Raw genomic sequence first — 72,089 nt, forward strand, 5'->3', positions numbered from 1 at the left:
AGATTAGTCAAGGAAAACATGAAGAAGCATGAATAATCGTTTCCCATAAGTGAAGATCATTCACAAAACAACAATATGGATCTCACCATAATTAAGATAAAGTGTTTAATCATCATATTATTGAGGTAAAACTCTTGTGTCAACGACAGTAAATACTCTCGACATCGACGATTAACCACAAAAACCCATAGATCCGCAGTAAAAAACCCCAATATATCAGGATCATAGCATTGCTTCCCAATTCAATTATCGAAATCGAAGATCAACCACGAAAATCATGGAAAACACCCATAAACCCTCTCCCTTAAACGAAAAACGTCTATAAACCCTCGGCACATAACCAATATAACAAAAACAGAGCATCAACTTTGATCCAATCGGTACAAATCGAGGATTAGTCATCAAAACATAGGAAGTGACGGTAATTATCAATTGTAAACAAGGAATACCCACGGATTAGCAACACGAACCCGAGCACAACAGAAGCAAAGTACTAATCGGCGTTTTATCGATGCAAACCCCTGAATTAGCAGTAATAATCACACGCTTCACCGAAAACAAGATAAAACACGAAGATCACCCACAATTATCACATTAATACATAAAACGACCATATACATGCACCATAAACCCAAAATATCGGGGATCCGTAAGGAAAAGTCGAACATAATCGGAACAAAGCACCCAAATACAATTTCCTCATGCAAAACATCAGACCGGTGAGTAAAATCTCAATTCTACAAGAGAACCCCTTATTCGCAGATAATTACACCAAACAAACGGTAAATAAACGTGAATTTCCCCTAATTCATGTTTTACGCCCGTCGCCACCTTTCCCCATGCACCCAAAACACACATCAACGCAGAACTCAGCAAATTAATCACATATTAAAGCAGAAAACGCCACTAAACGATTAAACATAGTTGGAAATCCAGATTATTCGGACCAACCGGTGCCAACGCCCGCAAATCCGATTGAAATCACAGATCTGCGTACGCCGGCGACCGTAATCTCACGTCTTAATTCAGTAGCCTTCCCACAGACGGCGCCAGTTGGTGTTTAATGAAACCAACACCTAAAACTACACGATGAAACAGTAAACTATACCTATTGGAACTGATCGGAAAGAGCGAAGTAGAATGATCGGAAACTTAATACGAGAGATAAAAATGACTGTTGTATTAAAAATATGAGATAGCGTAAGGAATAATACACGAGCTCGGGCCCTATTTATAGATTTACAAGCGGAGGGGCAAAATAGTAAAATCGTCTTCGGTGCATGCATCTTGCGTGATGGAAGGGTACAATAGTAATTTCGATAATACGCGGGAGACCTTCCCGCGCGTTCATTGGCTCCTCTGATGGAAATGTCTTCTCTGGCGAAGGCGTCTTCTCTGGTGATATTGACATCTCTGGCGTGACGGACTCCTCTGGTAAACACGTCTTCTCTGGCAAGGGCATCTCCTTTGGCGGTAATGATTTCTCTGATGAAGTTGACTTTTCTGATGACGATGACTTCCCTGACGATGGTGACTTTTCCAGCGTGGATGATTTCTCTGGAGGAGAGGGCTCCTCTGTCAAGAATGACTTCTCTGGTGCGGATGACTCCTCTGGCTAGAGTTATTCCTCTGATGGGTGAAACCCTTCTGGTATGAATGATTCTTCTGACCCATACGGCTCCTCTGATGAGAGTGGTTCCTCTGATTTGTACTCTCTCCCTACTCTGCATATATTGCTCCTCACCATATTTTATGAATTCTATGGCTGATATTGTGTCTGGATGGTGATTTTTTTTCGCAGGGTTCGAATCTTGGAGGGAGCAGAATGTTTTAAATTTTGTCATTCATCAATATATACTGCATTGTTCATCAGTATATAATGTCTTGTTCATCAGTATATATGTCTTATTCATTACCAATTTTTTAAATTTTATTTTTTATCAGTATATACATACTTGTTCGTTAGATATACGTCCATTTCATTAGTATTATATGTATATATAGGGTGTCTCACTGGAGCGCGCCCTTATATATATATATATATATAGTGTTGGGTTTCGGTAGTATCCAAGCTTATAATAGATCCGTAGATCCAAATCTAGACCACACACATGTGGCGCATCAAGATGGTGACACGTGGCAAGACATTTCAAGGCAAAATCTGGAGAGGAGTAAAATTGGAATGTAATTTTCGAAATTAAAAAAAAAATAGATTTTCTCAAAATAGGTATATTTTAGATGCATAAAGTTTCATACGAGAATGCATAAACTTTCATAAAAATGCATAAAGTTTCATATAAAAATGCATAAGATTTCAACCCACTCCAACCCCACCCCCCACACCCCTGAACCCCACCCCCACCTACCCCCTACCCCCCATCCCCCCCACCCACCTCCCCAAATTTTTTTTTTAAACTGATTTTCTGACCACTGACCCACCCCTACCCCCCACCCCCCACCCCCCACCAATCTTTTTTTTTCTCAAAAATTGATTTTCTGACCACTGACCCCCCCCCCCACCCACCCACCCAAAAAAAAATTTGAAAAATTGATTTTTATATGCATAAAAAATTACATGTTTTACATGCATATACTTTCACACAAAAATGCATTACATTTTTTGAAAAAATATAATTTTTTTTGGTGGGGGATGGGGGGTAGGGGTGGGTCAGTGGTCAGAAAATCAGTTTTTAAAAAAATAAAAAAAATAAAAAAAATTTGGGGGGTACGGGGGGGTGGGTCAGCGACTCAACAATCAGAGAAATCAGTTTTGAAAAAAAAATGGGGGGGGGGTCAGTTGTCAGAAAATCAGTTTAAAAAAAATGGGTGGGTGGTGGGGGTGGGGGATGGGGGGTGGGGTGGCGAAAATACCAGATTTATTAAACTGAAATGCATTTTTTGTATAATTTAATTCATTTTTATGTAAAATCTTTATGCACTTTTGTTTGATTTTATATGAATGTGAAACATGACTATTTTGGGGGGTGGTAATGGGGAGGGTTGGGGGGTGGTGTGGGGTGGGGTAGTGAAAATACCAAAACTGTAAAAATTAAATGCATTTTTCTGTTCAAGGTTATGCATTTCATGTGAAAACTTTATGCATCTTTGTGTGAAACTATATGCACCTAAAATATATCTATTTTAAGAAAATCTAAAAATATATATATATATTTTTTTAATTATTAAATCCGAAAATTACATTTCAATTTTACCCCTCTCCAGATTTTGCCTTGAAATGTTTGGAAACTCCTTGCCACGTGTCACCATCTTGATGCGCCACATGTCATAAATATGTGGTCAAGATTTGGACCTACGGATCTATTATAAACATTGGATACTACATGCATGATCTCATTCCTATATATATATAGGGAGTGGTTCAATTGAGAAGCTCAAATGTGTTGAGAAGTTGAGAAGCAATCTAATGGATGAACATCTCAGTACATTTTGATGAATATGACAATTAGACCCCAGATCAATAAATTCTTTGAACATACCAAATATAACTGACGAACATACGAATCTATTTAATTTGTTAAAAAATACGTCACCGTCAAGGATTGAACCCCAGATCAAACTCGCGTTCATAAAAACTAATTGACATGTTCATCTATTGGATTGCTTCTCAACTTCTCAACACATTTGAGTTTCTCAATAAAATCTAACCCTATATATATATATATATATATATATATATATATATAGGGGAGAGTTCAATGGAGACCACTCCCCTATATAGAGAATGAAGACCAAATCTGGTTCCTTGATCTAACTTAATCTAATGGTGGTAATTTAATTGATTAAATTTATTAATTTTCATTTATTTTATAATCAAAAGGTTAAGCATGTCATTTTCTATTTAACCCTAATCTCACTCCTCCAACCTCTCTCTCTCCCTCGACCTCCCTCTTGCTCCCTGACAGCAGCAGCGGCCGTCCAGCCCCCACCAGATCTGGCGCATGGTTTCTTTTTCGGCCGGCAGAAACGGTCGCCGTCGCCGCCACCGTGACAGGCAACAGCAGTCGGCAGGCCGCCGCCTCCCCTGCTTCCTCTCTCCCTCGACCTCCCTCTTGCTCCCTGACAGCAGCAGCGGCCGTCCAGCCCCCACCAGATCTGGAGCATGGTTCCTTTTTCGACCGGCAGAAACGGTCGCCGTCGCCGCCACCGTGACAGGCAGCAGCAGTCGGCAGGCCGCCGCCTCCCCTGCTTCCTCTCTCCCTCGACCTCCCTCTTGCTCCCTGACAGCAGCAGCGGCCGTCCAACCCCCACCAGATCTGGTGCATGGTTCCTTTTTCGGCCGGCAGAAACGGTCGCCGTCGCCGCCACCGTGTTCATCGTTTTTTTGTACTGTGTTCGTTGAAAAATAAATGAACATGATAATGTTCGTAGAAAAACAAATGAACATACTAATGTTCATCAATATGTTCATAGGAAAACAAATGAACATACTAATGTTCACCTATTATGTTCATTGACGGAACAAGTCCCAGAATTGGAAGAGAGTAATTTTCGGGATTTGTTCAACCAGATGTCATAATTCGTGGATTTGAGTGGACGTTTTTGCCCTTTTTGGATTAAATAAATGTAATTAACCATTATTTAATTACATGAAAAATCAAATCAGGAAATAATCTGGATCATTGATTGGATTGAGATGAATGGCCTTGATTTGGTCTTCATTCTCTATATAAGAATTGGTCTCCATTGAATGCGATATAGGAGAAGGTTCAATTGAGAAGTAAATGTGTTTGCAAAGAAAAGAGAATCAATCTCAGCTGTTGATCTTATCTAATCTAACGATCAACGCTCGTTCGTTTAACGTTCAACATGAATTGTGTTGAACTTATATAGGATTCGAACCCCCAAACTCCCAAACGTTCAACAAAATTATTTGTATGTTCAATCGATTCTACTGACATGTTAATGACATATTTAATATTTCTCTATTCTCTACTTATATATCATTCTCCATGGAACTTAACCCTATATATATATATATATATATATATATATATATATATATATATATAGGGTGCGGTTATAGTGAGAACCACAATTATCGTGAGAACATAAGAACCAATAAAATTACTGCATCTGTTATACAAATTAATGCATCCGCTATTAAATTTAATGCATCCGAAAAAAATAATGTTTTTGCTCCCTTCAAGATTCGAACCCAGCACTTGCATCCATCCACCAAGATGATGCATCCACCGTAGATCTTGATGATCGAATGGCTTAAAATGGTTCTCCGTTCTTATTTTATTAGTGGTTCTTATTTGAACCTCTCCCTATATATATATATATATATATATAGGGGGTCGCTCCAATGAGACCCCATAATTTTAGTGAGATTTAGGGCACGATCTGATGCGTTCATTTTATCAATCCTATGGTTGATATTGTATCTGAGGGGAGATTTTTTCGCAGGGTTCGAATCCTGGAGGGAGCAAAATATTTTAAATTTTGTTAGTCATCAGTATATACTGCATTATTCATCAATATATACTGCCTTGTTCATCAGTATATATGTCTTATTCATTACCAATTTTTTAAATTTTATTTTTCATCAGTATATACATCTTGTTCGTTAGATATACGTGTTGTTCATTAGTATTATATGTCTTATTCATTGTCCTCATGTTACACGAAAAATAGGGGGTCTCGCTGGAGCGTGCCCCTATATATATATATATATATATATATATATATATATATATATAGAAGGGCTACCGTAAGAGCACCTCTTAAAATAAGAAATAAGAACTAGGAAAAATGTATGAATTTTATGTAGAACATGTATGAATTTGCTGTATAAAGGTATGAATTGCGAAAAATAAATTTTTGCTACCTTTAAAATTCGAACTCAGGACCATGAATTCATCCAACAAGATCTATTGTTGATTCATCTTCTTGTTAGATGAATTCATGGTCTTGAGTTCGAATTTCATAGGTAACAAAAAATTTACACAACGAATTCATACGTATTATATATAAAATTCATATATTTTAGCTAATTCTTATTTTATATGTTAAGAAGTATTTATACCGTAGCCTTCTCATCTATATATATATAATATGAATTGATTCTGGTTAAATTGATAAAGCTATATGCATCCAACGAAAAATCTTGAAAATATACTCAGTAAATTTAGTCTGTATGCAAATCATAGCATAAAAATCAGGTATAACAAATTCGAGCCAAAAAAACATAGCGTGGATGGTTAATTGAGGCTTTAATTAAACAGAAATCACAAAGTGAATCCATGGAATTTGAATAATTTTCAGACCCTTCTCCACTTTCTTCCTCAGATTATTTTCAGTATGCAATATTTAGGGTGTGCTTTCTTTAATTGATAAATTTATTATAAAAGATAAGGGTATAACAAAAATTCTCTTATCAAATTTCATCTTTTTTTTTCTCTCATTTTCTACAAAAGAAAATCCCATCATATTTCATTCCTCATTTTCATTTTAAAGAGGGATAATATTATCACATAAAAAATAAAATGGAATTCTCTTTTATAAAAAATAAGAGAGAAAAAAATAAGAAAAAATTTATATGAAGAATTTTTTATTATCCCTTATCTCTTCATCGTAAATTTATCGATTAAAAAGAGCACACATTTCCATATAATACAAGAGAAGATTTGAAATTCCATGGGATTATTTTATATTTCTTTTTCCATATATTATTATTCACGTGAGAAACTAGGTGAGTACTATATTAATTCATGATGTTTGTGATGTTGAGTCATTAAGATAAGAGCAGTCACCAAAAGATCTATTTGGATTGCACCCATATCGTATTGGACCACAATTCCAAATAATATCCACATGTTTGAAAAAATTAATAATTTCAAATTGTGTACGGTGTCAATTCACGAATTGTCTCTTTCGGTTCAGTCATTATAATTCATTCAGCATTAATATATGAATTATATGCATATTTAGTAATTTTTTTGTCATCGATTAAATGCTCACAAAATCATAATATCTAAGCTTATTCGATTTGCTCTTGGTACAATATACATACATTTTTGTTAAAACCAAAACCTTCCATATATATATATATATATATATATATAGGAATGAGATCATGTAGATCCCTATGCTTATAATACATCCGTAGATCCAAATTTAGACCACGCATTTATGACATGTGGCGCATCAAGATGGTGACACGTGGCAAGGAGTTTCCAAGCATTTCAAGGCAAAATATGGAGAGAGGTAAAATTGGAATTTAATTTTCGGATTTAATAATTAAAAAAAATATATTTTTTTTAGATTTTCTCAAAATAGATATATTTTAGATGCATATAATTTCCCACGAAGATGCATAAAGTTTTCACATGAAATGCATAACTTTGAACAGAAAAATGCATTTGATTTTTACAGTTTTGGTATTTTCACCACCCCACCCCGCACCACCCCCCAACCCACCCCACACCACCCCCCAACCCTCCCCATTACCACCCCCCAAAATAGTCATGTTTCACATGCATATAAAATCAAACAAAAGTGCATAAAGATTTTACATAAAAATGCATTAAATTATACAAAAAAATGCATTTCATTTTAATAAATCTGGTATTTTCGCCACCCCACCCCCAGCCCCCACCCCACACCCCCACCCAATTTTTTTTTTTAAACTGATTTTCTAACCACTGACCCCCCACCCCCAATTTTTTTTTTTTCAAAACTGATTTTCTGATTGTTGAGTTGCTGACCCACTCACCCCCCCCCCCAAAAAAAATATTTTTTTATTTTTTATTTTTTTAAAAACTGATTTTCTGACCGCTAACCCCCCACCCACCCTCCAGCCCAAAAAAAATTATATTTTTTCAAAAAATGTAATGCATTTTTGTGTGAAAGTATATGCATTTCTGTGCGAAAGTATATGCATGTAAAACATGTAATTTTTTTATGCATGTAAAAAATCAGTATTTCAAAAAAAAAAAATTTGGGGGGTGGGTGGGTGGGGGGGTCAGTGGTCAGAAAATCAGTTTTTGAGAAAAAAAAAAAATTGGTGGGTGGGGGGTGGGGGGTAGGGGTAGGTCAGTGGTCAGAAAATCAATTTTTAAAGAAATAAATTTTTTTTTGGGGTGGGTGGGGGGGGTGGGGGGGTAGGGGGTGGGTGGGGGTGGGGTTCAGGGGTGTGGGGGGTGGGGTTGGGGTGGGGTGAAATCTTATGCATTTTTATATGAAACTCTATGCATTTTTATATGAAAGTTCATGCATTCTCGTATGAAACTTTATGCATCTAAAATATACCTATTTTGAGAAAATCTATTTTTTTTTTAATTTCAAAAATTGCATTCCAATTTTACCCCTCTCCAGATTTTGCCTTGAAATGCCTTGCCACGTGTCACCATCTTGATGCGCCACATGTCATAAATGTGTGGTCTAGATTTGGATCTACGGATCTATTATAAGCATAGGGATCTACATGAACCCAACCCTATATATATATATATATATATATATATATATATATATATATATATATATAAGGGAGGGCTACAGTAAAAACACTTCTTAAAATATAAATATAAACGTTTTTTAATGTACGAATTTTATCCAACAGGGTTACGAATTCATCCAACATGGTTACGAATTGTGAAAAATAAATTTTCGCTACCTTTGGGATTCGAACCCAGGACCACGAATTCATCCAAAAGGGTTACGAATCAACCGTAGATCTTGATGATCTAAGGGCTGAAAATCACTTATATTTTATACACTTAAAAGTGTTTTTATTATAGCCCTCCCCTATATATATATATATATATATATATCACAACAAATCATGGAGAACAATATCCCTAGCTCAACCAAGAAGGAAAATGAACTATTGTTCGCTATTATTTTTACTACGCCACAAGTATACGGTGTAGTTGCAATATAGGGAAGCAAGGTCGTATTTCACAATGATTAGTGGTCGTATTTCACAATGATTAATAGTCAAATTCTAGTGATTACCTCAAGTCATTATCCTAGAGCTATTTAGACTAAACAATGAGGTGAGTGGTTTGGTTATCTAAACAATTATCTAACAAATTCAAAGACAAATAAGATCAAATAAGCAAAATGGCCAACAAGATGATTAAGGTGATTTAGGGACTAGGCATCGATGGTCAAGCAAAAGACTTCAATTATAGCTCAATATTAATCTTGACGATCCTAATTATCTAGAGTGATCTTCCAACTAGTTCTAGCCCCCTCCCGGACGACTAAAACGGTATATTACGGGTCATAGTTGCTGTCCCCGGTCAACTTCTAACCTATAACTCCCAATAGCACACAAAGTTCGACATACTTTCACCCAACTCTCAACCTCCCGGTTTATCGAGTTGATATATTTCAAACACCAAATCTATTGCAATTATCCTCTCCTGATTCAAATTACAAATTAGAAATGCATAGAAAGTGGCCAACAATCCACACAAGATATAAAACAAGTGTTTGTAAAGACAATATGTATAGGAACAAACAAGACTTTATATTAAGCACAAATAATCAATCCATTACAATCATCTAGCATAATCCCCAAATCAAAGGGAGACTTAGCCTAACATGTTCAACAACAACCTACCTAATATAAAGAGAAACATAAATGAAAGAGAGAGAAAGAGTGGACAAATCCTATTGATGAGCTTGCTTCAATCTTCTCTCTTCATCATCAATGCCTTAGAACTTGGTGGTTGAGTGTAGTTATGGAGGCTAGGGCTTGGGTATGGAGGTAGGAAGTGAATTGAATGTGTGTGGGTGATGATAGATATGAGAAAAAAGGGGATTTTGGGGCTCAAATTCCCGTCTGGGCCCACAAAGGGCGGAATCCCGCCTTTTCCCCGCGACCACGGTATGAACCGCGGCTGGAAGGAGGGGAGGCCGCGGTCATGGGCCGCGGCCGCGGCTCGGACCGCGGGTACTGGCCAAATACGGTCTGTACTCCGAGTGAATGGAGCCGCGGTCACCACCGTGGCCGCGGGTGGGACCGCGGTCCGTTCTTCTTCAGCCACGGCCGGCTGCCGCGGCCGTGGGGTCCTGCGCAGCCGGCTTTGTCGGCTCCGTTCTTCCTCGTCCGAGCTCTGATTCCGGTGCCGTTCATGCTCACGGATTCCTCTTGGGACGTAATTCACTCTTATGTTTTCATAATCCTCCAATTAATCTTTAATTTTCCCTGAAATCACTCCAAAAGCTACACCGAACATCAAATCTCAACAAAACTCAAGATTTGGGTACAAACACATATTAACATTCAATTCATGGGGAAAATGACAACAATTCATGGAATATTGAGATACGAAATCCATATTTGTCAACTACCCAACAAATGAACCGAGTCAAATTCCTAGCAAATTGGGCTAGTCTATACGCCGTACAATTAGCCGAACGCTACATGTAGAAAACTCCGCAAAGAAAATTCGCTCTTGCCACCTGTAAAATCTCACACACATCCTTCGGAAGAAACTTACTATCATCCTCTGGGGTGGCCATCGTTCGAACAGCAAGAAGAGAATCAATAAAAATATCAATGGCCTCCAGCTCAAGCTCAAACTCCAGGCACATTGTAATATATATTATGCACATCAGTCTTAAACTCGGCCATATCATTTCATTTGAGGACGGGTAGTCGACTTTGACACTGCCAGCAGGATCTTCCCGCGATGATTAATTGATTATAATCTTATATGTAACAGTTATTTTATAAATATTATTTAATCATTATTTTTTACTTTCATCATATACCCTCTTAAGTTAATTTCTCTTCGATTTTCTTTCTCTAACTAAAAATTATCTCTCTAGCTTATAAGTTCAATTATCCCAACACTTTGATAACTTATAAGCTCTTAAAAAACTACAATTTATAAATTCTTAAAACATCTTATAAGTTCCAAGAGCTTATAAGCTCTTTAAAATAAGCTTAACCAAACACCCTCGTAAAAGCTATAGTATTATTTTCATGGTATTGAGAATCTCTTTTACGTTTCTTATTACATAGTAATCGAGCCTAAACAAAAGTGTACTTGGATTGTGTAAGAGAAGCTCCAATGCAGGGGGGCGGGTCCGTGCCGCCTCGATGTGGCACACCGCAGTGGGCCGCGCACTAACGTGCCCTCCTGGCTCGTGCTTGGCGTCATGGGACGTACCGGCTTGGTGGTGGAGTGTGACGCCCCAATTTTCTTATTAAATAAAAAGAAGTACTTTGATTGAAAATAATAAGATTTCAATATTTAAAATAACTAAAACCCAAATCCAACAGAGAAAAGTAAATAAATATCATAACTGAGTCTTTATTCTAATTGAAAACAAAATATTATTTCTTCTTTTATCTTGACCATCACTCGCCCTGCCTCTCATCGCCCGAGTCATCTCCTAAAAAAGATATTGTTTTGGGGTGAGTACAATAAACTCAGTGGGGTGCATTTATCCATATTATAAGAATCACAACAAAAATATAAGTGCAATAAAAATTGTCTGCTCTTTCATATTGCCCGAAAGCAATAACTTTTTGTTTCTTAGCCCGAAGGCTATATAACTTTCTGTCTCATATAGCCCGTAGGCTATAACTTTCTTTCTCATATAACCCGTAGGTTATAACTTTCTGTCTCATATAGCCCGTAGGCTATAACTTTCTGTCTCATATAGCCCGTAGGATATAACTTTCTGTCTCATATAACCCGTAGGTTATAACTTTCTGTCTCATAGCCCGAAGGCTCTGTCTGCTTCTCACACATATAAATTGAGTAAAACGTATAATAAGGATAAATGTTAAATGCAACGTTATAACCCCACCTTAACCTTTCTTGAGTAATTCTTGCAATTAAATAATTAAGTCTCGCGCGCCGTTCAGTTGTCGAGAAGGTGAGAGGGAGTAAGTAGAGAGGATTTCCAGAGAAGACGGAAATTGGTGTGCAGTGAAGGTGAAGAATGGTTCAATTTATACACGAATTTAGAAGTTAAATATGGTAGGAGGAATCAATTGCTATCAATCTTTCCATGATTCAAGCTTGTCAGAAAGGAATAATGAAGTAGGGTAAATCTCAATGGTCAAACACAAGCTTGTAGCTGCAATAGTAGAAAGAGGGAAATTTTCGGAGAGATTCTTTAATCTTCAGTTGGGCTTTACTAATAGGTAGCTATTTGGGCTTGATCTAAAGAAATAGGTAGTATCTTATATATAAAAGAGGAAAACCCTTAAAAATCTAATCATACAAATAATATTAATAATGATAGATAAAGTAGACCATGCTTGAATTTATTATAATTAAATGCTCATGCTCATGCAATAACTAGGCGCGACTTATAAGACTTAAAAATTTAATTAACGGAAAAAAAAATAATTTAAGGAAAAATAAATAAATTTATTTGTAGTTGAAAATTTTGGGTCACTGCATGGAGGAAATGCATTTTTGTGTGCTCTGCACACGCTGAAAAAAATAAAATAAAATAAAACGAAAACAAAAACAAAAAGAGAAGAAAAAGGGAGAGAGCCGTGGAGGAAAAAAAGGAGTAGGGAAGAAGAAGAAGAACAAAAGGAAAAAGAAAGAAGAATAGGGTGGGTGGCTGGGGAAGAAAAAAAATAATAAAAAAGAAGAAAGGGATAGGGCGGCGGGTTGGAAGGGTTTTCAATATCTTTTTTTTAAATATCTTTTGTTTTATTTATTGATTTTTGTTTTTTTTTTATTTTTTAAAATCTTAAACTTTTTAATTCCTTAATTTTTTTTACCTAATTTTAAATTATTTTATATTTTTATTTATTGTATTTTAATTAATGTAATGTTGATTTTTTAATTTTATTGAAATGTTGAATTTTAAAATTGAAGAGTAAAAAAATGAATAAAATGGAAATTGTTGAAAGTAGAGAGAAAAGTAGAAGAGAATAGAATAGCGTAGAGAGCGTAAAGAGAATAAATCTGCAGGAGCCTCTACGCTATTCTCTTCTATTCTACTTTTCTCTCTACTTTCAACACGTTAACAACACGAGTCTCTAACCAATTGAATAATTTTGGAGATGTGCCATAAGAAAGAATCGTGTCTTTCTTGCAAGGTAATATCTGAATAATTCTGTTTTTGGCCCTATTTTATGGCTTGATTGAGGGTATGCGTTGTAATGATTAAAATCATCAATTGTATTGGGGTTAATGCCGTGAAAAACTATGAACTTTGGTCGGATTTCCAAACTTTCCATGAACTTTTTTTTATCAAAAATTCTATGAATTTAATGGTCTGAACAATTTTTCCATGATTTTCAAAAATTCCCAAATTAAGTGCTAACATGACATTTTTAAGTGACCTGAAATATGACATGGCAATGCCGGACGGGAGATAAAATATCGGCATTTTTAAGGACGAAATTGATTTAATTCTTATTGACGCCAGAAGCGTACACGACCTATTGGTGCCAAAGATAAAATATCGGCGGATTACAAAATCAAATAAAGAACTCAAATAATTTCGAAACTTCATGAAGAGGATCGTCCTGAAGACGACAATCTCAATATATTTTGCACGTGCACTAAATTATCGTAATATTGAAATTACGAAACAACTAGACCAAATATTATGGAAAATGGTGAAAATTTGGTTTTACTAAAGTTGCCATGAACTTTGTGAATACGTGATAATAGTATAATAGAAAAAAATTATAGTTGTCGACAACAGCTTTTGCCTCAACAAATTGCTAGTTCAACTTGAAAGATTATTTGGATCCAAAACAAATTATAATAGTGTGCTAGAAGCACTAAAAATATAGAATTAAACAATGAGGCAGAGCCTAACTCACTAAATAAAAATAATAAGATGTTAAGCGAGATTAGTAGCTCAAGGGTTTGAGAAACCCAAAATCAATTAAATATATTCTCATGTTATATGTGGCATTATGTTTCGTTATTTATATAACATTTATGGGCAGTAATCATTGACATAGATATCAAATTTATGGACGTTATGGTTATATTATTATATAGGCCATTAAACATGGACATATATGTGAAAGTCCATAATCGATTAAGTGAATTCTTTCCGAAGAAATAACATTTGTGAATACTCAAAACTTGAGGAAGTTAACTCATGTCTAAAATGAGTTTTGAAAAACTTAGTTAAACTAAATATCGTCTCGATCCGAACATTGAGAATCTCCCAGATGGAGTATTTCAAACCAATCGACTATATTTTATATGTGTTAGTCGACCTACCCAAAGAAGATTTTGAATAATAACACATCCTTTTAGCTATCAAATGATTATTTTATCACTTGAAGTTGATAAAGACACACCTAGACCAAAAGAAAATAACGAAGTTATTTAGGACCCGAAGTTCCTTACTTGTGTGATATTGAAGCACTACTTTTATCATGCATGATATAGAATTCGGAGTTGACTTGTGAGCAAGATTTATTGTTTCTCTAAGAAGGAGAATTTTAAATGATATTAACCATATTATTGGTTATATTCAAAGCAAATTGCAATTGGTCTATGTTATGAAAGAAATCGAAATTCAAAATTGGTGGATGATGTTGATAATTTATTTAATTTCGAAAACTATATTGAACACATTCAAGATTGTTATCTTGAGGGGGAGCATGATCTTTTAAATCGTGAGGTCAAATGGCCTTAAAGGCCGAATAATTGTACTCTTTTTCCCTTACTAAGTTTTTTCCTACGAGATTTTCTTAGTTAAGGTTTTTAACGAGGCAACTAGTGTAATATATGAGTAAATATACGTCTTGTACTTTTTTCCTCTACCGAATTTTTCCCATAGGATTTTTACGAAGAGGTTTTTAACAAGACATGAACATCTAGACTCTAACATCAAATGAGGAGTTTTCTTTGAAGTCAAATTGCACACAACTCAAAGGATACATGAAGTTCGATCAAGCGATAAATTGGTGGACTTATTCACAAAGGCATTACCAACATCAACTTTCAGAAAGCTAGTACACAACACAAGATCGACATGCATCGACTCAAAGATATACAATGATCATTTTCAGGGAGAACAGTTGTACTCTTTTTCCTTAGACTAGGTTTTTGTTCCATTGAATTTTTCCTAGCAAGGTTTTAATGAGGCAGCATATTTTTAGGGTTAGTCATTTAAGGGGAGTGTTGTAAATATATATAAAATATATATTTCCCTATTTAATGACTTAACACTAAACCATAACCCTAGTTTTGTATCTCCTATAAATAGAGGCATTTAGTCCTCATAATAAGAGGCTCCTGCAGATTTATTCTCTTTATGCTCTCTGCACTATTCTCTTCAATTGTACTTTTCTCTCTACTTGCAACAGAAATGGAGATTATAACGCCTCTTTATAGAGTCAATGCATTGGAGAGACGCTATGGTGGGGACTATCTTATAGCGTCTCCTACTGAATATGCTCTAATTATAATACAAAAAAAGTTGTACAATTACTTTCTGCGGTATTGAGAATTATTTCTTCTTTCCTTGCAATTACATAAAAAGTGAGCCAAATGTTAAAACTTAAAATTAATACTCCTTCCATCCCATAAAAGTTTGTCCAAGGGGAATGACACAAATTTTAATAAAAGTTGATAAAAGGTTATTTAATTGTCGAGTCATATACAAAAATAATATTTAAAGAGCTGTAATTATAAAATTAATGGTAAGATCCTGTAACTATAGAACAAACTTTTTAGAGAGAAGGGTGAGAGTATATAATTTTCCCAAAGCTGATTTCCATATAACCAAACATGCTCTAAGAGTATCAGAACCCTTCAAAAATTCATTCAACATAAAAATAAACGTCGCTACAACAAAAATTATCTGTAAAAAATGATATTACTAGAAACTCGAAAAATATAACCTCTTATGATTGAATTAAACTAAAGTCAGTCTAGTGTAGTGAGAATGAAAACAACCTTAAAGCACTGAAAATTAGCCTAAATTTTGATTAATCACATTGATTAATATAATTTCCCTTAATTATTGAAGTAAGTAACCAGAATTCGTGGTCTTATTTGGGTAGGGTCCATTACCCAAATGATGATAGGCTTCACGAGTTGGGCTTGGAAAATAAAATAGCCTTGGCTGAGGCACATTGTTTGGGTACGTGGCGAGGATGATTTTGTTTGGGGTAATTTTATTGATAGCCTCCAATTTTCTCTTTATAGCCCCCTATTAATAAATAATAGTAATAAAAATAATTTAAAATTTACTATTTAATCTTATAATTTATAACCCCCAAATTAAATACCTACTAAATAGTACTAATAGAAATTAACAATGAATTCAGGGGTGGGATGTCGTTCCCAACAGTACTCCTCTTCATCTATATTTCACAATCTATCTCTGAAAAATAATCTCAGAGTTCCAAGTCTCTCTCTGCTCACTGCTTTTTCCTTGTGATCAACGTAACATTGAAGAAGGAAAAAATAGATAGGTTTTCTTATGTAATCAAATGGAATTCTTGGGGCAAAAGGGATGAAAATTGTGTGTCCCCAGAAATAGATAAACACAAAAAATTAATTTAATTTCTCCATTAATAGTGATAATAAATGCTTATGACTCTGTCAGTAAAATATTGAAGTACTATGTTAAATAAAGCGTACGCAGAATCAAATGAATGGCAGTAAGAGTAAGTATTTTGATGGGTGAGATTTTTATATAGCCCTTTGAATAAAATAAATAAGTTAAGTATCACACCCCATAAATATATAAGTTTTGTAGCACATTCTTAATGGTCCCCACCAAATCTTTGATTTATTTAAAAATTTTGTTTTCTTTAAACAATAAAAAACGTGGCTGATAGAATCTTCTATCATTATCAACATAATATTTTTTGTCTTATTATGTCTCTCTCTCTCTCTCCAAAATCGTGATCTGATAGTATATCTTTTAGGGTTTAGGGTTTCTTTTCTTGCATGTACACGATTTGGAAGCATGAATCGTGAGGATCGGCTGAAAAGTGGTCTAACAAGAATCTTGTTTCAAATCATTCCCCAAAAAAATGAATCTTATGCAAATATTGAGAAGACCGTGCACTATACATGGCTCTCTCTCTCTCTCTCTTCTATTATTCAGCTTCCAAATTCAAAAAAAAAAAGAGAGACAAAAACCTTAAGGACCGTGCACTCCATACACTCCATACACGCCTCTCTCTCTCTCTCTAAGAAACTCAAGCCCACCGTGCACTCCATAAACTCAAGCCACTATGAGTTCAACGGAATCAGATTACGATGGGGAAGAGGCACAACGAGGAAGTCGCCCGAGTACATCAAGGAGGAGCGAACAATACCCGATGCCGAATCCGGTAAGTAACCGTGGCCTATATTTGTCAAAATTTGAGTTTATGTGTTTTGTATTGTTAAATTTGATTATTAGGTACACGGTTGTAGCATGTTTTAGACAATTATGTTGGTAATTTGAGAAATTTGGAATCTGGAAATTATTTTGAACAACCGTGTACAACCGTGTACGGTTCTTCAGTACACGGTTGTACACGGTTAGACAATTATGTTACACGGTTAGGATTAATTGATGTAATATGCCTTAATTGTGTATTTTTAACGTATAAAGGTATTTTTCGTACACTTAACCGTGTACAGCCGTACACGGTTTGTTCATCCATACACGGTTGTACACGGTTTCTCTAAAATCGTACACGGTTGATTTTAAATCATGTAATATGCCCTAATTGTGTATTTTAGACGTATAGAGGTATTTTTTGTACACGATTTAACCGTGTACAACCGTGTACAACCGTACACGGTTAGGGTATCCGTACACGGTTAGGGTATCCATACACGGTTATACACGGTTGTACACGGTTGGTCTAGAATCTGTACACGGTTGATATTTTTTGATACTGATCATCATTTTGAATTAATTGCAGCCTCCGAGGCATGTTTGGTTACGTCCGTGCATGCAAGGTTATGCCGCACGTATCAATCACTACATCAAGGACAAGACACTGAAGGAAGTGGAGACCTGTCTGACGCATTACCGGTGTCTTGAACAATTTAAGAAAGGTCCGTTTGTGTATTTACTTCAGTTGAAGAGGCAGGATAGTGCGAATGCCGCACTGCACCATCTTCTTGCACGGGAGTTGTATGACCAAGCATTCGATCCGTGGGAGAAGTGGTTCCACATTGGTGGACACGACATTCGATTTGGTGCTTTGGAGTATTGTCTAGTGACGGGGTTGTGCTTCGGGCCATCCCCGCAGCATTTTGATCCTAATGTGGATCACCGTGTTGGGAAGCAGAGTCTATGGCACCGAGTTTTTAAAGGCAAGAAGGTGGAAGTGAAGGATCTGCGAAAGCGGTTCGTTAACCGCAGTATGGGCAATATTGCCGAGGATTATTTGAGGGTGGGTAATATTCTCGTGGCGTATGATCTCGTCTTCTGTCGGGATTATAAATACGTGCACGATTGGGTGTGGGCACTGGTAGAGGACTATCAGAAATGGATCGACTTCCCGTGGGGCTCTTACTCATTCCAGATTTTGTGCCATGGGATGAGTGTGTTGAAGAAGCATCCCTCGGAGATTACAGGTATTAGGAGGACGTACCACTTCTATGGGCATTACAGATTTGGTCGTACGGGGCCATTCCGAGGTTGGGCCGCGCGTGTGGGGCTCGTGACTCGAGCTTGGAGATGCCACGATTGGTGAACTGGACGACTTGGAAGTCGGCTTCTGACTTCACCCACTTTTTTGATGCTCATGAGGTAATTATTGTTGTTTTTTTACAGTTTCAATCCTTTTATTATGTTATGATTAACGAATAATGAGAAATGATCGATTCATCTTTGTGCAGGACGAGTGTCACCGGACACTCGAACCGGTCGAGAAGGAGAATGATTCATGGTATTTGCAGACCCTGAGGCTTCCAGAGCCTTTTTCTGTACGATACCATCCTGGAGGGAAATATGCTGGCTTGACAGAGCCACTTGTACCGGAGCCGCCTCCTCCTGTTAGGCCTCCCTCTATGCCGAGGAGTAGCTCACGAGCAGATCGGGCTCGTGAGAAGCAGCCTGTCCCTGTCCCGAGGAGTAGTTCACGAGCAGAGAGGGCTCGTGAGAAGCAGCCTGTCCATGTCCATGTCGAGCGACATAGACAGACGTATGAGGAGCCGGCTGGCAGCCCGTCGAAGCGGCGCAGGTCAGAGGAGTTTGATGATCGCGAGCCTCAGGCAGACCGAGATGAGGATTATTGGAGGCGACGCGATGATGACCTGATTGCCCGTATCACACAGGAGCAGATCCGGACCGTGGTCCCAAAGATGCGGCGCGAGCTTGTAGATGACGACTCTGAGCATGGACTGGTCGCCAAAATTACGAAGAAGGTCATAGCCGCTGTGAAGGACATCTTTGGGAGACGTTCTTCTTCGAGGAGGCATAGATCGTCATCCAGCCATGCCAGTCGTCATAGACATGGGAGTGAGGAGTACGACCAGCCGAGTCCCAGTCGCAGACGGTCTACATCTCACATTCTTAGTCCTAGGCGATCAGAGCGTGAGGATCCGCCTCATGTGAGCCATAGGCACTCAGTTGGAGACATGGATCGCGAGCCTCGTGGCAGTCAGCGGCGATCTGCCTCACGTCACAGTGAGAGGGAGGCATCTATGAGGCGATCAGCCTCACATCATGGTGAGAGGCAGACATCTTTGAGGCGATCCGCCTCACGTCACAGTGATCGCCCTGGGCCATCGGCTCGGTACCATAGTCCAGAGATCTCTGCACCTAAGGCGGGGGATGTAGATGATGATCTGAATATTTCCTGGACTTCGTCAGAGGAGGAGGCGCGTGCTAGAGAGAGGCCTCAATTGGTTATTGACCCGGCCTTGCCGTATGGTAAGGGGCTGCTGAAGGCTAAGAAGCGGGGCTTCAAGGCGTTTATGAGATCGCCGCCGGGTACTTATGTCACAGTGATCGAGACGGGTTGGGTGATGTCCCAGGAGCTATTCCACAAGATTATGAATCCTCGCGAGGAGTTGGACGGGGAGGTATAATAATTTGATTTTACTGTGTTTCTTAAGATTTGCATTGTACATAATTAATCATGATTTTTTTAAGCAGATATTAGACCTCTGGAATCTGAAGGCTCTCCGACGGCTCCGTCAAAATCAGCAGTGGATAGATCGGGGGCATACGAGGCTCGTTGCAGGCGTGACACGGGCTAGAACGCCGATAGCTTTTCTGGATTTTTATGTAAGTTTTTGATAGAATAATTTCTGTTTATGTATATACAACTACCTTTAAATTAATCATGAATCTGTGATTGTAGGAGACCCTTTGGAGAGAGTTCAGGTCGTTGCATCCGAATGAGCCAGATTGGGACAACATTCGGGCTCGACACGGATACGAGGAGTGGGTGGTGCCCGACAAGCTGATCGCCATGTTTCATGGAACTGATTCAGGCCATACATGGCCTTGGTTGGAAGCGAAAGAGGTAAGTATAATATAAACATATTTTGGAATTTTCTAACTGAAATACGTAACGTTTCTATATTTTTCATATTGTGTTGCAGATTTTTGCTATTTGCAATGTCGATAAGAGTCATTGGTGTACTGTGGTTATATCTATCTCCGCATGGGAGGTGAGAGTGTATGACTCACTGTCACATGTGGAAGGTGCACGAAAGCGTCGACCAAGTGCATTGAAGCCAATCACTCGCCTGATGCCTAAATTGCTGCACACTGTGAGTTATTATGCACACACTCCCGTGAAGTTTGTGCACGCTCCAGATGTGGCTATGAAGATCGTCATGATGCCAATCAGAGAGCAATTCCTCCAAGAAGATAGTGTAAGTTGTGGTGTGTTTGCATGTGCTTATCTGGATCGTTTGATTTGTGGCGCACCAACACGTGAGCAGCTGAGGACACCCGCACAGATACAAAAGTATCGACAAATTATAGTTGTTAGGATATGGGAGTTGTGTACGGATCCTCCCCCTATTCAGTTCAGCTGATGAACAATTTTTTTGTGTTTAAAACGAATGTCTGTTAAAATACACTTGATTTGTTGTTGTTTTGTGGTTTGATTTGTGCTTATGTTTGGTGGTTTGCTGTTTTTGTGTTTGGCATGGTTGTTGGTTGTTAAAATACGGTTGATTTTATGACTTGTTGGTGTTTTTGGGGTGAACGAGGGCTGAATGGCCTTTGTACACGGTTAGACCCTAACCGTGTACAGTTTCTCGAAACCGTGTACGCAACCGTGCACGGAAGAACTCGAAACCGTGTACAGCACACGGCCAAACACTGAACCGTGTCACCGTGCACGGCTGCGTGTTCATCGGTACACGGTTGCGTACACGATTGGTCCCAAGGTGTACACGGTTAGGGTCTAACCGTGTACAGAGGGCAGGCCACCGATTTTTAGCCCAAAAACACCTGTTTTTTGAATTTTAAAGCCAAATCAACATGTAGCAACAACAAATTTAATGTTCAAACAACAATCAAACAACCAAATTCATTTTCAAGATCAAATCGAGGACATGCATTCCTAGTGTGTGTTCCACTTAATCAAAACCAAATCTGACTCTGTATCCAGAATAACTCACAACCCAACATTTTGAGGACATGCATTCCTAGTGTGTGTTCCACTCCTACAAATTCCGCATTTCTTCTTTCGTCGCCTCCGTGCATCGGGTGGTTGCTCAACACCCTCCACCGGCACGTTCAAGTCCAATGGTCCCACTTGCGCTTTGCATCTCCGGGCATTGTGACCTCCACCCTTGCAACGTGAGCATACTTGAGGTCGAGAATTAGGAGTACCCGAATTAGGAGGACCCGAATTAGGAGGACCCTCAACTGCTGAACGAGCCCTACTCAACTTCGGTCGTCCCGCATGGACCGTGATATCCGGGGGTTTCACAACATAGGCTGATATCTCATCGGGCACATTCCAATACGTAGGATGTGGAACGGGAACAATACGCTCCATATATGTGGCCAACAGCACGGATTGTTTGAAATATCCTCCAACAAAATCTGTGACTTGCAGTCCTGCACGCCTAATAAAATGCAAAGATAAAAAGATAAATTTACAAAAAATTACTTCAATATGCAAAATTTGTAATAAATGAGGTACCTAATAGCGGCACAAGCATGACGACACGGAATGTCATCCAGGTCGAACTGAGCACAACTACAAGTCCGATTCTCGAGATCGACAATGTAGAATGCATGATCATCCTCAACACTAAACATGTGCGTCGTCGTCCCTCGAACAGCCAATTGCCGACCCGCTTCGACAGCCACATGCAACTTTCCCTCTACTACCTCAGTCAACTCATGTGACCTCGATGCAGCCGAGATGCGTCGCCTATCGAACCATTTCTCCATAATGGCTCGATAGGTCTCGATCAATGAAGCAACCGGGAGGCGTCGTGCCCACAACAGTCTACTGTTTATCGTCTCGGCAGCATTCGACGTCATGAAGCTCGTGCGTCGTACAGGGCACTTGGACCTGGCCCATCTCTCCACACCAATAGTGTCGAGGCGTGTGTGCGCGTTGACTTTCAGTACTTGAAGCGCAGAAAAATTCCTTTGAAAATCGTCTGATCGATAGGAATATGCCGCTGCTTTGAAGACTGCAGCTACATGCTGCCCATAATGCGCGAGATTCTTCTGGATATGGTAATAGCACAACCCGTAAGGGACGTTCGGGTAGACACACTCCACAGCATTTCTGATGCTCTTGTGCTGATCAGACACAATCAAGAGATCATCCGGCTGACCAAAGCAAGTCCGCAGTCGGTGGAAGAACCAAGTCCAAGACTCGTCGTTCTCGATAGGACCAAGCCCAACTGCGAGAGGAAATATTGCTTCGTTCCCATCCTTTGTAACAGCGATGAACAAAATGCCGCCGTTCCTTCCCTTCAGATGGGTCCCGTCTACGACGATGACCGGCCTCAAGTAACCCTTCTCAAAGGCAGCCACGCTCTGTCCAAGTGCAACAAACATATGATGGAACTTGCCATCATCCTTCATCTCAAGGTCGTATAATGTGCCGGGATTACTCATTCTCAGCATATACAAATACGATGGGAGCATCTGATACGAGTTCCCAAAATCACCATACGTCATCTCAATCGCGATGTTTCTTGCACGGAGAGCGAAGCTGTAATTGATCTCAATACCGAATAAGCGCTGCATCTCTGACATCATCTCCTTCGGCTTCAAAACGACCCCCTCGCCTACCAATTTCCGTGCAAAATATCTTCCAACAACCCTCGCCGGAATCTGTCTCGGGGCAGTGCGATTCAAATCCGTGTGGCAGGTATGATCCATCACCACCTTGATCACTCTCCAGATCGATGCACTCTGAACGGCTCGCAGCATGAACGGACAACCGTTGCCATGCTTGCAAACAAACCACAAACGGGTCGTATTGGAACGATGCACGGCGTACTCCACGTGATTCTCCATATGGTACAGGCCAACAGCGATTGCCAAATCATCCTTCGACCGGAATAGAGCCCCCACTGATAATATGCCGCTCTCCAATACGTTAGAATCCTCCCAACCTAATGCCGGCGCATCGTCAAAATCGAGGACTGGAATCCCCCAGTCACGTGCCTCAAGCTGCTGAACTCCAACACGAGGCTCGACATCGGGCTGATCATCCGATGTGAAATTCTGAGGCCCTGTCAGTCTCCACGCTTCCTGTTCAGTCGACACTGAATCCAATATCTCTCTGCGTCGTATCGCCTCTTCTTCCTCATCCGAAGACTCGGACTCGTCTTCCTCCTCCTGCGATGATGAATCGTCCCTACTATCATCGTGTGTAGGGATACTTCTTCCAATGTCCGTCTCAATAGGAAACACAGTAGACCGATGTCCCTCATAATATACCCGCTCTTGAGTCTGAGGAACCAGAGCCGCAGATTGTTTGCCCTTCTCGATCACGTAAACAACGGGATATTTCTTATGCTCGGAAATCAGCCGGTTCAAATCCGAATCAGTCTTCAAAGACACTTTTATTTTTCGCCCTTCGTCCATGGTCGATGTGTAGAAAAGCATATAAGTGGATCGACCATCCTCGTTTAATTGATCGTGCACCTCTTGCATTAACTTCGCATGACAAAGGTCTTCCTTAGACATGTACACGACAACCTCATCGCCTCCTTCATACTCGGTTAATTTCCACTGACCACTGTGTCGTATAACGATTGCTTGAAACGACATCTGCTTCAAAACGACAAAAATACAACATTTAAATACACAAACAGGAAACCGTGTACCCCAATACATCAACTGAATATACAAACATGCTAAAAATAACATCAAAATCATATTCAACCCAACCGTGTACAGCAAATTCGACCACCGTGTACAACCGTGTACACAACCGTGTACACGGAAACCCTAACCGTGTACAGCAGAACACTAAGGGTTCAAAAATAAGGTAATTTGCGTACAGAGTGTTTTTTTATGCCGTTTTTTAGTCCAAAACATGTAATAAGTCATATATATAACATAATTATTGAAATAAACAACAAAAAATCACTAAAACTCAAACCGTGTACAACCGTGTACTCTAGAACACCAACCGTGTATAGCCGAAATTTAAAAAAAAAATATGTATTTCACATACCTTATGTAATACAAGCCTTTAGATGATTTTTTTTTGAATTTTTGAGCAACCGTGTATGAGTCGTGTATGTGTATTGAGAGGATTTTCTTCTTCTTTCTTGTTCAAATGTCTGATGAATGAACATTTGGTTGGTATCCTTCATTAACTACCCACAGCAACCGTGTACGGAGCATTTAATTTCGTGAATTTAAGGTTGTTTCCTTAACAAGTGTTTGAGTTGGTGTAAATGCACCCAACAACCATAATATCACATAAAATCACGCCATAAACGTGAATAGAGAGAGAGAATCAGATTTTGCTTATTTTTAAATCACATTTTAACGTGATTTCAGTTATTTTTAAATCAAAGAGAGAGAATCAGATTTTGATCACATAAATTCACGCCATAATGCCATAAGATATGGTTTTAATACTCGGTTTTAATTTTACGTGAATAGAGAGAGAGAGAATCAGATTTTGGTTGTATTTGGTTATTTTTAAATCAAAAATAAGTAATATGTCACTATCATTCACTTTATTGACTTGTACTTATGTACTTTAGGTCAAATGTGCTACAAAATTTTTTTTTTTGTGACCCTTGATACTTAACTTATTTATTTTATCAAAAATGCTACTACTATGTATTGTCACTATTTTGATTGTATTGGGTTTTGCATTTCCCTATGCTACCTTACCTCCTATTTTAATGTATAGGCTTATTTACGAGAGAAATTGGTTGATGCAGAATCTTTATCTTCATACTCCCTCCGTCTACGAAATAAGTACCAATATTTCTTTTTTTGTCCGTCCATGAAATGAGTACCCATTTTTCTTTTTGACAAATATACCCCACATATTTCTTTAATTAATACACTCAAAAATTGGGACCCTTAAACTATTCACACTACACTCCATATATATATTTCTTCAAACCTGTGCCGTCCACGAAAATGGATACTCATTTCGTGGACGGAGGGAGTATTATATACTGCAAAACGGTTGTCTTTTGATTGTTAGTCAATTCTTGCTCATATTGGTTGGTTGACTTTGTTTAAGTGTTAAAGAAACTGAAGCTTCAAAATTTCATGCATCGAGGCTATGGAGAAAGCTAAGGCGTAATCATTCTCCATACAAGTTTACAGAGGCTATGGCATTTACTTTAGAGCTATAGGACTTCATACAAATTGATCGAGGTTATGAAAATTTACAAATTTACAGAGGTTATGGAAATTAATTTAGAGCTATAAGGGTAAAATATATATAATAATATGTTATTATGATTTATTAATAAGGGGACTATAAAGAGAAAATTGGTTGTTTGATATAATAAAATACCGCAATTAACACGGTGCAATTGTAGCAAATAATCAGTAACCGAGTATCGTATCCACAGGGACTGATAACCGAAATAACCCTAACTACTCCCTAAACAAACTATCACAGTAGACAGACAAACATAATATGAAGAAGATTTAACTAAAGCTAAATTCAAATAGCAACAAATAAAATTCAAGAGGAAAATTCAAATAATGAAAACGACTGATCCTAGGGTAGTAAATTCATTAACTAAATCCACATAATCAATCTATTAATTCTATTAACCAGTTTAATCCAGTTATGATGAGAGATCACTTAATTAATCAATTACTCTCGCTAGAGCAGCAACGATCGTAGATTAGTAAATTCTCTATCTCCGCTAGGTCTCAAGAAAATCTACTAACTCCCAAAAGCACATAAGAATAGTTCTCTATGATCCACCTATCTCCGCTAGGTCTCAAGGTTAAAATCATATCATACATTCCTGAATCCGCTAAACAGTTATCTCTGCTATGTCTCAAACCGAATAGCTAAACATGCAAACTATTGGCCAGATAATTCACAAGAATTCAAGCACTAGGAATTATGAATCATAAACTGGAAGGCAAATAGTAGTAACAAATTAATCACATGAATTCAATTAACTGTTTACAAACCCTAGAATCAGATTAAAAACTTAGCCAGACATAATGAAAATAAACATAAACATAATTAAAAAGAACTCAATTGTAAAAACTGAATTAAACAAAACTGAATGAAAAATCTTGAATCTTCAATTTTCGCACAAATCCAATCCAAACTCTAAAAACTGGAAAACAATAATAATCTAAAGCTATGAAACTGAAAAACTAGAGTTGGGAACCCTAAATAGGTCAAAAGAAGACCTATATATAGGCACATGAGATAAATACAGTGTAGAATTCGAAAATACTGAGAAAATCCGAAAATCCCGTAAAATCTCTAAAATTCGGAAATTCCCGTCGGGCACTATTCACTGTTGCGCGCGACTTTCTTGTTTCGGCCATATCTTTCTCGTCTGAACTCGGATTTACGAACTCGTATCGAGACGAACTACCAACTTTCATTAAGACCAACGGTCCAAATTCAGACTCCATATTTCTGTAAATTTCATCAAAGTACGAGCAAGTATCATATTTCATAAGATAAAGCAATTTAAGCACAAAATAATCATCAAACACTCAATTCCCTATAAAATTGACATCATATGAACACTAAAAACCATGAAAACATGAGTGTTATCAACTCCCCCAAAACTTAAGCCATTGTTCGTCCTCGAATAATGAGAAGAACACAATGAATAACACGAATGAGTAAGAAATCTAGCTCATCGATGCCTCCGAATAATAGATAAAAAGATTCCCTCAAGCTCTCAACAATTAAACACAAGAATCACCAATAAACACAATTTAAAGCAAAATTAACCTTGACATTCCAAACAATTGAATCTCACAAGGTATGTGTATCACTCAACTCTCAATTGATGGAATTGAACGTGTATGCTCTCATCGAATTCAATGCAATGTAGATCACTTACCATAGGCTTGCCAATTGTCTACAATCTCCATTGCTAAAAGTGTGTCAGGACTAAGATCAAAAAGGTCTTTTTCTTCGGGTTATAATGTAGGGATTTTGGTTAAGGTAGAGAAAATATAGGCTAAGTGACTCAATTAAATTAAGAACACCAACCTTATGACTTCACTAATCAAGCATGGAATAAATTCCATCTTCCAACCAACTATATCACCATAAACACTCAAACTAAGGGATTTAGACATCACAAAACAGAACTAAACACTCTTTTATGCTCTCCACTTATTTTCAACACACAAAGTCGATTTTCTAACAAATTTCTCAATATACACTCGACTTCACACTTTTTTTTTTCTTTTTTTCTTTTAATTTTTTTTTCTCTTTTCTTTTTTCAATTTTCTAGAGCTTATAAGAGTAAATAGTAACACAATACCATCCATTCTTTTTCATGACCCACTATGAATATACTCCACATAGAGATCCACATATACTACATCACCCCCTATCATCCGGTTAAAGAATAAAAGCTAAACAGACTCAAAGTGGATAACAAATAATATATTTTTTTTTCAAGGACAGTGTTTGGGATAAATTGTGGCTAACAAAAGATGGCCTAAAATCATCTCCTAATCCTGAGCACAACAGCAATCTCGATACAGAAACCATGGCAAGTTCTAGAAGATCACCACATGCATGACAAAATTCACAACAAAGAATAAACTGTGTATGATAAACAGTTATGGCTCAAAATCTCACAGGTTTATTCAACGTCCAAAAGTCAAGGTTAAAATCACTATAGAGTTAACCAAATTAGTTCCAATTATGCTCAAATCATAAATTAAAAAAAAAATCAAACTCCAATTTTTTTTTCCACAGAAATCATCATTGGCATCTCACCAGATATCTAATGGAGCAATAATCATCTCAAAAACAAAACAATCACACCAAGCAAGATAAAACAATAAAGCTAACAAAAATAATAAAAGTGATACACATATCTACTCTCACCCCCTTCCCCCAAACTTATTACAGAACATAAGTTCGAAAATAAGTTTGGAGGGATGATGATATGTGTGTCACTACTTACAGAAACACATGCTCCAAGGTGGTGGTATGGACCTTGCGCTCTTCCTGCATCTTCCAAGCTTCAACTATACTAATACCTCAAAACAAAGAAAACAAAGAAACAAAAAGCAACTAAAAGAAAGAAAAACAAAACAAAGAAAACGGTTGGGTTACCTCCCAACAAGTGCTTAATTTAACGTCTAGAGCTCGACGATACCTCATGGCCTCAATGAACATCAAATGCAGCGGGCGTGACAGACCGCCTAACACGAACAGAGACAAATAACTCATGCGCATCAGCTACGTGAAAAATGACGCTTCCATTCGGCACGTCTATCATAGCTCGCCCCGTAGCTAAGAATGATCGACCAAGAATCAACGGCGAATTTTTATCTTCAGAAATGTCGAGGACCAAGAAATCCTTTGGAAAGATGAGCTTGTCAACCTTCACAAAGATGTTAAATTCGAATTCACGACTAAAGATATTATTGGATGTGAATTGTAGTTCAAAACTTCGAATCTTAATTATATATTGTGCAAACTAAGATAAAAAAAAGAATTACAAATAGATTCGCATTTAGATTTCACTCTTATGCTAGCTCATTAATTGAAGAATCTTAATTTTTGAATTAAATATAAAAAATATTATATCTTGAATTAAATACAAAGTATAAGTTATATATGTATATTCATGTTGGATGCATTTAAATTATTTATTTTTGTGAACCCCTTCATGATATAATGAGTATTACCATTCATCTCTGAATGTGGCGTAACCACGAGTTTGCCCTCTTTAAACCAAACTTTAATTAGTCTATTATGAGTTGTGAATGATTGTTTTGCTAACTTTGTAGTTTAAAAATTGGGTGCTTAATTACAATGTAAAGTGATTTCCTATTGATGGAAATAGCAATCAATTACTAATAGCAAAATATATCCTAAATGAGTTCAATAGGTATAAAAGTCAATTTAGATACGAAATCAACAAGTCAACCCAAATTGATTGAGAAATAGTACGATTAGAACCAAAAAATTCTAAACCTGAACGAATGTTTGAGTGAGTTGATAATTACTCTATCCATCCATGAATTAAAGCCCTACTTGCCCTTAAATTTTTGTCCACCAAATAAAGTCCTATTGTGCTTTTTGTACCCTTTTACCCTTTTTCTTTACTTGAAATTACTACCCTTTGCCATTAATTATCCCACCCCATTATTTAACCCACTTAATTAAAGAACTAATTATTTTCCTAATTAACCTTGAATTTGTCGGCCATGTTAGATGCTAGAGATTTGGGCCAACTCTCGATTTCTACAACATTTGGGCCAATTTCCCTTAGATCTTAATGTTGTTATTCATTTTTTATGTTCTAGAGTATTCTATCAAACCCAAACTCTACATTCATCATCTCTCTGCCGCCTGACTATCGAAACCTAACTTTCTCTTTTCTCTCTCGTCTTCACGATTCCATGAATCTCCCTGCATAAAAAATTCATCCATCTTCATCGATTGTGCTCGACTATATGTCTCGATTTATCGATTCAGACACGATTGTATCGGAAACCAAATTCCCGGCCTCTGAAGCGGCAAGCTTCGATTGCTCTGAATCGGCGTGGTTCCAGCCGAAATCCGAAGCGGCGGGCTTCGACCGCTCTCAATCGGCATGGTTCTTGTTGGAATCCGAAGCGGCGGCCTTCAAGGATAGTTAGAGTTTGATTTTTCTAAGGACATTTTCAATGTTTTTCTTTGAATTGGTGAGAATTGAATGCAGAGTGAAATTATGGCTGCATTTATAGAGCATTTAGAGGGTAGTTAGAGTTTGATTTTTCCTCCAAACTTTTGGAGGGGCCCTTTGTAATTTTACACTAGTGTTTTACCCGTGCGATGCACGGGATTATACATATGTTGTTAAAGTTTTATTATAACATTCTCGAAGATATTTTTGTATAATCTCTAAAAAAAATGAGGTTTAAAAATATTTTATTATACAATTGTTATACCAATTATATTACTACTAAAATATATTTAAGACTATCATTTTTAATTACATTAAAAATCAATGTAAAAATAATAATACATGAAAATACAATTGGAAACTTCTCATCTTATTATTATAAATTTTGGAAAACTTCTTTATATACAACATTTGTAGTAGACGAACATTCTACTTTGTCTTCATTACATATCAAGATTTCAGACCCCTTCAACTTGTCTTCCATCATTGCAAAGTACAGTTTTGACTACTTTGTGATAAACCACACCAATTACATCTACATATATAAATGCATACCAATAATGTAGATATATCAAAATGTTGAGTTTATAAAAATATGAATTTTGAAATTATCAATTGAATATGCATGTATAAGGAAATAATGAAATAAACACATTACCAAATAGCATATTGTCATTGATAATATCAATGGAGGCAACTTTTTCAAAACTTTTAAAGTTAAATAGTTGGCGTGGAAAACCTTCTTCATAAATTTTAACTATATGATTACTATTAATAAATTTAATATAGTAGACATTTGTCGTTGTTTTATACTTTTTGTTGGAATCATGCATCACCAAATTTTTTTTATGGCATGAACACTGTCTTCTTTCAAGATATGTTTGAACTTGGGGATCAACGTGTGATCAAGTGTAGCATGGATGCGATCACCCTATATTAAAAAAACAACTAAATTAGAAAAACATAATAATGTTGCAAAAATGCTTAAATACGTAATAGTTTAGTGAATAGAGAATTTTTACCTCACGATCATGAAAAATACACTCATAGCTGATAACATTGTTGGTGCTTTGAGATGAGCGGTTGTATGCACGCACAAGTCTCATTTTAATTGTAGATCTGACATTATTTGGTTGCAAGTTTTTTACTAAAGACCACATGGTCGGCATGCTTGTGATTAGAGAAATGATGAATATCAAAATGAGAAGGGAGTGTAAGGAAAAGTTTAACACGAAAAGTTCGTTTATATAGGCCATGGGGATGCACATTTCATGGGAGATATATATGAAACTTATATATTTAATATATTATATTAAATGAGATGCTTTGACAATGGAGTTGATTTCGGTTTGATATAATAAAAAGTTGCTACATTTTTGGAGATATATAAGGAATGTTGTCAAATTACACATTTCACTCTATCACCCTCTCTATCTCTCTCTCTCTCTCTCTCCCACAAATTTGACGTCATGCATACCTTGAGATAAGGCTTCTTCATCGTCTATTTAGCTGTGAAGATCATACAAAAAATCCCATTGTAATTGTTTATCAGATGCAAAATTCATACTTGTAATTGTTTATCAGTTGCATCAATTTTAGTGGTGTATACTTATAATTGTTTTAAGGTATCTATGCACGTCAATTGTTTAAACGAATCAAAACAACTATACGAGACATACACGGTAGGGGACACAATAACTTACACAGTTGACTACACAGTACCATACACGATTGCACACACAATTATATTTGCACTAATCTTACTTCGATTTCATAATCCCCAATTGATTTCCCACTAATCTTACTTCGATTTCAAAACCCCCAATTGATCTCCAACTAATCTTTACTATAATTTAGTAATCTTCAATTGATTTCCCAATAACCGAACTTTGATTTCATAAACTCCAATTTCATTTGCACTAATCTTATTTCGGTTTCAAAATCCCACTTGCATTCCCACTAATCTTTATTTTAAAGTATGATTCTCATATTATATAACTTAGAATTAAGATGAATTAACTTTGTAGATGTCACATGACCGTGTAACTAACTGTGTAGATGTCACATGACCGTGTAGTCAACTGTGTAACTAAGAACACCAACCTTTAGAGTTCTTTATAAAAAAGAATTTTTGATGAAATATTCAATACACACCTTAGACCATGTTAATCAATATGTTGGAAGTTGTAATTTTACCACTTAATTATATTTCATGTTCTAACAAATCAATAATTAACGATTATTTGAAGTTGTAAGTATCTGAAAGAATTATATTGTTTCAAGAAATATCTTCAATATATTAGTGGAGACATAGGTAATAGCCTAATTATTAATAGGTGATGCGAAATTCATACTTGTAATTGTTTATTAGAATAATCAAATTTACTGATGTATACTTATTATTGTTTTAGTGTATCCATATGCACGTCAATTGTATAAACGAATCAAACAGCTATACGAGACATACACAGTAGGGGACACAGTAATTTACACTGTTGACTACACAGTACCATACACAATTGATTACTTCAAAATTTATATAAATTCACACTGAAAAATATTGGTGACTTTAAATTTTAAATATTGGATATTTATATAAATTTATCTAAAAAAATATAAATTCACAAAAATAAAGGATATTTTTCACAAAACTATAAATTGCATGATATAAAAGAGCACTGTATAGATTGTAGCAAGTGGGCCCCGCAACTATATATATCATCCTATGAATTAGTGAACTTTCTAAATATAAATCAACTTTCCAAAAGTAGATGGAGTAAAAGAGCGGGAAATTTTTTTGGCTAGATGGACCAGCTTTTATATATGTATAGATAGATTATGGATTTAAATATTGGATGTTTTTCACAAAAGATTTAATTGAAATTGATAATTTTTCACAAAACTATAAATTTATATTGGATATTTCAATATAAATTTATCTAAAAATATATAAATTCACAAGAAAAGGATATTTTTCAAAAAAATATAAATTCTAAGTATAAATTCATAAATTTACTATTGGTGATTTTAAATTTTAAATATTGGATATTTAAATTCACAATATATATATATATATATATATAGATGACTTTCGGAGAGAGAGAAAGACGACTTACAGAGCAAAAGTAATTTGAAGAAGCCGACGACTTTCCAGCAGCGCCTCCAGTCCGGAGCTCGGCGTGGCGGAGAGGCTGGAGAGTCCAGCAGCTGTATCGCCGATCCAGCAGAGAGATCCAGCCTCATCGCCTATCCGCCTCAATCCAGCAGCAGTTGAGAGAGCTCGCCGATCTCCGGTCTGCCGCCACCACCGACGACCGGCGAAGATCACGCGTTCGGTGCAGCACAGCAGCGTCGGCCTCCTGGTCGAAGAGGAGGAGCAGCAGCGCGGCTCTCCGGTGAGAAATCGCAGTCAACGCTGCGCCCCGCCTTCTCCGGTTGCGCGTAGCCACGCTCGCTCCGGTCTGCCGCTGCCACCAGATCGACGAACTGCTCGCCCTCTGATTGAGGCGGGCTGCTGGATCCGGCGACCGCAAAAGCTCTGGACGCAGGCGCAGAGAGGGTTGCAGACGCTGCTCGCCCTCGGATCCCATCGAAGGTCTACACGTTCTGGTGGGTGTTGGCTGGTGTTTCTGGTGGCCCGATCTGGTGGCTCCGCCACCCGGCGTTCGCCACCTCCGCCTCCGCCCTGCAGCCATTGGTGAAGGTCCGCCCCCTTCAGGAAAATGGATTTCTTTGCTGAGATCGCCGGCACGCCGTCGAACGACCAACCGATGCCGCCAACGTCGACGAGCAAGTCATCGACGCCAACCATGCAAATCAACCAACAACAGTTGTCGATAATGGTTGATAAGTCAGGGCTGAATCTGCCGAAAGTTTCCAATAATTTCTCTAGTCATAGCCATGGAGAATGTCACGACAAAGAGAGATTTGCTGCTGAATCTACTAAGGGTGTGGCTGAGGAATCTACGCCGACGACATCCAATACTAGGGTTCCGAATTTGATCAATGAAAACAATACTAAGAATGCATCGGCGACGGAGCTTCATCGGCCGAGCACCACTTCTTTTGCTTCGCTTCTGAGGAGACCCCGACAAATTGAACGTACGCCGGATGTGCTTGTTCATCGCTTCACTTCGCTGCAACCGGATTTCTCTGGTGAAATACCAACGCTTAGGGTGCCAAAAGAGCATCTGCTGCCCAAGATAAATCAATTTGAGCATGCTTTAATTGGTCGTCTTCTTCTTAGGAAAGGAGAGAAGCCGCGTCTCCTCACGGATCTTAAACGTGATCTTCAGGTGGCTTGGAATTTTGACAATGATTGGCAAATCATCCCCATGGGAAAGAGCTTCTACACTATTAAATTTAATACCGCTGAAGACAAGGCGTTAGTTCAGAAAAGCACCTCTTGGGAGTTACCTTTCGGAACCATGCGATTACGCGAATGGGTAAGATTCTTCGATCCCTATAAAGAAATTTCCTCACTTTGTGAAGTTTGGATGCGCATTTATTATTTGCCCTTAGAATTTTGGACTCTGGATGTCATTACGGGTATTGGAAGGGCGATGGGATCGCCTATTAAAGTTGATGGGGCTTCTGCACGTGGTGCTGCTGGTCATTATGCTAGAATTTTGTTGGAAATTGATCTCTCGCGTCCTCTTCCGGAGGCTTTGCTGGTTGACGGGGAAGAACGTTCCTTTCACGTCGAATTTGAATTCGAACAACTCCCGGCCTTCTGCTCTAAGTGTAAGATCACTGGACATTCTATTGATAACTGCAATAAAATGAAGAACAATTACAAGGAGGACAGCAGGAAGGGGAAGGCCAAAGACATGCCGCTGGGTAAAGACAATGAAATAATTAATAAGGGAGCTGCCAAGGATGTTAGGGCACCTAACTGGAAGCCTAAATCTTGGGACCAGAATAGGACTGCCCAAGCTCACAGACCACAGATTATCACTGAAAATCAGTTTGGGGTTTTGGAAAAGGTGGCTGTCGAAGAAGAGCAGATTATAAATCAGTTGGGGGTTTTGGAACAGGTTGCTGTTGAAGAAGAGCAGATTCAGACACCGCGGGGAACAAAGAACAACAATCAGTCGTTGGCTTTAATTGATAGGAATATTGATTTTGAGGATGTCAATGGAGATAGATTGACATCGGGTCCGGATATCTTACAGGCGATCACTATGCCGGTTATGGAAGAGAGAGATTGGGGAGACGAGTCTGATGGGCAGTCGGATGTTGGCAATACACTGCCTGAAGCAAATTCACAACAGATCGTTATTTTTGAAAGTTCGGACAATCAGGATAAAAATTGGGAGAAACAGGAAAGGATGATGGAAAGCGCTATCAAAGCTCAGCGGATAGTGAAAACTTTCAGGAATTGTGAGGCGGAGGCGCAGGTGAAAAAAAGGGGGAGACCGCCGAAAGATTTGGCGGCAAAGAAACCGATGATTCGTGGGGAAGATAGTATCAAGAGTCGTCTCCGAAAGTCGGTGGAGCAGCAACCTAACCAGCAACCTAACCAACAGGCTGAAGATTTCATCAAAAATAAACTTTACAAAGCTTGGGAAGCAGGAGATAAACCTCGAGATTTCATTATTACGTCAGGGAGCTCGAAGAATGATAGAGCCCTGAATAATGTGGCGGCCAAGAGTTGGGCAGCTGAAGTGGAATCGGGTGAAAACCCGAACACGAATTCTCAGTCTTTATGATGAATGTCCTCGTATGGAATGTCCGGGGCCTTACGGACGAGTCCAAACGAGTTTTAAAGGAGCATTGCGACTCCTTCTCCCCTGTGATTGTTGGGATTATTGAGCCTAAGACGAATCTCAAGAAGACTTATTCAAGATTTTGGCGTTCTCTGAATCTTATTCCTTGTTTTCAAAATTCAAGACACAACATGAGTTCGAATATTTGGGTTTTTTCTCATCCTTCTGTTATTCATGATGTGATTTTCTCCTCGGAGCAGGTGGTTATCATGAACTGCAGATGGTCGACGTGGAATTTTAAAATCGCGGTGGTGCATGGCGTTAACACGTATGCTGGCAGACGTCGTTTGTGGTTGGATCTTCTGGATCATATTGATGGTAATGTTGTCTTTATTGGCGATTTTAATGCGGTGAAAGGCGCCCATGAAAGAAGTAGTGACTGTATGCCTAACTCTACTTCTTGTGCGGAGTTCTGTGATTTCATTGAAGCCTCCGGTTTCATTGAGGCGCCTACGGTTGGTCTACATTATACGTGGTCTGGTCGTAGATTTATGCCAACCCATGTGGAGTCTCGTCTGGATAGAGCGATTTATGCTGACTCTTTTGCGAATCTCTGGAGTTCGGTTTTTGTTCAAGCTCTTCCACGTATTACCTCGGATCATTCGCCGCTTGTTCTTCATTGCATGGTGGATGCTCCTCCTCGCCATCGTTTCTTTAAGTTCCTTAACATGTGGACCTTACATCCGGATTTTCTCAATACGGTGGAAGGGTCCTGGCATATGGATACCGAAATTGGTTGCCCGATTTTTAAAGTTATGCATAAATTAAAGCGTCTTCGGCAGGTTCTTCGCGAGTGGAATCGGAATGTTTTTGGAAATGTGGATTCTTGTATCATGAATACTCAACAAGAGCTTTTGGAGATTCAAGATCAGATTGCCAGGGATGGTTACACGGAGGATCTCTTTGATAAAGAAGTGGAGGCCCAAGCTAAGATCAACGTTGTGCTTTCCAGGCAGAGCTCGCTTTTACAGCAAAAAAGTCGGGTGTCTTGGCTTCAAGACGGAGACAGGAACACGAAGTTCTTTCATGCAATGCTTAGGTTTCGTCGTAAACCTAACATCGTTTCTCACATGGAGATCAATGGTGTTATGAATTATGATCAGACGGCTATTGGAGATAATATCGTGGATTATTTCTCTTCTTTGTTTTCGACTAGCAGCCATACTAATACTGATATTACGGCAGTGGAGGCGGTTATTGAGGAGATGGTTGAAAATCGTTATAATAATTCGCTCATTCGTTTGCCGGATGAAGAGGAAATTTCTGCTGTGGTTTTTCAGATGGAGCCGAACAGCTCACCAGGGCCAGATGGTTTCTCGGGTAAGTTCTTTCAGCATTGTTGGTCGATTATTAAAGTGGATATTTGGTGTGCTGTTCAAGCTTTTTTCAGGAATTCTTATCTTCCTCAAGGCTGTAATTCTAATACCTTGGTGTTGATCCCTAAGAAAGATGTCGTCAATTCGGTCTCGGATCTGAGACCGATTGTTTTGTCCAACTTTCTTTACAAGATTATTACTAAGGTGTTGGCGTCTAGACTGAGTCAGGTTGCTGCTGTTTATGTTTCCCGTCATCAGTTTGGTTTTATTAGCGGCCGTTCCATTCACGATTGTATTCTGATTGGGTCGGAAGGAGTGAACTGTATGCATCGTACGAGCCGTGGTCAAAACATGGCTTGCAAGATTGACATCAAAAAAGCTTTTGATACTCTTAACTGGGACTTTCTGCTTAACGTTCTTCGTGTTGCTGGCTATGATCCAAAGTTCATTAGTTGGATTGAGATTCTGCTTCATTCGGCTAGGATTTCTATTCTGTACAATGGTCAGCTTAAAGGCTATTTTGCGTGTTCAAGGGGTGTTCGTCAGGGCGATCCTCTTTCTCCGATTCTTTTTGGAATCGCCGAGGATGTTCTTGGTAGGCTCTTTGCAAATTGTGTTAGCGCGGGCACCCTTACACCGATGCAAATGAGACAGGGAATTAATTTTCCCACTCATCTTTTATATGCGGATGATATTCTGGTTTTCTGTCATGCCACGGTCACGAACGCTTATACCATTCAGAAAATTATGGAGTATTATGGTCAAATTTCTGATCAAATTGTTAGCCAGGATAAGTCGCAAATTTTTTTTACTAGCAAAGTTCCATCTCAGACCTGCAGGGCTATACGGAGCATATTGAGGTTTTCTCAAGGCAATTTTCCGATTTCTTACCTTGGGGTTCCTATCTTTAAGGGCCGTGTGCGTGCTTCATATCTTCGACCGATACATGATCGTGTGATCAACAAGTTCGCGAGATGGAAGGGATTACAGTTGTCGATGGCTGGGAGGATGTGCCTGATCAGGTCGGTTATCCAAAGCTCCCTGACGCACTCCATGATGGTTTATAGATGGCCGACAGCTCTTATTAAGGAGCTCGATGCGTGCTGCCGTAATTTTCTTTGGACTGGCAACATCAAGCAAACGCCGTCTTGTTCTGTGAGTTGGAAAAGGGTCTGCTCGATTAAGGAGGAGGGCGGTCTCGGGGTAAGGTCGTTCGAGCTCATGAATAAGAGCTATCTCATGAAAATTGCGTGGAAGGTGGTTGGTGGGCGTGAGTTCGGATATGATTTAATTAGAGATAGATATCTCGATCGCTTTGGGCGTAGTAAATCTCTGGTGGCTGCTTCTACTATCTGGATGAGCTTACGTGAGGAAATTGATGGTTTGGTGGCGGATTCGTACTCGTATATTGGTGATGGCGCTTCTACTTCGTTCTGGTATGACGACTGGCTTGGGTATAATCTTTTGAATAAATGCGGTATTCCACATTTCATGCTTCCGTTTCTTACTCAATCGGTGGCAGATTACTTCTATGATGGGGTCTGGCATTTCACGCAAGCCTTTGTTAATGCTTTTCCTGAGATAGTGTGTGATATTTTGCTCACTCCTCTGGGCACTGACGGAGATGTGCGTTTCTGGAAACCCTCGTTGCACGGGAATGTCACTACTGCGCTGGCCTTCAACAAGCATTGTCATCATTTTCCGAAGGTGTCTTGGGGTTCTTGGCTTTGGGAATCCTTTGTTCCGATTCGACGTTCCTTGATATGTTGGCGTCTTCTTCATAATAGAATGCCGACTTATGATCGCCTTATCCGCTACGGCATGATCACGCCTAACGTTTGTTTGCTTTGCTTAAAAGGAAGTGAGTCTCAGGATCACCTTTTCTGGAATTGTGAACGTGTGAAGAATATTTGGGTTACGTTCCTTGGGTGGTTCAATTTCAATCAAGGGTTGCAAGAGAGTGATATTCATAGTTTTTTGGTGGTAGCTTGGCAGTATAAACTTAGTCCCCTCATCGGTAATTTCTGGAAAGCGGGTATCATCACGGTCATCTGGGCCATTTGGATGCAGAGAAACAATTGTATCTTTGATAATCAAAAGTTCGAAGCACGTCGTGTCATCCACACTGTGAAAGTTGCTTTCAAAGAGATTGATAATAACTTTGCTAAATTAGGCTGCATGTGGAATTCTTGGTCGGATTATCTGATTCTCCGGGCAGTGGGTGTTAATACCAGGAGTGCTCCTCCTCCGGAGTTTGTGGAGGTGCATTGGTGGCCACCGGTGGCGCCGTGGATCAAAGTGAATACTGATGGTTCAGCGACGGGAACTCTGGGCACTATTGCTGCAGGTGGGGTGTTTAGAGATAACTGGAATGTGGTGCGTGGTTGTTTTCACTTCAAAGGTGGCTCGGGTTTTGCCTTTGAAGCAGAGCTACTGGCAGTTATCTCGGCGATTCAAATTGCTCACAATCGTGGATGGCACAGACTTTGGATTGAGGCCGATTCCACCTACGTGATACTCATTCTTAATTCTCGTTCTTTGAATGTGCCTTGGCGTTTTAAGGCGGCGTGGAATAGGATTTTAAAGATGTTAGATGATTTCTCGCTGCAGGTTTCTCACATCTTTAGAGAAGGAAACAAGGCGGCCGATTTAATGGCTAACCAACAACGTTCGGAAGGGTGGTGGCCGCACAAGATTGAGGAGATTAGGGCTGCGGTTCGTCTTGACATGGCTTCGCATAGCCATCTGCGTCAGAAACGGTAGTTAGGGCTGATGTGTGGCTGTTTGGTTCTAACCGCCCGTTTAGTTTTTTTTTTCGTGGGGTGAGAGCCGGGATAGTTTGGGGACGATGGTTAGGCCGGAGTTCCGGAAACTTTCCCTTCCGCTCTTCCCTACTTTCGTTTTGTGTTTAGACGAGTACTCTTTTTCCTTTTCACGGTTTTTCCCTCTGGGTTTTCAGTGAAAAGGTTTTAATGAGGTTCGGCCCTTAGTCTGCTCCTTCTGTGCTTTCAAGGGTTTTTTTTTTTTTTTAGGTTTTTTCTTTCCTTTTTTATATAAAATCGTCATTTAATAATATATATATATATATATATATATATTTCAAAATTTATATAAATTCACATTGAAAAATATTGGCGACTTTAAATTTTAAATATTGGATATTTATATAAATTTATCTAAAAAAATATAAATTCACAAAAATAAAGGATATTTTTCACAAAACTATAAATTGCATGATATAAAAGAGCACTGTATAGATTGTAGCAAGTGGGCCCCGCAACTATATATATCATCCTATGAATTAGTGAACTTTCTAAATATAAATCAACTTTCCAAAAGTAGATGGAGTAAAAGAGCGGGAAATTTTTTTGGCTAGATGGACCAGCTTTTATATATGTATAGATAGATTATGAATTTAAATATTGGATGTTTTTCACAAAAGATTTAATTGAAATTGATAATTTTTCACAAAACTATAAATTTATATTGGATATTTCAATATAATTTTATCTAAAAATATATAAATTCACAAGAAAAGGATATTTTTCAAAAAAATATAAATTCTAAGTATAAATTCATAAATTTACTATTGGTGATTTTAAATTTTAAATATTGGATATTTAAATTCACAATATATATATATATATATATATATATATATATTTCAAAATTTATATAAATTCACATTGAAAAATATTGGCGACTTTAAATTTTAAATATTGGATATTTATATAAATTTATCTAAAAAAATATAAATTCACAAAAATAAAGGATATTTTTCACAAAACTATAAATTGCATGATATAAAAGAGCACTGTATAGATTGTAGCAAGTGGGCCCCGCAACTATATATATCATCCTATGAATTAGTTGTCACACCCCAATTCTTGAATGAATAAATATAATCGAGGTGCAACTAATTCATAGAAATAAACAAGGAACAACCTTGTAAAAACCCGAAATAGGATAGAAAGTCGGGCTATGCCCCTTTGGATCACAAGTTTTGTTTCATGCTTCTGACAACTGACATTCATTGGCATAAATTAAGTAGTGAAGAGTCTAAGCTCGGTCAGATATATCATTTGAAATTTAACATGAAGATCTTAAGTTGGGAAAACAAAAGACTGATATGAGTAATTGCTACAGCGGAAGTCTAACATAGGAATTTATCTCTAGCCTCAGCTCCGTCCCGTCAGCACCGGCCAGCCAACCTGAAAATATTTGAAAGTATTTTTGGGCTAAGTACTAATGTACTTAGTGGGCATGCATTTTCATAAACATTTCATTATTTTCTTAAAGACAGTTTATCCAATCATACTTGACATGACTTAGAAGGTTTTAAATTGAAATAACTTCTAAGCATGTTAAAATATTTTCTTTCATTTGTGCGCACATGTCACACTCCCTTTCTGTTACTCGCTGTGATCCCGGACCTTTTAGCCACCGACGGATCTCTGTCTCCCGCTTACTTGAACTGAGGGCGTAACCCAGACAAGTTTACTTTGACCTCGGGACGCTACCCAGGCAGGCCTGATATTTCTCATGCTCCGGAACACATCCAGCCGAGCACCCTTATAACGCCTCTGGTTAGAGCCCGATGGAGATCAACCCACCGAGTCAACTAACAAGTGTACACAATTCTCAAACAACGTATTAGGTCATAAGAGAACCTCAATTGATTAACTGCGCGAGCCTTAAACAGAGCAGAGTGCACATAAACATTTTATTGGATAAACAGTTTTCATTACATTAAATAAACAATTTGCATTTTATTGAAACATTTAGAGCTTAATAACTCAATCATACTTTGTACATTTGGAAAGTAATGCCCACCTGGATAGGCAAAGCCTGAAGATCATACACATATAAATCTGTCTTGGAAAAGTAGCGCTAATCCTCCTAGTCATCACAAAGCCTACAAGAAATTCTATTCTTAATAGGTCTCGTGAAGCTAACTTAATATCTTAGGGAAAATACTTAACATTCTATAATTCGTCACGCCGGGTTTCAAAATTTAATGAATAAATACTTGAAAACTAAATTTCTTGAGTTAAGGACACCAACAATATCCTTACTCGATTTTCTTTTAGTGTTTTAGGGTTCTAGCATCCATAATTCGTTCCATTAAAGACAATCGAAAACCAACATAACCTCGTGACTAACCACATAATATCACGTAATCACGTAAACAATAAACAGAAAGAAATAAAATCCTCAAGTTTAGTATCATTAAAATCACAAGTTCATATGAACATAAAAGAAATCATGCACCATTTTTATAACATTCTATACATTTCATTTTTTTTTCATGTAAATAAATAAGAAATTCCATTATTCATTTATAAATAATAAAACATTTTAAAATCCATTGAGATGAAATAAAACATTTTAACCATTTAAAATCCATACTCAAAAAGCCTTGAAATATTATAAAAATGAGGGTTTAATCCCAAAATTTGTTTTCATTTTTAAAGTCCATCAATAAATTAAATAAAATAACGGACCTCATTTAAAATAAATAGTCCCAACCTTAAATATTAAAATTTAAATCAAGAGATTTAAATTCACTAAAATAATTTAGTGAAAATTCAAACACATAGGCAACACAATCACATAAGGCACATAAGAATCACAATCAAACATCATTAAAACATGCTCTGTTTTTACACTGGTTCAACTTTAAAATTTAATCTGTTCTGACTCTGACATCTCCTGGACTCGAGACTCATACCAAAAGAAAGATCTTCGAGTCTAGTTTCATATAAAAAAAAAGTAGAGGCGAAAACTCCAAGTGGTTTGAGAGATATGACGTTTTTACCACGATCTACCATTTCTGGCAGTTTTGTGCAACCGAAGGTTACAATTTTTGAAAAAATAGTAAACGTTGTCAAACTGGGCTAAACTTTGGTGGATATCTATATAACACAATAAGGTTGATACCATAAAAAGTTGGAAAGCTAGATCACATAGGAAGCTACTGAAATGAATGAATCGTTCCCCTGTTCTCTGAAATTCTCGGTAATAATGTGCAGTTTAGGTTTTGCATTTTAAAGAAATATCAAACGAAATTGAAATAGCTTGAAATTTTACCAGGGTACTCAAGACTCATGTAGAAACTTGTTATAAAATTTTCAAAGCTATTAGACATCGACAAACCATCGATCACAGTAGGTCAGTAGTCCTACGAAATTCTCCAATTTGTATTTAAAACTTATATATCTTAATAATATCTCTAACTTGAATATAACATCATAATTCTCAACAACAACTCATCCCAAAACTCATTTCATCACTTCTAATCATCAATCTAAACCATCACTTAACATCATAGCATGCTCAAGAACTCATATACCCACTCAAATCTTCAAATCAACATCATATAACAAAATCACATATAGAAACACATATATATCATCTTCTTCCTCAAACTAACATTTTTCATTTTTCACTTCTCAACTTCAAGCTTCAATCTCATCCATCATTAATCATCTAGATCTTCTCATAAACTCAAATCCATCATCATATAACTCAAGCCAAGTCAAGAAAATAAACAACAAAATTCGTAGGGTTTCAAGCTCCTAATTTTCGAAAGTTTCATAAAAATAAGTTGGGTGATTTCCTTGCTCAATCATGATCATATACTCACTCACATATCATTAATATGATCAAATAAATAATCTAAGATCACTTACTCAAGGATTTAAAAGGTGATCAAGACTTTGCTCCAACTTTGATCTTAGCTCTAGCTTCTTGAATTTGATGAAATATGATAGTATTTGATTGGATTGGATGGTGGATTATCTCATAGTAGTGTTTGATGAAGCTTCTCTAAGCTTTCTTCAATGGACATCAATGGAGGAAAAGAGAGTATAGAGAGAGAGAGGGGAGGCCGAGAATGAAGTGTGAGGAAGAAATGAAGTGTGCTTTGTCTTGCTAAGTGTAATATTGATAAGTGTAATATGGAATGTAGTGGTGGGGAGGTAGGAGTAGTGGTGGGAGAGTAGGTGGATGTGGAAGAGTAGGTGGAGAAATTAGGTGGAGAAATTAGGTGATTGAATAAAATAAAAAGTCTTCCGGGTTGTACTATGAAAACTGTAATAATCGTTCAGTGTTTGCTTAAATAAATAGCTCGTGTAGATGCTAAATGCATAATATAAATAAATATGCAATGCATATAAATTAAATAACTAAATTTACAAATGTTTTTTTTTGTAAATCATTTTTGTTGGAATTAAAAATAAATTCTTTTTCTCAATCCGGCGTGAATCATCTTAAATCTAAGTTTAAAATAAATTCTAAATTTAGCTAGGAAAAAGCGGGGTGTTACATTAGTGAACTTTCTAAATATAAATCAACTTTCCAAAAGTAGATGGAGTAAAAGAGCGGGAAATTTTTTTGGCTAGATGGACCAGCTTTTATATATGTATAGATAGATTCATTAAATCAATGAAAAAATTCCTTTGCTTCCAAAATTCTATTGTGTAAGTACATGTAAAGTGCTTTTGTGTATTTGATCCTTCTTTTATTCCTTATGTCTGTCCTTTGAACTTTACAAGATAAAAAAACAAAAACTAACAAAAACTCTCATATATGTGTATGTATCTAGAAAAAGTCAAAGATCAATAAAGAAAAATAAATAAGCGGAAATTAAAATGACTTTTTCGAAATGTAAGGCAAAGAAAAAAAAACTGAAGTGAAATGTAAAATGAAGAAGAAAAATAAAGGAAATCAATTACAAATGCCAATAAAAAAATAAAAAAAGTAAAAGGAATCTCCTAATAAAAAATTAGTAAAAGTAATCTAATATCTTAACCACTACCCTTTTATTTCACTCACAACACATTTTTCAGCTTTCTTAGTTTCCGCGCCGATCATCAAATGGGGCTTTAATTGGTGGACGAATGGTGCATATTTCAAACACGTTTTGAGATGAGTACAGATAATAAAGTTTATTTTTCAATCGAAATTGTGATATGTACGGATAAGGACATTTTGATTCTGAGTTGAAAAATATTTAAGGGATGGGTACCCAATCCATTATCATTCATAATAGAACCCGATATGTGCGGATGACAATTTAGCCAAAATGGATGAGTCGATCTGAATAGACCGAAAAAAGGATTAATGGCGAAAACTTTATTATTATTATTATTATTATTATTATTATTATTATTATTATTATTATTATTATTATTATTATTATTGGTTTTTAATGAGACGTATAATTATTGTAACAACTTATATTTAGTTTTTATATATTAAAAATTTAAATAATTTTGGATAATTAGTGGGTATTACTATACGAATTTGGATAAACGAGTGATAAAATTCATTTTGAGCGAAGGAGGCGACGAGGATCGTTATGTGGCTAAAGTGTAAGGGCATGAACGACCATGTTACTTCAACTACATGAGGAAATTGTGGTGCCACAGAAGGCTAGGTGATTAGCGCGGGCGATGATGGTGGTAATTTTTATTTTATTTTTAGTTTAGAGACTCCGACATTTTTTTTTTTGAGATACAAGATACATATTATGTTTATGTTAATGAATTAATTAAATATTCAAACAAATACAATTCAAAATCTAAACAAAAATTAAATATTTAGGAGATGGAAATACTAAGTTCGGGCTAAAATTCTCACAAAGTAAATTTATCGGGCTAAATTTATTACATTTTATTTTTCCTTTATGAATAGAAAATATTATTAATTTAAAAAAAAATGTTGCTTAAATATTGGCATCACATAATATGATACATGACCTCTAATACTTCTTCACATTATATATAATAATATAATTAGTCTATTCCCATCAAATTTCGACGGGCAAAACATACTAGTTCTATTAATTTTATAATTTTACAGTGATGAATGCAATTCTAATAATTGATGTCTTTGAATTTTAATAATTAAATTGAAATAATTATGTCTTAGTATTATTTTATTTTTTTTAAAATTTTGTTTATAATTATAGTTGTGAATTAACGTTAGTCCATTTATTTTATTTTATTTTTCATATATTTGTAAAAAAAATCAAAGTTTTAAGAAAGAAAAAAAAATCATAGGACCGATTAAGCCCGATAACTCGATGGCTTGAATAGAGTTGGGATGAGCTTGAAAAATTACAGCCCGATCAATTTTCGGTCTGATCCAATCCAACCCAATAAGTTTCAAAAGTTTGGTGGGCTAGACCGGGCTGGCCCAATCCACCATTTTGTCACCTCTACTCATAATATACCTATACAGAACCGATCACCTACCCACCGTGGGCAAGCATAACGTGCCCATCATTGATGTGACAATTTTAATTAGGAAAGATAACTAATAAATCTTACTCTAATTAAAATTATTTTACTACAATTACAATTGCCACATCATGGTGGGCACGTTATGCATGCCCACGGTGGGTAGGTGATCGGTTCTGTATACCTATAATATTTATATGAATCTATATATTTTTGGTCCGATCCACCCATGTCGCGTTGAAGGTAAAAATATAAATTTAATTTAATTATAAAAGGAATCAAATTTTATTTGGGACATAAATTATAGAATAAAATAATAAATTAATAATAATAATAATAATAATAATAATAATAATAATAATAATAATAATAATAATAATAATAATAATAAATTATATGGGGAGTTAGAGTGAGTAAAATGGGAAGTGTGAAGAGCATCCATAGGTTACGTGGTTAAAATCGCTTTTCCAAGAGCGCAGCGGTTGACGAAAACAAATAGCGCTTCTTTTTCCTTCTCTTAAATACTAACTTCCGTTGTTTGCGATCACCGTTGGATATTTCCCAAATTGGGAGCTGCAATTGTTTCTTTTTTCTTCTTTCAATTCTTACCTTTTCAGGTCCCCCAAATTTTGTACGAATATTTTCGTCGCCTTCTTTGGTGTGAGTAATCGACCGATCTCTCTCTCGTTGTCAGGCGTTTGAATTAAGTGAAGAATTTGAGCTCTGATGCTGTTGTGGATTCGAGAAACTGTGTTGTTGTAGTTGCTCTGAAATTTAATTGAAGGGAAATGGAGGAAGGGAGGTCCACGGCAGCTGCAATCGAAGCTGATTCAGTGTCATTCAGACAACGCCGCTCCAATTGTATGTATAAGTGTGTATTTCTTGTTGGTTGGTATATACTTTCGGAGTTAATATCAGTATATTGTATGAGATATCATTGTTTAGCCGATTGTAACTCGGCACAGATTTATCAGCTGATATGTATATATGTATTTATATGTGCGTGCTCATGTGTGTGTACGTGCATTTATTTTCACTTGGAATTTTGTAAAGGGGTAATTGCATACAATAACACCACTTTTACTCATTTTTTCTAGTTTACAACACCACTTTTAAATCTTGCCACAAATTTACAATGTATCGTTTACAACATCCACCTATGTTCTGTCAAATCAAAGATGGTATGGCTGTCTGAAAAGTACATACCGACTTGCCGCGGAAAAGTTGCAAATGCATTTAAGGTGGCCGGCTGGCTAGTTCACTCGTCTTTTCCAACAGCCATGTCGGCTTTAATTTCCATCGATGTAGTAAACCACACAAATTGTAAACATGATGCTTTGCTGCCAAGATTAAAGATTTAAAATTCGCCGTAAACCAGTAAATGAGTCAAAGTGGTGTTATTATGTGCAATTAACCCGTTTGTAAATGATGAATTATGATTCTGGTTGAGAATGAAAATTAAGCTTGAAGTGATTCTCGTCATTTTGCAGTCATATACCAGTTTACTCAGCAAAGTCTACCAGCTTGTAAACCTGTCCTATCACCTGCGTGGGTAAGCAAATGATGGAAAATTGCAAATGCTCGTTGACGTAGTTATGATTCTGTGTGTGATAAAACTCTAGCTTGGCTATAAGCTGTGTTATGTATGGATTGATTTTTGTTCTTGACAGGTGGTTTCGGTATTTTTTGTTGTCGGTGTGATATTTATCCCAGTTGGGATTGTCTGTCTTCATGCTTCACGAAGTGTAACACTTTCTCTTCCTCTCTTATGTTTTGACATAAATTGTAGTTTGATGTAATATAGGCAGTCGAACAATGTTGATTTGAAGATTGTTTGGTGTCGTTCTGATTGTAGGTTGTTGAAGTTGTCTATAGATATGATGTTGAATGCGTCCCAGCATCATTCAGAGGCAACAAGCTGGCATACATTACAAATGAGTTCATTCCCAAAAATTGCACCAAAGAACTGAAGGTAGTATCTCTGGTGCTCTGATGTCATCAGCTGTGTGTTACTAAAAAATTAGTGGATAGTGAATGTGAATTTAGTTGCACTGATTTATTTAATATGGTCAATGTAGCTAAGTGCATTGACTCTATAGAACTTTCATCAATGAAACTTCCAAGATTATGTACTAGCTAGAGCTCAGATCAGAGTTCCTGATGCAAAGATCTAGATTATATTTTTTTGATGAACGAAGAAGTGCAATATAGTGTTTGTTTCATGATATTGTTTTGTTAAGAAGATAGATTAATATTTGATTGGCAGTTCTCTAAAATGAGGGCCACTGCAGACTCATGTAGCTATGGTGTAGGAAACAAAGGGTGTGTGCAGTTCCTTGTCCTGTCTTCTTCAAAATATAGTCTGTGCCTGTTTTTTTTTTTTTTTTTTTTTTTTTTTTTTTTTTTTTTTTCAGAAAAACGACAAGAGTTGTTGGATATATAACTGACACTGGATCAGGGTTATAACTTTCAATTGAGTGGGCTCATATAGGGGTACTTCTGAAATTCCAATTCCATGTCAGTGATCCTCATGCATTGTTGACTAGATCTTCTAAAGTGTCTTTTATTACTTTAATTGATTTCCAATTTGCGAGTGCTGACGGCATTTGTGGTATGTGTTGATATGTCCTATCTACTACATATTTAACTTATTTTTAGAATTTAATTGATTACCGTCAAGCCTAGTGAAGATTACATATTTAACCTGTTCCGGCAACCTCATTTATAGATTCCCAGGAATATGAAGGCTCCAATATATGTCTACTACCAGCTTGATAACTACTACCAGAACCATAGACGGTAAATATATTCATTTTCTCATATCCAGATATGGAACTTTGAGCCTGCATATTCCACTTTACCTTTTATATATGTATATATTAAGTCGATTTTCTGGTTTTATTAAGGTATGTTAAGAACCGAAGTGAGCGGCAGCTCTTGCATGGATTGAAGTACCATGATATAGGTTCATGCGCACCAGAGGATGTTATCAATGGTCTCCCAGTTGTCCCCTTGCGGTCTGGTTGCTTGGAGTATGTTTAATGACACATTCTCTTTCTTCCGAGCAGTAGAGGAATTAAATGTCAACAGGAAAAACATCGCATGGAAGAGTGATCGAGATCATAAATTTGGAAAGCATGTTTTTCCCTTCAATTTTCAGAATGGAAGTCTAATTGGTGGTGCAAGACTTGACCCCAATATTCCTGTAAGTGATTGCATAAATTTATATTCTTAGCTTCAAACAGTTTTAACTCTCTTAAAATGCGAGACATAACTTTCATCATGCCCATTTTTTCTATTAACCTTATTTTGGTCTCGTCTATTTAACCCAAGATCAGTTGATCACCAAAACATCCTTTGCATGTTTCATATCGACACCACCGTCTTCTCTTTTTCTCTTGCTCAAGCGTGCACACTCACACACACTCACAACCTGGGCATCCAATTGTTTCCTTATCAAGTTTTTACTATTTTATCTGGAACTATAATAATGTGGTCGCAGTTATCTGAATATCTTAGGTATGCTTTTTAGAAGCCAGTTATTTTGTTATGGAGTCAGCGCTGATGCAAATTGATTTATATCCCATTTTTCTCCAGTTGTGTACTCTTCAGAATGCTGTCAGTGCTGGTGATTCTGCAAGCTTTTATCATTCTATTTGGGCTTGCTAAAATCGTTGACCTTTCGAACTAATGAGACCTGATTTATTTCTGGTGCTTCTATCAAATTTTGATCACAGAATCATCATTATATCTACCTTTTTTTTTAAGAAGAGGATCAATAAGGGTTCCCCAATTCCCCCCATTGGTGACTCGAACCCCCAACCTATTGGTTGGAGGGGAAGCGTCTTACCAACTGAGTTGCGCTTCGTTGTCAGAATCATCATTGTATCTATTATTCACTTACCATCATCTCATCATGGTTTAAAATTTATCTGAACTTCTAAGATAAGAATATTGTACCTCGTCTGCGTTGAAAAGTATTTTAAGTGATCGAGCTGCTACAAAATATTTTCAGTTGCTATTTTCAATACCATATTTTGGTTAACAATAAGCCTACGATATGCATCGATATGCTTCTGTTGCATTTGCTTTATTGGCTACAATTTATTAGGGATTTAAGAGTTAATAATAACGGCAGAAGACTGAGAATATTGCATATATGCAGATTGTTCTTTATTCTTTTAAGACTTGACTAATATTTGAGCTTATAGTATGAATTTTCAGTCCTCTGAAGTATGAGTTTTGCATCTTTTTTTTTTTACTTAAAAAAAATTATAACAACTGCACTTTTGGTTTTCTGATATGTAATATTTTGAGCTGTTTGTATTTTTATTCTTATTCTCTTACGATTTTGTTTCTTTGTGGATTCTATCAAATTGCACCAACTAGCTAAGTGATCAAGAGGATCTTATCGTATGGATGCGTACTTCTGCTCTCCCTTCTTTCCGGAAGTTGTATGGAAGAATCGAAGAGGATTTAGGATGCTGATGAGATAATCTCAGTCAAACTTCTAAACAACTACAATACGTACAGTTTCAGTGGCAGCAAGAAGATTGTTCTCTCAACGTCAAGTTGGTTAGGAGGCCATAATAATTTCCTGGGGATAGCCTACCTTTCTATTGGCTCGTCTTTTATATTTGTTGCCTTTCTCTTCCTGTTGCTTCATATACAAAATCCAAGGTAAATTTTGTAAATGCACAAACACTCATGCTTATAATTTTTACTATTTTAATGCTGCTAGCTCGCTGATGCTTCTCTCTTGGCTGAAACATTCTTTTCATGTGATTTTTTTAGGACGAAGAGCCCGTTTTTTCTCTTGAGGACCAATTATATGGTTGTTTCATCTTTGTAAACTAACTTCACAATACCAAAATAGTCATTAGAAGCTTACTCCTTGTTTTATGTTCTAATCAAGATTCAAAACTGTGTGATGTCAATATGGTTGTTGTATGCAGTTATGTATAATTTACGTAAAAAAACCAAAAAAAGTATAAAACAGCCAATCTTGAAAAAAAAAAAATCGTGAGCAAGAACAGTGTTAGTTGTGTGACTTCAATATGTTGTTACTTCATTTTGATATTCTTCTCATATTTGTTTTCCAGATCATACGTTGATACGAGTAATATATCATGGAATTGGAAGCACGTATCTGATTGAAGGTAGAGTAACGTCTCAATCATGCTTCTAGTTCCCTTTGTGATGTGAGAAAAAATTGTTCAGTTTTTATTTGGGAGATGAGTCGTTTTAAAATCTCCGGTTCTCTCTGGAAATTTTTATGCTCGTTGATGATTATAATAAATTTGAATTGAGTTTTGACAAGAACACTTTTAATTCATATACATGTAACTACATAGAAGAATACATGTAACCTAGGATCGCAGAAATATGTCTGAAAAAGAACTCATGCTTGAAAGTCTGCTATTCTTATTAGAACTGCTTGTCTGATGACTAAAACAGAAACTATCGACTTCTATCTTCTCTTTTGTTTCGTCCCATCTTTCTTTGGCATGAAACATTGCAGGGATTATTGACATATAAGAAACTCATTTCCTTGATTCATTTACGTTCTTGAAATCCCTTTGTTGTCCGCTTCTGCTGCTGCTGCTGCTGCTGTTGCTGGGTCGCTATCTATCTTTCCCGTATCGGGAGCTTCTGCGGCCGTGGGGTGATAGGAAATCTTTGAGAAGGGCAAAGAGAAATGGGAGTTGGAATTATGCTTGACGAAACATTTCCTACATATTAGTACAAAACAAAGAGGAAACACTTATAATTGAGTCTTTGCTCTGTTGTTTTAATTTCAAATGATGGATAATCTGTTCTATCAACAGGTATTGATTGATGCAAGATGACAGGAAGGGCGTCGGGCACACCTTCTTGCCGGAAGCATCCATCTTCTCCAGTCCTTCCTCGGCTATTGTTTCGAGCTTCGGCGCGTTCGACGCCTTCTGAGGGAAGATTACTGGTGCTGGTGCAACCTCAACCCAGTTCTCATACCTCATTTGCTTTCTCATTTTTGTTATGCAGCACCAAGAAATTCTAGAGAGAGGAGGGATTCTAGTAGGGGGTGTGATGATGGTAGAGTGGTTTTTCTTGTATTTATGTAGGTAGAGAGAGAGGAGAGAGAGAATCGATGTTGTGAACATGAAGTTGTTGAAACTATTTTGCATATATGTTGACGAAAACCCTTGGAGGACCGTGAATAGTGGAAATCAATAGCAGAATAAAATGCCAGGTGTTTGGTTTTCTTGATTGCTGTTGTTTGAAAAACCAATATCTGTTGACACGTTCAATTTACTATGATATGTATATATGTATGTAAAAGCTGAATACATCATATTTTTTAAAATTAAACTATATACTAGCATTTAACTTCGACGGGAATTATTTTATGTTATCATTTATAATTATTTTTATTACTATAACATATGAAATAGTTTATATATAAATTATTTCTTTAATTAATTTGATATGATCAAATTAAATTAGTAATACAATATTTGAAATAATATTAATCTTAATCACTTTCGCCAATTAAATGTAGGTTGTGATTATAGAAATACATTTTTATATAAATATTCATTTGATGAAGTTTATAAAAAGTTGATGTGGAATTGAATATTTTAGAAGAAAAAAATATGTAAATTTGAAGTATGATATGATGTACGATTGATGTGTCGCATTTCCTGTTAATCGTATTTCGATAATATTTACTCTCTCCGTCCCTCAAACATTTTCCTTTTTTTTTTCTATTTTGGTTCGTCTCGAAAACATCTTCCTAACCTATTTTTTAAAATAATTTCACTAATTATTATTCTTACAATTTCACTTTTTATGGGACTCGTTCTCCACTTTCACTAATTATCACTCTTACTATTTCACTTTTTGTGGGATCCATTTTTCACTTATCGAATGCATAATTAACTTTTATTAAAACCCGTGCCATCCTCTCTTAGGAAGATGGTTGGGGGACAGAGGGAGTTTTAAGTTTGTTCAAATTCTTTAACTACGACGGATAAGAAATAATTTAATTAAACATATGTCATCTGAGTATCATCTCATATGGATCTAATAAGACCAGATAATAATATAAACTCTAAACACAACATACGACATTTGAACGTCAAAATTTTGAAAATCATATTCTTTGGAGTTTAAAATACCACATCTGAATTTTGAGCATCATCTTGTATGGAGCTTGAAGATTATAACTTACTTGTAAGTATCATTTTTTCTAGAATTTGTGAAACTATAATTAAGTTATGAGAATAATCTCGTCTCAAACTTTAAACAATATCGTCAAATTTGAAATCATATTCAATCATATATATATATATATATATATATATATATGTGTATATATATATATAGTTAATTAAGCTATAATTAAGTTATGAGAATAATCTCGTCTCAAACTTTAAACAATATCGTCAAATTTGAAATCATATATATATATATATATGTATATATATATATATAGTTAATTATTTAAGTAAATACATCTATATATAAATGCATTATATATATATATATAGATATTAATTTGTGAATATTAATATTATATAATAAAATAAAATACAAATATAAATCTTTTTTAGATATGGCAATTGATTAAAAATTTAGAAAAAAAATAAGAATGAATGAAAATTAAAGAAAATTAAAATAGAGTGATTATACGGCGCCACATAGGACATGATTTATTTTGCTATTATATATATAGGGGTGGGCTACCGTGAGAGCACATCTTAAAATAAGAAATAAGAGCAATTTTTAATGTATGAATTTTATGTAGAACACGTATGAATTTGCTGTATAAAAGTATGAATTATGAAAAATTAATTTTTGCTACCTTTGGGATTCGAACTTAGGACCATAAATCCATCCAACATGATTACAAATCAACCGTAGATCTTGATGATCTAAGGGCTGAAAATGATTCTTATTTTATATCTTATGAAATGCTCTTATTTTAGCCCTTCCCATATATATATATATATATATATATATATATATATATATATATATATATGGGAAGGGCTAAAATAAGAGCATTTCATAAGATATAAAATAAGAATCATTTTCAGCCCTTAGATCATCAAGATCTACGGTTGATTCGTAATCCTGTTGGATGAATTTATGGTTCTGAGTTCAAATCCCAAAGGTAGCAAAAATTTATTTTTCACAATTCATACCTTTATACAGCGAATTCATACGTGTTCTACATAAAATTCATACATTAAAAATTGCTCTTATTTCTTATTTTAAGATGTGCTCTCACGGTAGCCCACCCCTATATATATATATTATATATATATATAGGGGTGGGCTACCGTGAGAGCACATCTTAAAATAAGAAATAAGAGCAATTTTTAATGTATGAATTTTATGTAGAACACGTATGAATTCGCTGTATAAAGGTATGAATTGTGAAAAATAAATTTTTGCTACCTTTGGGATTTGAACTCAGAACCATAAATTCATCCAACAGGATTACGAATCAACCGTAGATCTTGATGATCTAAGGGCTGAAAATGATTCTTATTTTATATCTTAAGAAATGTTCTTATTTTAGCTATTCCCTATATATATATATATATATATATATAGGGAGAGGTTCAGGAAAGAACCATAAATAAAAAAAGACCGGAGAACCATTTTCAGCCATTCGATCATCAAGATCTACGGTGGATGCATCATCTTGTTGGATGAATGCAGGTCCTGGGTTCGAATCCTGAAGGGAGCATTTTTTTTATTTTTTTTAGTGCATTAATTTTAACAGCGGATGCATTAATTTTTACAGTGAATGCATTAGATTTGATGGTTCTCCCGTTCTCACAAATAATGTAGTTCTCTCTAGAACCACACCCTATATATATATATATATATATATATATATATATATATATATATATATATATATATATATATATATAGATTGGGCATAGGAGTGTATTTTATTTATTTATAACATTTAGTTGAAGAATATCTTTTCTAAAAAATGAATTGACATTTGAATTGATTGCTTTTCGTGGATTAAGTTTTAGTCACACTTGGAACAATCTCAATTAAGTGGATATAAAGATTCCTATTCTGGATGCCATCATTTTATCAAGTTAAAATTTTCAAGTGAATGAGAATTGAGGAAAATTAGAATGAAGTGATTATAGGATGTCATGCCGGATAAGATTTATTTTGCTATAATATACGTAGGATTTATAATTAAATAGATATGTTGGATTTATCTAATAGTTTTATACAATTATTTAATAGTACATATTTTATCTAATAGTTTTATACGATTATTAAATAGTATAGAATTTATCTATAAATTTAGGGAAAATTGCACCTAAATACACAAACTTTGCCAAAAATTCATATTTGACGCGAAGTTAGGATTTTACATTTTAATACACCAACTTTCGTTGTTGTCCAAATTTGACACGACTTAATTCTTAAAAATTAAAAAAAAACAACCCCTTTTTGTAAATAATTATACAAAGACCCACTTATATTATAATTTGGGACATTTAAACCAAAACAAGATATTTCCTTATGATGTTTTCTTTTAAACCATTTTAGGCGCGGATCAAAGATTAAAAGAAAACATCATAAGGAAATATCTTGTTTGGTTTAAATGTCCCAAATAATAACATAAGTGGGTATTTGTATAATTATTTACAAAAAGGGGTTGTTTTTTGAATTTTTAAGAATTAAGTCGTGTCAAATTTGGACAACAACGAAAGTTGGTGTATTAAAATGTAAAATCCTAACTTCGCGTCAAATATGGATTTTTGGCAAAGTTTGTGTATTTTCACGCAATTATCCCATAAATTTATATGATTATTTAATAGTTTTTAAATGTAAAAATTGATTAGAAATGTATAAATAAATAAGAATGAATGAGAATTGAGGAAAATTAGAATGAAGTGATTATACAATGCCACATAGGATATGATTTATTTTGCTATAATGTAAAAAATTGATTAAAAATATATAAATAAATAAGAATGAATTAGAATTGAGAAAAATTAGAATGAAGTGATTATGCGATGCCACGTAGAATAAGATTTATTTTGCTATAATATATATAAATAAATTTATAGATAAAATCAAGAGAAAGAGATAAAGATGATAGGTTGAAGTAAATAAAATAAGAGCTCAAACGTGGCTGCATGAGGCCGAAATTAGATATATATGATTGGGATATAATTAATGCATAACAAATTAGACATAGAAATTTGTTGATGATAGGTTCGAAATTAGATATATAGAAATTGGTTGATTAAAAATTTAGAAAAAAATAAGAATGAATGAGAATTGAGGAAAATTAGAATAGAGTGATTCTATTTCGCCACGTATGATAGAGTTTATTTTACTTTTATATATATTAGATTAGATTAGATATAGAAATTTGTTGATGATATGTTCGAAATTAGATATATAGAAATTTGTTGATTAAAAATTTAGAAAAAATAAGAATGAATGAGAATTGAGGAAAATTAGAATAGAGTGATTCTATTTCGCCACGTAGGATAGAGCTTATTTTACTTATATATATATATATATATATATATATATATATATATATATATATTGATTCATTAATCTAAAAATATTATAAATAAAATATTATATTAATATATATATATATATATATATTAATTTTGTATAAATTTTTAGTAAAAAATTTATAAGTTATTTTAATATAATCTATGTATATCATATTAATAATAATTTCATTACATCAATTTTGAAATATGTTGTAAAATACATATCTATAAAAATCAATTTGTTTAGGGGTCTCAATAAAAAAATAATTAAAATTTTTAAAAACTACTCCCGTTCATAAAAAAATTGACATAATTTCTTTTTGGATTCGTCCACCAAAAATATGTCAGTTCCATTTATATAATATGATTCACAGAACTCCATTCATAGTTAAAGTGAGGTTCTTATTTCAGAATTAAGGACCCAAAATATACGTGTCAACCTCTAGAAAAATTGGAATGTCACAATATCAATTTTATATATATAAAGAAATATAAAAATATTTCTCTTGCACGGATGCAAATACTAATAAAATTATAAATATAAGTATGTCTTGTTTATGGGTCAATAGCTACATTAGAAGATGCTACTAACAAACTACAAATATGTCATTGAATAAGCATTATGACGATATTGTTCAGTAGTGATATGATTTTAGTGATATCAAGAAAGATGTTATGAAATTTGTTATATCTTTATGTAAAATAAAATTTAGCTTCATCTGCACATGTATCTATATCTTTAAAAATAGGGTTATTAGTGCATAAATACATTAATTTTAGACCAATTTTGATTTTAACACAAACTTTAAAAAATATAAAAAAAAAAATACACCAACTTATTGATTGTAGTAATTTTAACATGAATTCTATTTACCTTCATAGATATAATTCGAGACAAACCAAAACAAATATTTTATAATTTAATATAATCCGCAATTCAAATTCTTGTTAAAATTACTACAATTCGATTTGTCCACATCAGCATTCCGTCATGCCAAGTAAGCTTTAATTTGGCAAAAATAGAATTAATCGCATTACAATTACTACAATCAATAAATTGGTGTATTTTTTTTGATATTTTTTAAAGTTTATGTTAAAAATATAAGTAAATTTTTATTTATAAAAATTAATGCAGTGGTTGACTGTGTCCCTTTTGTCACTTGTTCTTGCCGATTTCCGGTGACAGCAAAGCTCCGGTTTTCGCCGCCCCCCTTGAACGAATGAGGGGGGCCTCGGCCGGGGAAGGGGAGAGTGGCTATTTTGCGTTATGCTCCCATGAACAATTCGGTGTTGGATTCGCTGATTCACGTAAGAGGCATTCCTAGGATAATTTCATAACAGTTTTAAACTCAACTCTCTAAAATTATCTCATTATTAGACTCTTTCATTCTAATGATGAGTTTAGATCCGACTCGTATACAACACAGATTTGTTATTGATAATGATAAAATGGAAGATGCAGCTGGAATTAATTAATACCATACAACTAAAGAAGAAAAGTAAAAAGAATACATAAAATCTGAAATGCTGGAAGTGGAATAAATTAAAAAGAGAGAGATCTAAATGAAAAAGCAAAGCTAAAGCTGAAGAAAGGCACGAGTAGTTTTTGTTTGAACACACATCATGTTCATGTAACAACACTTAGCCATTTCCAACATCAACTGAGACGTCTGCCTAGCGGCGCCGTCGTCGTCTTCCTCGATTATGACAGCAAGGGTCGTGTGGAGGCGAAGTCTGGATACTTTGATATACTGAGGTGGTGCAACTGCTGAAAACGGAGCTAGCTGTTTTGAGGAACTCATCATCATTCAACTTTATGTGTCTTATTTCCTTTTCTTTAATTTCTCACTTATATATACATCTCAAGGGTAGGGTCCAAAGGGCAAACGCGTTGCTAATTTTCTTTTAATTCATGATCCGAGAAGGTTAGAATTAAAAATTTGCAGCCCGACAAAATTCTGACCCGAATAACCCATAATAGGACCGACTCGAACATATATAGCCCGAGTTCTAACCCAAAATAATGTGTATGAATTTTTTTCTCGTTATTTGCAGGTATTTCAATTTTTTGCTCATGAAAGTTAGTATAATAGTAAGATTTTTTGGGGCTCGACTGCTGCAGAGTCCCTTGGCTTGGACGGAAGGGCTCACCTGTAAGCCTGGAATGTTGGCTCACCGTTGTGGATGCTATAAGCTATCCAATTGCCTCTTTGAAATGCAATGCACCTGCAAGCTCGAAATCTTGGCTCGCGGCTGTGGATGCTTTAAGCTGTTCAATTGCCTCTTTGAAGTGCAATGCAAGAACAATGTGCATAAATTTCTGTGGCCCTACTTTAAAATAAAGTGGACTTTGTACCTGTATTTCACCATAAATACCAACATAAGGCTTCCTTCTCGACAATCTCGTTTCACAAACCACATTGAAGGCACTAGAATTTACATTTTGATTTATCTCGTATTCGACATCAGTAATTTTGTACAACATCATTCAACGCTGTAATGTTCATGTTTCAAGACAATTTTCTTAAAAATAAAAATAAAGGACTAGGCGGTTTTGATATTGCTATGTAGAATTATTATTGAACGTTTAAAAGACGGTGTTATCAAAGCTAGTGTATATTCCGTCGAAATTTGACGGATAATTATCAAAACTAGTAAAGTGATACATTTAAATTTGATGTCATTCTCATCACAAAAATATATGGTAATATGTGTTAACTATTCATATATATTTAAGTTTACAAATATAAACAGATAACTGATTCTCCATCTCACTAGAAATTCGAATATTACATAATAAACATTAATATACAAAAGTAGAAGATTAAAAAAATTAGAAAAAGCTCGGCACCCACGCATCTCCGGCCCCTCGGCCAAAGGCTCCTTTGTCTACCGAGCTGTCGCCGCCTCTGTGGATTGAACTTTCTGGAGATGTAACTGCCAACATTCTGCAGTGGTTGGTGCGGAGGGATTCTGAGGAGCGTGCAACGAGTGTACTGGTAGAAAGTCTTCAAAAAATAGATGGAATGGTAATTTTGTCATCTTACACAAAAATTGTTTATTTTTTAATGTTTTATATTTTTATGGATATTTTTTAATTTTTAGTACTTCCTTCGTTTATGATTTTAAGACATATAGTCTTATACTTTACCTCATTCACACAAAATATTTACAAATAATTCATTTAACAAACTATTTATTAATTACCTAACTAATCAATTCGGTGGGATCCTTTATTTATTTTATACGTATCTCTCAATAATTTTTAAAATTTGTGCCATTTCATCCACATCACACGGACAAAGGGAGTATGGAGTATATGAGAATGAATATTTTCTTATATTGACTAAAAATAAGTATATACAGTGTCCATCTTAATAAAAAAAATTACAAATTAAAATCAAAACACAACAAATTAAAATGAACAATCTTAATATAAAAAATAAAAATAAAAGTGGGATAGACAAGAGGATTATGGATAAGTGAGCTAGTATTTAATCCAATTGATAAGGGTATATTGGGAAAGTGCAAATGTGGATGAGCCTCCTCGAAGAAACGGTGGAAACTGACCGGAAAAGGTGGCGTCGTCCGGTCCCTTTCGATTGTCGTTTTGGTGCTACCTTCCAAAATTGTTCTTTTTAAAGATCAATATCGCAACCATATTAATATCACCTTTTTTGCTTAATTTCATAAATTAATTCCCTGGCTTACACGGCGCACGAGCTGAGCTTCAATATATGCGATTACGATATCTCTCTTTGAATAAATAAATTTGATTGCGATTTCAGACAAGTCGTATACATCAGGATTATTCACACGCGTTTGACTCATATTCGGATCCATTATTAGAGTCTCCAAGCACTCTTTGCCATTTCCATACGATTCCACAAAAGAACCCATGTTTGATTTTTGGAAAAAGTGAATTTCTATCTCCATTCATAACACATTTACATGATATTTATCAAAACTCGTGTCATCAAAAGTAATACACACTTTTAAGAGCATCCGCATCGCTTACACGATGCGGCCTACTCGTGTAAGGCTGCTATCGTGTAAGCCGATGCAGCCCTTGCCTACACGAGGACTACACGTTCTAACGTGTAGCCCATTTGCCCGTTGATGAAAGGCGCGTGTTTCACACGCGCCATTAAAAAAAATAGAAAATTCGATTTTTGAATTTTGAATTTGAAGGCAGCTTTGACTGCCTCGGTTTGCGTGCAAATTTGACCGTTCGATTTTTGTTTCTTCTCTTTAAATTGTGTGATTTAAATTTATGCAATTAAACTTAAAAGAAAAATAAAAAAATCAAAACTAAAAAAATCATGTAGGCTATCATGTAACCTCAATGCAGCCTCTTTACACCATGTGGTCCCCCCTCATAAAGTAAGCTATCATGTAACACCAATGTGGATGCTCTAAAAGAACGAGAACGAGAGAGTAGTATGCTATAAATGATGAGCAATGTAGTCCACATTTAATATTTTTTTTCTTTCTTATATCTTATAAACTGTGATCAGTTAGCGGGTGAAAAAAGAAAAGTTTAACCCCTCAAGGTAGAGGAAAAGGCTGCCGAATGGTTTTCATTTTTCAAGGAGTAAAAATCATGAAGGAGAAGGAAAAAGAATCTTTAGAAATGGAAATGGGAAAAGGGCAGGAAAAGGTATGAGAAAATTCAAAAATTAAAACGAAAAAGTGAAAATGTTAAATATACTATTTGCTATACATCAACGGTGCACATGGTAGGTGCTCATTTTAAAATAATTTTAGATTCAATTTCATATGAAAAATATGGATTTAGGTATACTACGTTGTATCGATTAAACAATGGAAAATCTAAAAAACAATAAAATAAAATAATACTATTATACATTAATTAACTCATTATGATACGTAGCAAATATATAGAATCCTAATATGATGTAATTAACGTAGGGTTGTAATATGGTAGAATCTTTATTGGTAGTTATTAGTATATATAGGATGGATCACATATTTGGTTTATGTAGCACACACAGGCGTGGCAGAGCTTTTAGTGCCAAAAAAACGTGGAGAAATAAGGTAGATCATAAATATGGATAAATTTGGAATCCGTGTGAGCAGCAACAATTAGAGGCGTATTCGACGAGTGTCTAGTCTCGACAACCACCGTGCCTAAATATGTTGTGGAATTTGTTCGGGAAAACAATCAACGCAGCAAGAACATAAAAGAACACGAAGGCGATTTACGTGGTTCGGATTTTTCAATCCTACATCCACGGTGCAGAACAATCAATTCTATTCCACTATGAACACACAAGAACTTTACAATTACAATTGAGAACACTCAACACTAGAAGAAGTGTATAGCCTACAAATCTATCAAGATTGCTATAATTCCTCACTCTCAACTAGTTTACAGTAATGGAAATTCTTCAGCTTCGACTCAACAACTAACCTAAGTATTTAAACAAAAGAAATAGCAGTTGAGAAGATTTGAGCTACGCGCCGACTTCTGGAATGAGGAAACAAATCCGTTGGATCTGTTGTAACTAACCTAAAAATTGAACTCCCTTAACTCTTGCATATTTGCTAACAGATCCCTCAGCAATAGACTAAACACCCGTGCATATTTTACCCTTCAGAGGAATCGAACTCCAGACCAGAGAAATCAAGATACCAGAGGAATCAATATGTCAGCGGAGTCACAGTTAGAGAAATCATGCCAGAGGAATCGAATGCCCGAATGCCAGAGCAGCGAAGTCACATCACCAGAGAACTCAAGTTCAGAGGACTCAAGTCCAGAGCAGAGCAAAGCATTACCAGAGAACTCAAGTTCAGAGCAGCGAAATCTCCATTCCGTTGGTGACCCATTTCTCTGGCAAGATCAGAGAACCTGTGTAGACTAATTGTATGTAGATACTTTACTCACAATTCTCCACCTTATCTAATACAATTAGAATACACCGACTACCTGCAAGAATTAGACAAACAACTTGCTCTCCTCGAGAGAGCTCATACCCATCAAAGAACAACACTTTTGGAACTTAACAGTTGGTAATGCTTTAGTAAGCACATCTGCAGCATTATCATCAGTTGATACTTTCTTCACCACCACATCACCTTTTTCAACTAAATCTCTCACAAAATGGAATTTAACATCTATATGTTTAGACCTCTCATGAAAAGATTGATGTTTAACAAGATGAATGGCACTTTGACTATCACAAAGAATAGAGACAACCTGTTGATTAATGCCTAACTCAGACAGCATACCTCTCAGCCATATACCTTCTTTCACTGCTTCTGTAACAGCAATAAATTCGGCTTCTGTAGTGGAAAGAGCTACCACAGATTGTAGTGTAGATTTCCAGCTCACTGCTGTTCCATAAAGTGTAAATACATATCCAGATTGAGACTTCCTTGTATTTGTACTTCCTGCATAACCCGAGTCAGTAAAGCCAACTAAAACTTGTTCTGAATTAGTGGCTCCACCTTGAAACATAATTCCTTTATTAACAGTTGCTTTCAAGTATCTTAATACTCCTTTTAAAGCATCCCAGTGTGCCTTACCAGGATTTGACATGTACCTGCTTACAAGACTTACAGCATAAGCCAAATCAGGCCGAGTACAAAGCATAGCATACATGATGCTTCCTACCACATTTGTATAAGGAATAACACTCATGTTCTTAAGTTCTTCAACAGTAACAGGACATTGCTTATTGGACAACTGAATATGTTGAGCTATAGGAACCTGAGCAACTTTTGCTTCATTCATATTGAATTTTAACAATACTTTCTTCAAGTAATCAGATTGAACAAGCATAAGTTTCATATTTTTCCTATCTCGCTTGATATCCATACCAAGAATTCTCCTAGCAGTCCCTAGATCTTTCATATCAAATTCAGCACTCAGTGATTGCTTTACTTTATCAATCTCATTACTAGAACTACTAGCAATAAGCATATCATCAACATACAAGAGTAAGTAAACAACCACAGACTCAGCAACTTCTTTCAAGTATACACATCTATCATGCAATGTTCTCTTGAAACCTATACTTATCATGAATTCATCAAACCTTTTATTCCACTGTCTTGGACTTTGCTTCAGTCCATACAAAGACTTTTTCAAGAGACATACCTGACCTTCACAGCCAGCTACTTCAAATCCCTCTGGTTGATTCATGTATATAGTTTCCTCTAACTCACCATTTAGAAAAGCTGTTTTAACATCCATCTGTTGCAATTCTAAATCTAGGTGTGCAGTTAGAGCAAGTATAAGTCTAATAGAACAGTGTTTAACAACAGGAGAAAATATTTCATTAAAATCTATACCTTCTTGCTGAGAGAAACCACTAGCAACTAACCTTGCTTTATACCTGATTACCTCAATACCTTTGTGAACCTCCACCTTTTTCTTGTATAACCATCTACATGTTACACATTTCTGGTTCTTAGGTCTGTCCACCAAGATCCAAGTCTTATTTTTCAATAAAGACTCTATTTCCTCCTCCATAGCTTTGATCCATTGCTTTCTTTCAGAGCACTGAATTGCTTCTTTATAAGACCTAGGCTCTCTGTAATTTACCTCTTCAGCTACTGAGAAAGCAAAGCTAACTTGATCTGCTTCAGAGTATCTGGCTGGAGGTTTGATGACTCTTCTAGCTCTGTCTATGGCTAGATGATACTCACTGAGGTCCTCAGTATTAGCCTGTTGTTGATCATCTTCTTCCTGTTTTATACCTGTCACTTCTGATACTCTAGACACTACATCATTAATAGGAGTGTTATCACTAGTTTTATCAGTGTTTACTTCAACTCCTCTACCAGTAAACTCAGTAGTAGATTGCTCATTAAGAGTCATTATATTTTCTTTAAACACTACATCTCTACTGATTAGGAGTTTTCCCTTTCCAGATTCTATGCACCAGAGTCTATACCCTTTAACCCCTGTTGGATATCCCACCATAACACATTTCAATGCTCGAGGTTCCAACTTATCCTGCCTAACATGCATATATGCTAAGCATCCAAATTTCCTCAAATTTGAGTAATCTGCAGCCCTACCAGTCCACAGTTCTTCAGGGGTTTTAAAATCAATAGCACTAGAAGGACATCTATTTATAAGATAAGCAGCAGTGGTAACTGCTTCTCCCCAAAATTTAGGTGGCAAACCTGAGCTAGAGAGCATACACCTAACTCTCTCAAGGAGAGTTCTATTCATTCTCTCTACAACCCCATTCTGTTGAGGATTTCCAGGTACTGATTTATGTCTTTTAATTCCCCTATCTTTACAGAATTCTTCAAATTTTCCAGAGGTGAATTCTAAGCCATTATCAGTCCTTAAACATTTCAACTTACATCCCTTTTCATTCTCAACAGCACTACACCACTCAACAAATTTATCAAAGGCATCAGACTTGTGTTTTAAAATGTAAACCCAGACTTTCCTAGAGAAATCATCTATTAGAGACATGAAATATACACCTCCACCTATAGTGGTGGTTTTGGATGGACCCCACAGATCACAATGAACATATTGAAGAGGTGCAGATGAGACATGTTTGCCAACAGAATATGGGAGTTTCTTGCTTTTACTTAATTCACATGCATCACAAGTGTTCAGTTTTTCATCAGCAGATAAACTCAATATACCCTGTTTCTTTAGTTCAATTAACCCTTTTTCACTAACATGCCCCAGTCTCTCATGCCACAATTCAATATCACAAGTAGAGGCAATTTCAGACTCACCAACAATAGTTTCAGCAACTAAATGATACAAAGTCTGTTTTCTGGTTCCTTTCAACACAATTTTATCTTCCTTCAAAACATATATATCATTAACACATGATTTAAACTCATAGCCTTTCATTTTTAGTGATCCAAGGGATATCAAATTCCTTTTTAGACTAGGAATATATCTAACTTCAGTTAGGAGCCTTACAGAATTATCATGTAGCTTTAACTTGATTGAACCAATGCCTCTGACAGGGCAGACTTGGTTGTTCCCCAAAACTACAGATCCCAGGTCCTTCATCTGCAAATCAACAAACCAATTCAAGTTAGGACACATATGGAAAGAACACCCTGAATCTAATATTCAACTATTCTCAGTTTTAGAAGATGTGATGTTTAAAGCTTCAGCTTCTTGGATATTTTCAGCAAGGTCGGCAGTGTCTGATGAGCCTTTTTGAGCTTGTTTTCTTTTCCAGCTGTAGCAGTCTTTCTTGATATGCCCTGGTTTCTTGCAGAAGTGGCACTTCTTGGTTTCCTTCTCATCATCCTCCTTCTTCCCTGATCCTCCCTTCTTTTCTTTGAAGGGCTTCTTGGATTTTGCTTTGTTGAACTTTGCTTTGACATTGAGGCTTTCACTTGCGGTTTCTTGTCTACCATCAGATGCCTTTTGCAACTCCCTGGATTTCAAGGCATTCATGACTTCATCCAGGGAGATAGCAGTCTCCCTCCCATACAGCATGGCATCCCTCATGTTGTCATAGGATTTGGGCAGGGCACTCAGGAGCTGGATTGCCTTGTCTTCATCTTCTAGCTTTACATCAATATCAGCCAAATCATCAACGACTTTATTGAATTCATCCAGTTGATCAGATAGATTCTTCTCCTCTGAAACTCTGAAGGAATACAGCCTCTTCTTCAAGAAGAGTCGATTAGCTAGAGACTTAGTCATGTAAAGACTCTCCAGTTTAGCCCATACTGCAGCTGCAGTGTCTTCTTTTGACACTTCTCTCAGCACTTTATCTCCCAGATGTAGGATGATAGTGCTATGAGCCTTCTTTTGCATTTCAGCGAACTTCGCCTTCCCATCTCCTTCTTTTGGAGCCTTCTCTGTGGTCAGAACATCATCAAGGCCCTGTTGGATGAGAACGGCCCGCATCTTCATTCTCCACAGGGAGAAATCATTCTTCCCTGTGAATTTCTCGGTGTCGAATTTAGCAATCGACATTTGGTAGTGAAAAGAATGGCGATTCCTCCACCGATCAAGAACTCCTCCGATTCAGATTTCCTCCGATTCAAATCTCGAACAGTTGGTGTGCATCGATCTTCCGTTTCCCACAGACGGCGCCACTTGTTGTGGAATTTGTTCGGGAAAACAATCAACGCAGCAAGAACGTAAAAGAACACGAAGGCGATTTACGTGGTTCGGATTTTTCAATCCTACATCCACGGTGCAGAACAATCAATTCTATTCCACTATGAACACTCAAGAACTTTACAATTACAATTGAGAACACTCAACACTAGAAGAAGTGTATAGCCTACAAATCTATCAAGATTGCTATAATTCCTCACTCTCAACTAGTTTACAGTAATGGAAATTCTTCAGCTTCGACTCAACAACTAACCTAAGTATTTAAACAAAAGAAATAGCAGTTGAGAAGATTTGAGCTACGCGCCGACTTCTGGAATGAGGAAACAAATCCGTTGGATCTGTTGTAACTAACCTAAAAATTGAACTCCCTTAACTCTTGCATATTTGCTAACAGATCCCTCAGCAATAGACTAAACACCCGTGCATATTTTACCCGTCAGAGGAATCGAACTCCGGACCAGAGAAATCAAGATACCAGAGGAATCAATATGTCAGCGGAGTCACAGTCAGAGAAATCATGCCAGAGGAATCGAATGCCCGAATGCCAGAGCAGCGAAGTCACATCACCAGAGAACTCAAGTTCAGAGGACTCAAGTCCAGAGCAGAGCAAAGCATTACCAGAGAACTCAAGTTCAGAGCAGCGAAATCTCCATTCCGCTGGTGACCCATTTCTCTGGCAAGATCAGAGAACCTGTGTAGACTAATTGTATGTAGATACTTTACTCACATTACTCTTATGCATTTTTTATCTTGGAAGATCTATTACACATGTCACACTTAATTTTATGTGACCACAAAACCATAATATGTAATTTATATTTGAATCTATATACTCTCTAAAGAAGGATCCACTTCCATTAACATAAATTATCAAATATTCTACATCCATGTATCGCACGATATATTAGGCATCAAATATAGCTCGTTTGGGAATATTTAGTTAGCGGGGTGAACTCGTGATTGAAAAGTTAAGTTTTACTAATTTTCATTAATTTTACTAGTAGTATTTTTTAGATTAAATAACTCGAAGGATATAAAAAGCAGCTAAGAATAGTTCAAGGGAAAATTCACAAGTTGTGCACGATTAACCCAATATGATATTCCCACCTCCATAAAAAATAATCATAATTTTTTTTTAATCCATAAAAAATAATCTTATTTTATTAATGGACAATATCCCACAATTACCCTCTATATGAACTTATTTACTTAAAGCACTTCTAATGGGGCTCGATTGGCCGGCGCAGGCCGCGTGCGGCGTGCCCAGCAAGCCCTCATGTGTTGCGGAGTCCAGTGGCTAAAGAAAGGGACCGCAGAAGCGAGTCAGGCGTGGATCATTTTATTTAAGGCCTGTGTTTAGGCCACCAAATATTAAAAATAAATAAATAAAATAAGTTAGCTGCACTGCGGAGCTTGATAGCTCGGGAAGGGGGACCACTTATAAGGGCTCTACGGGTGAGATGCTCTTGTTCTATTATGTGGTGGTCTTGTTTTATATTTACAATACAATTAATTATTATTATTAATATTCTTTCCGTTCCTCAAAAGTTTGTCTCAAAAAGATCGACACGAGTTTTAATAAAAGCTAGTAAAAAGTTGTTTGATGGTGGATCATGTACAAAAATAGAAAGTAAGGAAATTGAAACAAACTTTTAGGGGACATTCAAAAAGAAAATTTGGGCAAACTTTTTGGAGACAAGAATAAGTAGTATTACTTTTAAGATTAAATAATTTTTTTTTCTCACAATATAATTAATCACTTTAATTTATTAAAATTAGTACTATCATTTTTCTTGTAGAATTTGATTTGAGCTGGCTAATTAATTCAAATTTCCGAAAATTGCCTTTTATGCAAGAATCCACTTGACTGAAAATCCGTCTAATAAATGTTTGTGCTCAATAATTAATACTTTGTCGATGCTGCCGCCAGGCTGCTCCAGGAAATTGCTCACGCTCAAAAAAGTCAAAAAGTTCCTTTTTGTCTTCTTCCAATGATTCGTGCAATTTAATACTCCATACTACTCCCTATATCCTAAATCCCAAAATCAAATGTCTTGTTTTTCTTTTGGGGTCATTTCAAATGTCTTATTTCCTTTCATGAAAAATATTATCCTCAAAAATTAAAATTTTTAGGACCTACATCACCTTTTCAACTCTACACCACACCACTTAATAATATAATTAACATTTTCCTAAATAACCGTGCCGAAAAGAAACAAGACATTTCATTTGGGACGGAGGGAGTACATTCTATTCATTTGAAAATAATAGAAATTTAATAAAATAGTTGAGTGTTATGAGTGAAATAAGAGTTTCACCTTTATAAGAGTATTAAAGTGATTAAAATTGAGTAAATGTCTCATCTACTTTTATTAAATATAAAAATTGATACAAAATTGTGAAACAAACTAAAATCAAAAAAATAAATATTAAAATATGGGACGGATGTAATACAAATTATAATCCAACTACAATAGCAAGTGTCTAAGATCATCCACAACAGAGAGCCTTGGCTCTTAAATGGTCCCCACCATTTATGAGCCCCTTCCTCGCAGTGGGCTCTCTACACCAGTGGTCTTAAATTTTCTTTTTTATTTTATTTTTATTTTTATTTTTTTAAATTAAATTATACATTAAATTTAACAACATAAATTTCATTAAAATTAAAATTCAATGACAGTGACCAGTGGGCCCTCTCTCCTCACGCACACGCCTCGCAAATTCGAGCGTAGCTCGCTCCCCCTCGAGCTCGGTAGTGGCAGGGGGCTCGCGCGAGTCTAGTGCCCCCGCGCCCGCTCTGCGAGCTCCGATGTGAATGCTCTAATATCAACATCGAGGCTCGATTAACCGACGTGAGCCTAATGACAACGAGCCCCCATACGCTGCAGCGAAGAGGGGAGTAGCTCGAGTGGGGCACACACCAGCGCACCGAGCAAGGAGAGAAGACGTGTCTTTTTCACGCACCACTTAAAAAAAATTAATATTTTGTTTTTCTATTTTTGATTTTAATACTAACTCTATTCCCCAATATGAAAAAGGGGCTCTCTAATTAAGAATGGGGACTACTTAATGGGCTCTTGGGCGTGGATGGTTGGGACTTTTATATTACGATTTTGCATAAAATATTGATAATTTTATAACTTTATAAAATAAAATAAAAAGTTGGTTGGGTGCAAGCCCCTCCCTAGTAGTATGTCGTATTCGTAATAGCACTCTCTTCATCCTAATTCAATTGACCATAAGATATAAGTATAAATGTTAAGAAAATGAATAAGTTTCTAATAAACTATGAGAAAGAAAGAAAAATTGTTGAGTATATTTGTTGAAAAAGTAGGAGATGAAAATGAAGATAATTTTTAAGTGAAAATAGAGATAATTATTTATGGATTATATATATAATGATATTTGGTATAAATAATGAGTTATATGAGGAATAAGGTGTTTGTTATATATTGAGTTTTTATTTTAAGAAAGTATCTATTAAAATGGAACGTTAAAATAATGATATAATTTATTGAATTGGATTGTAGAGAATAGTAAATTTAAGAATTGAATATATATTGATAATAAGTAGTACTCCCTCCATTCCTAAAATTTCTGACTTTATTATTACTACTATATTGAGCCGTCCCTGAAAATTGTGGTCTTTCCTTATTTGGAAATGACCCCATAAACTTTTTCTCTCATTATTTACAGAAAGATGTGGGACACAATCTTCACTTAAACACAATTACCACATTTTTTTTAAAATTCGTGCTATCTCTTTTGGTCCATAATTTTTAGGGACGGATGGAGTAATATTTAATAAGTGAAATATCTAACATAATCCCGACGATATATAAAGGTTCTACTTCAGTACTTCTACGCCATATGTGGGTCATATTGGCGTCACCCATTAGGTCTAAGTTGTTCAATGAACCCTTAAATTTGTATCATAAATTGCAAACTATCCATATTTCAATTGGCTACCTATATAAAATGCAATTTCCACACGACTTAGAAGAATAACATACAAACCACATTATTAAAAGCTGTGATCAAGTCAAGATTAAATGTATTGAGAAACAAATCAAGATATGCCAATCTCTTATATGTTTCAAGAATTGATTTGATTCGTATGAACTTTAGCAGTTGAAAAATCTTCTAATATTAGCCCTTTGGATTCTAGAAAGCTGTTAATTAATTAAATAGCATGTGAATTTTATAAAATAGACTTGTAAAATGCATCTTTTTTTTTTTCTTCCCTGGATAGTAGGCAACTTCACAGTTCCTTTAATTTCCTCCATGTGTTTTGTAGGTCCTTCGATGCCATATGGCGTGTCCAAAAATATAACATAGTATTTCATAGCTTTTTAAGTAATAAAAAAGATAAGACATTGATGGCAAAAAAAAAAAAGACAAGACATTAACTATTTAACTTAGAGTTGAAATTCGAAAGTAATTATAATATTTTCTGGCATACCTTTCTAGGAGTTAGGTTATAGACCATGAGACTAGTCTCGTATATATTCTCGTAGATAAATTAAATATTTGGGTCTTTTATTTAATTATTTAATTTGAATATTTATTGGAAATTAAATGATATGTACTTTCTTTATCGATGTATCTATCTACGTACTAAATTTACTACCTATAAACTACAGAAAATTTTATAGTAGGTAGCAATGCATAATATGGTACATAAATTTGTAGATAAAGAACTGAACAATGTGTCCACTCAAAAAAAAAAAAAAAAAAAAAAAACTAGAACAATGTGCAGAAGTCATGCTTGGACAAGAAACTCCCACTTGTACATGTAGGCTACCTGAAGTTTCCTGTATGCTACGCCAAATAGAAATGTCTTTGTCAAAGTTCAATTCTAACCTTTGGAAATTCCACTTATACTTAAAAGTGTATTTTTAACAATTA

The 72,089-nt window shown here is 35.9% G+C and overlaps 2 protein-coding genes and 1 long non-coding RNA gene across 3 annotated transcripts; 1 reads left to right on the plus strand and 2 right to left on the minus strand.

Annotated features, from left to right (window-relative positions):
• Window positions 1-21,526: 21,526 nt before the first annotated feature.
• On the minus strand, window positions 21,527-24,159 carry LOC131009572 (uncharacterized). Its single transcript, XM_057936988.1, has 2 exons — window positions 22,061-24,159; window positions 21,527-21,983 (listed from the first exon to the last, which is right to left on the minus strand). The coding sequence occupies exons 1-2, from the start codon at window positions 24,157-24,159 to the stop codon at window positions 21,527-21,529; spliced, it is 2,556 nt and encodes an 851-aa protein (XP_057792971.1).
• A 17,086-nt stretch (window positions 24,160-41,245) lies between these two features.
• Window positions 41,246-44,318, minus strand: LOC131013629 (uncharacterized). Its single transcript, XR_009097756.1, has 3 exons — window positions 43,992-44,318; window positions 42,133-42,214; window positions 41,246-41,510 (listed from the first exon to the last, which is right to left on the minus strand). It is a non-coding gene; the product is annotated as an uncharacterized LOC131013629 (long non-coding RNA).
• A 2,719-nt stretch (window positions 44,319-47,037) lies between these two features.
• Window positions 47,038-52,793, plus strand: LOC131013630 (putative ALA-interacting subunit 2). Its single transcript, XM_057941759.1, is given in 11 exon segments — window positions 47,038-47,405; window positions 48,035-48,096; window positions 48,215-48,289; window positions 48,400-48,516; window positions 49,273-49,343; window positions 49,451-49,553; window positions 49,555-49,749; window positions 50,934-51,023; window positions 51,025-51,224; window positions 51,647-51,703; window positions 52,373-52,793. Coding segments are annotated over 10 exon segments (1,041 nt in total). The 5' UTR covers window positions 47,038-47,332; the 3' UTR covers window positions 51,702-51,703; window positions 52,373-52,793.
• Window positions 52,794-72,089: the final 19,296 nt, after the last annotated feature.

This window comes from Salvia miltiorrhiza, chromosome 2 (genome assembly GCF_028751815.1).
Source record: "Salvia miltiorrhiza cultivar Shanhuang (shh) chromosome 2, IMPLAD_Smil_shh, whole genome shotgun sequence".
In the NCBI taxonomy this organism is placed as follows: Eukaryota; Viridiplantae; Streptophyta; class Magnoliopsida; order Lamiales; family Lamiaceae; genus Salvia; species Salvia miltiorrhiza.

Excerpts from the sequence above, each read along its gene's own strand:
- LOC131009572 (XM_057936988.1), bottom strand. The coding sequence starts at position 24,159 with ATGTCGTTTCAAGCAATCGTTATACGACACAGTGGTCAGTGGAAATTA. Across the intron at positions 21,984-22,060 it reads CATGCTTGTGCCGCTATTAG|GCGTGCAGGACTGCAAGTCA; the intron begins GTACCTCATTTA and ends GCATTTTATTAG.